The sequence below is a fragment of the Arachis hypogaea genome, chromosome 16 (assembly GCF_003086295.3).
Source record: "Arachis hypogaea cultivar Tifrunner chromosome 16, arahy.Tifrunner.gnm2.J5K5, whole genome shotgun sequence".
NCBI lineage: Eukaryota > Viridiplantae > Streptophyta > Magnoliopsida > Fabales > Fabaceae > Arachis > Arachis hypogaea.
The window spans coordinates 24630777-24702865 of NC_092051.1; the positions used below are offsets into that span (position 1 = coordinate 24630777).

Below are 72089 nucleotides of genomic sequence, written 5' to 3' on the forward strand. Positions count from 1 at the left end.
GTATAAGCTAGATTGATGGCGGCATTCATGAGAGTCCGGAAAGTCTAAACCTTGTCTGTGGTATTCCGAGTAAGACTCTGGGATTGAATGACTGTGACGAACTTCAAACTCGCGAGTGCTGGGCGTAGTGACAGACGCAAAATGAGGGTGAATCCTATTCCAGTACGATCGAGAACCTCAGATGATTAGTCGTGCTGTGACAGAGCATTTGGACCATTTTCACAAGAGGATGGGATGCAGCCATTGACAAGGGTGATGCCTCCAGACGATTAGCCATACAGTGACAGCGCATCGGACCATTTTCTAGAGAGGATAAAAAATAGCCATTGACAACGGTGATGTCCTTACATAAAGCCAGCCATGGAAAGGAGTAGGATTGATTGGATGAAGACAGCAGGAAAGCAGATGTTCAGAGGAACGAATGCATCTCTATACGCTTATCTGAAATTCTAACCAATGAATTACATAAGTATTTCTATCCTTATTTTATGTTTACTTCTTATTTAATTTCGAAAACTCCATAACCTTTTGATATCCGCCTAACTGAGATTTACCAGGTGACCATAGCTTGCTTCATTCCAACAATCTCCGTGGGATCGACCCTTACTCGCGTAAGGTTTATTACTTGGACGACCCAGTGCACTTGCTGGTTAGTTGTGTGAAGTTGTGATAAAAAGTTGAGATTACAATTGAGCGTACCATGTTGATGGCGCCATTGATGATCACAATTTCGTGCACCAAGTTTTTGGCGCCGTTGTCGGGGATTGTTCGAGTTTGGACAACTGACGGTTCATCTTGTTGCTCAGATTGGGTAACTTTCTTTTCGTTTTCTTTTCAAAAAGTTTTCAAAAAATCTTTCAAAAATTTCTCCTTTGTTTTCGAAAAAAATTTTAAAATAAAAATGTTTTCAAAAATATTTTTTTCTTCAGAATTTTTAAGAATGAATTCTAGAGTTTCATGAAGCATGTTGAAGCATGCTGGCTATAAAACCATGTCTAAATTCTTTTGGACAGAGGTTTTGGCTTAAAATTGAATGAATTACTCCCATATTCATGCTAAAGCTTGACTGGCTATTAAGCCATGTCTAACTCTCAGATTGGAGCTTTAGATTAAGATTGTAAGATTCCTGGAATTCATATTAAAAATTTTGGAATCCTTATTTTTCTTTTTCAAATGATTTTCGAAAAATATAAAATAAAAATACAAAAAAATCATAAAATCATAAAAATCAAAAATATTTTTTGTGTTTCTTGTTTGAGTCTTGAGTCAACTTCAAGTTTGGTGTCAATTGCATACTCATCTTGCATTTTTCGAAAATTGCATTCATGCATTGCATTCATCATGATCTTCAAGTTGTTCTTGATAAAACCTTCTTGATTGATCTTCATATTATATTGTTTTGTTGTATGATGTTTTTCATATGCATTCTTGAATTCTTAGTGCCTAAGCATTAAAGATTTCTAAGTTTGGTGTCTTGCATGTTTTCTTTGCATTAAAATTTTTTCAAAAATATGTTTTTGATGTTCATCATGATCTTCAAAGTGTTCTTGGTGTTCATCTTGATATTCATAGCATTTTTGCATGCATTCATTGTTTTGATCCAAAATTTTCATGCATTGCATCATTTTCATGTTTTTTCTCTCTCATCATTAAAAATTCAAAAATAAAAAAAAATATCTTCCCCTTTTTCTCTCTTAAAATTTCGAAAACTAGATTTGACTTTTTCAAAAATTTTTAAAATCTAGTTGTTTTTATGAGTCAAATCAAATTTTCAATTTAAAAATCTTATCTTTTTCAAATTTTTTTCAAAAAAAAAAAATTTCAAATCTTTTTCACTTTTCTTATTTATTTTCGAAAATTTTAAAAATATTTTTCAAAAATATTTTTCTTATCTTTATCACATAATTTTCGAAAATAACATCATCAATTAATGTTTTGATTCAAAAATTTCAAGTTTGTTACTTGCTTGTTAAGAAAGATTCAAACTTTAAGTTCTAGATCATATCTCATGATTTCTTGTGAATCAAGTCATTAATTGTGATTTTAAAAATCAAACCTTTTTCAAAACTAATTTCAATCATATCTTTTCAAAAATATCATCTTATCATATCTTTTTCAAAAACTTGATTTCAAAATATCTTTTCTAACTTCCTAACTCATTATCTTTTCAAAATTTGTTTCAACTAACTAACTAACTTTTTGTTTGTTTCTTATCTTTTTCAAAACTACCTAACTAACTCTCTCTCTCTCTCTAATTTTCGAAAATATCTTCCCTCTTTTTCAAAATTTCTTTTTTATTGACTAATTATTTTAATTTTTTATTTTAATTTTCAAAAAATTACTAACCTTTTTCAAAAACTATTTTCGAAAATTACTAACTCTTTTTCAAAAATAATTTTCGAAAATCCTTCTCCCTCATCTCCTTCTAATTATTTATTCATCTACTAACACTTCTCTTCATCTCACATCACTGCTCCTATCCTTACCCTTGTGTTTGGATTCTTCATTCTTCTTCACCCCTATTCCTTTTCTTCTTCTACTAACAATAAGGAACCTCTTTACTGTGACATAGAGGATTCCTCTTCTTTTCTTGTTCTCTTCTCTTTCTTATGAGCAGGAACAAGGAAAAAGGCATTCTTGTTGAAGCTGATCCAGAACCTGAAAGGACTCTGAAGAGGAAACTAAGAGAAGCTAAATTACAACAATCCAGAGACAACTTTATTGAAAATTTCGAACAAGTAAAGGAGATGGCAGCCGAACCCAACAACAATAATGCAAGGAGAATGCTTGGTGACTTTACTGCACCAAATTCCAATTTACATGGAAGAAGCATCTCCATTACTGCCATTGGAGCAAACAACTTTGAGCTGAAACCTCAATTAGTTTCTCTGATGCAGCAGAACTACAAGTTTCATGGACTTCCATCTGAAGATCCTTTTCATTTCTTAACTGAATTCTTGCAGATATGCGATACTGTTAAGACTAATGGAGTAGATCCTGAAGTCTACAGGCTCATGCTTTTCCCTTTTGCTGTGAGAGACAGAGCTAGATTGTGGTTGGACTCTCAACCCAAAGATAGCCTGAACTATTGGGATAAGCTGGTCACGGCTTTCTTAGCCAAGTTCTTTCCTCCTCAAAAGCTGAGCAAGCTTAGAGTGGATGTTCAGACCTTCAGATAGAAGGAAGGTGAATCCCTCTATGAAGCTTGGGAGAGATACAAGATACAAGCAACTGACCAAAACGTGTCCTTCTGACATGCTTTCAGAATGGACCATCCTGGATATATTCTATGATGGTCTGTCTGAACTAGCTAAGATGTCATTGGATACTTCTGCAGGTGGATCCATTTACCTAAAGAAAACGCCTGCAGAAGCTCAAGAACTCATTGACATGGTTGCTAATAACCAGTTCATGTACACTTCTGAGAGGAATCCTGTGAGTAATGGGACGCCTCAGAAGAAGGGAGTTCTTGAAATTGATACTCTGAATGCCATATTGGCTCAGAACAAAATATTGACTCAGCAAGTCAATATGATTTCTCAGAGTCTGAATGGAATGCAAGCTGCACCCAACAGTACTCAAGAGGCATCTTCTGAAGAAGAAGCTTATGATCCTAAAAACCCTGCAATAGCAGAGATAAATTATATGGGTGAACCTTATGGAAACACCTATAACCCATCATGGAGAAATCATCCAAATTTCTCATGGAAGGATCAAAAGCCTCAACAAGGCTTTAATAATGGTGATAGAAACAGGTTTAACAATAGTAAACCTTTTCCATCATCCACTCAGCAAAAGACAGAGAACTCTGAACAAAATACCTCTAATTTAGCAAACTTAGTCTCTGATCTATCTAAGGCCACTGTGAGTTTCATGAATGAAACAAGGTCATCCATTAGAAATTTGGAGGCACAAGTGGGCCAGCTGAGTAAAAGGATCACTGAACTCCCTCCTAGTACTCTCCCAAGCAATACAGAAGAAAATCCAAAAGGAGAGTGCAAGGCCATTGAATTAATCACCATGGCCGAACTTGTGAAGGAAGGAGAGGACGTGAATCCCAAGGAGGAAGACCTCCTGGGACGTCCAGTGATCAATAAGGAGCTTCCCTTTGAGGAACCAAAGGGATCTGAGACTCATCTAGAGACCATAGAGATTCCATTGAACCTCCTTATGCCATTCATGAGCTCTGATGAGTATTCCTCTTCTGAAGAGAATGAGGATGTTACTAAAGAGAAAGCTGCCAAGTTTCTTGGTGCAATCATGAAGCTGAATGCCAAATTATTTGGTATTGAGACTTGGGAAGATGAACCTCCCTTGTTCACCAATGAACTAAGTGATCTGGATCAACTGACATTGCCTCAGAAGAAACAGGATCCTGGAAAGTTCGTAATACCTTGTACCATAGGCAACATGATCTTTGAAAAGGCTCTGTGTGACCTTGGTTCAGGGATAAACCTCATGCCCCTCTCTGTAATAGAGAAACTGGGAATCTATGGGGTGCAAGCCACTAAAATCTCATTAGAGATGGCAGACAATTCAAGAAAACAGGCTTATGGACAAGTAGAGGACGTGTTAGTAAAGGTTGAAGGCCTTTACATCCCTGCTGATTTCATAGTCCTAGACACTGGGAAGGATGAAGATAAATTCATCATCCTTGGAAGACCCTTCCTAGCCACAGCAAGAGCTGTGATTGATGTGGATAGAGGAGAATTGATCCTTCAATTAAATGAGGACAACCTTGTGTTTAAAACTCAAGGATCTCTCTCTGTACCCATGGAGAGGAAGCACAGTAAGCTTCTCTCATTGCAGAGTCAACCAGAGCCCCCACAGTCAAACTCTAAGTTTGGTGTTGGGAGGCCACAACCAAACTCTAAGTTTGGTGTTGAACTCCCATATCCAAACTCTAAGTTTGGTGTTGGAGAGTCTCAACAATGCTCTGAACACCTGTGAGGCTCCATGAGAGCCCACTGTCAAGCTATTGACATTAAAGAAGCGCTTGTTGGGAGGCAACCCAATTTTTATCTAATTTCTATTTTTATTGTTTTTCATGTTTTATTAGGTTCATGATCATGTGGAGTCACAAAATAAATATAAAAATTGAAAACGGAATCAAAAACAGCAGAAGAAAAATCACACCCTGGAGGAAGACCTTACTGGCGTTCAACGCCAGAACAGAGCATGGTTCTGGCGCTGAACGCCTAAATGGGCAGCATCTGGGCGTTTGAACGCCAGAATTGCACCCTGGAGAAGAGCTGGCGCTGAACGCCCAGAACAAGCATGGTTCTGGCGTTCAACGCCAGAAATGGGCAACAAATAGGCGTTCAACGCCCAGAACAAGCACCAATCTGGCGCTGAACGCCCAGAGTTGTGTGCAAGGGCATTTTGCATGCCTAATTTGGTGCAAGGTTGTAAATCCTTGAACACCTCAGGATCTGTGGACCCCACAGGATCACCTCAGGATCTGTAGACCCTACAGGATCCCCACCTACCTCCACTCACTTCTTCTCACCCCTCTTTCACACAATCCCATAAACACTCTTCCCCAAAACTCTTCACCAATCACCTCAATCTCTCTTCCCTATCACCACTTCACCACTCACATCCATCCACTCTTCCCCATAAACCTACCTTATAAACTCCACCTACCTTCAAAATTCAAAATCAATTTCCCACCCAAACCCACCCTTATGGCCGAACCTTACCCCCCCTCCCTTCCCTATATATAGCCCTCCATTCTTCCTCATTTTCACACAACACAACCCTCTCTTCTCTTCTTGGCCAAATACACCACTCCCCCTCTCCTCCATATTCTCTTCTTCTTCATCTATTCTTTCTTTTCTTGCTCGAGGGCGAGCAATATTCTAAGTTTGGTGTAGTAAAATCATAAGCTTTTTGTTTTTCCATTACCATTGATGGCACCTAAGACCGGAGAATCCTCTAGAAAAGGAAAAGGGAAGACAAAAGCTTCCACCTCCGAGTCATGGGAGATGGAAAGATTCATCTCCAAAGCTCATCAAGACCACTTCTATGATGTTGTGGCCAAGAAGAAGGTGATCCCTGAGGTCCCTTTCAAGCTCAAGAAGAATGAGTATCCGGAGATCCGACATGAAATCCAAAGAAGAGGTTGGGAAGTTCTAACAAAACCCATCCAACAAGTCGGCATCCTAATGGTTCAAGAGTTCTATGCCAATGCATGGATCACTAGGAACCATGATCAAAGTAAGAACCCGGACCCAAAGAATTATCTCACCATGGTTCGGGGGAAATACTTAGATTTTAGTCCGGAAAATGTGAGGTTAGCGTTTAACTTACCTATGATGCAAGGAGATGCATGCCCCTACACTAGAAGGGTCAACTTTAATCAAAGGTTGGACCAAGTCCTCATGGACATATGTGTGGAAGGAGCTCAATGGAAGATTGACTCCAAAGGCAAGGCGGTTCAACTAAGAAGACTGGACCTCAAGCCTGCAGCTAGAGGATGGTTAGAGTTCATACAACGCTCCATCATCCCCACTAGCAACCGATCCGAAGTTACTGTGGATCGGGCCATCATGATTCATAGCATCATGATTGGAGAGGAAGTAGAAGTTCATGAAGTCATCTCCCTTGAACTCTACAAAATAGCCGAAAAGTCCTCCCCCATGGCAAGGCTAGCTTTTCCTCATCTTATTTGCCATCTCTGTTACTCAGCTGGAGCTTTCATAGAAGGAGACATTCCCATTGAGGAAGAGAAGCCCATCACTAAGAAAAGGATGGAGCAAGCAAGAGAGCCCATTCATGGAGCTCAAGAGGCGCATGAAGCTCATCACCATGAGATCCCGGAGATGCCTCCAATGCATTTCCCTCCACAAAATTATTGGGAGCAAATCAACACCTCCCTAGGAGAATTAAGTTCCAACATGGGACAACTAAGGGTGGAACATCAAGAGCACTCCATCATCCTTTATGAAATTAGAGAAGATCAAAAAGCAATGAGGGAGGAGCAACAAAGACAAGGAAGAGACATAGAAGAGCTCAAGGACATCATTGGTTCCTCAAGAAGGAAACGCCACCATCACTAAGGTGGACTCATTCCTTGTTCTTACACTCTCTGTTTTTCGTTTTCTATGTTAAGTGCTTATCTATGTTTGTGTCTTATTACATGATCATTAGTAGTTAGTAACTATGTCTTAAAGTTATGAATGTCCTATGAATCCATCACCTCTCTTAAATGAAAACTGTTTTAATTCAAAAGAACAAGAAGTACATGAGTTTCGAACTTATCCTTGAACTTAGTTTAATTATATTGATGTGGTGACGATGCTTCTTGTTTTCTGAATGAATGCTTGAACAGTGCATATGTCTTTTGAAGTTGTTGTTCATGAATGTTAAATATGTTAGCTCTTGAAAGAATGATGGCAAGGAGACATGTTATTTGATAATCTGAAAAATCATAAAAATGATTCTTGAAGCAAGAAAAAGCAGCAAAGAACAAAGCTTGCAGAAAAAAAAAATAACGAAAAAAGAGAGAGCAAAAGCAAGCAGAAAAAGCCAAAAGCTCTTAAAACCAAAAGGCAAGGGCAAAAAGCCAATAACCCTTAAAACCAAAAGGCAAGGGTAAACAAAAAGGATCCCAAGGCTTTGAGCATCAGTGGATAGGAGGGCCTAAAGGAATAAAATCCTGGCCTAAGCGGCTAAACCAAGCTGTCCCTAACCATGTGCTTGTGGCGTGAAGGTGTCAAGTGAAAACTTGAGACTGAGCGGTTAAAGTCAAGGTCCAAAGCAAAAAAAAAAAAGAGTGTGCTTAAGAACCCTGGATACCTCTAATTGGGGACTCTAGCAAAGCTGAGTCACAATCTGAAAAGGTTCACCCAGTTATGTGTCTGTGGCATTTATGTATCCGGTGGTAATACTGGAAAACAAAGTGCTTAGGGCCACGGCCAAGACTCATAAAGAAGCTGTGTTCAAGAATCATCATACTGAACTAGGAGAGTCAATAACACTATCTGAACTCTGAGTTCCTATAGATACCAATCATTCTGAACTTCAATGGATAAAGTGAGATGCCAAAACTATTCAAGAGGCAAAAAGCTACAAGTCCCGCTCATTTGATTGGAGCTATGTTTCATTGATAGTTTGAAATTTATAGTATATTCTCTTCTTTTTATCCTATTTGATTTTCAGTTGCTTGGGGACAAGCAACAATTTAAGTTTGGTGTTGTGATGAGCGGATAATTTATACGTTTTTTGGCATTGTTTTTAGTATGTTTTTAGTAGAATCTAGTTACTTTTAGGGATGTTTTTATTAGTTTTTATGTTAAATTCATATTTTTGGACTTTACTATGAGTTTGTGTGTTTTTATGTGATTTCAGGTATTTTCTGGCTGAAATTGAGGGACTTGAGCAAAAATCAGATTCAGAGGTTGAAGAAGGACTGCTGATGCTGTTGGATTCTAACCTCCCTGCACTCAAAGTGGATTTTCTGGAGCTACAGAACTCAAAATGGTGCGCTTCCAATTGCGTTGGAAAGTAGACATCCAGGGCTTTCCAGCAATATATAATAGTCTATAATTTAAACGAGTTTAGACGACGTAAAAGGGCGTTGAACGCCAGTTCTATGCTGCTGTCTGGAGTTAAACGCCAGAAACAAGTCACAAACCAGAGTTGAACGCCAGAAATACGTTACAACCTGGCGTTCAACTCCAGAAAGAGCCTCTGCACGTGTAACATTCAAGCTCAGCCCAATCACACACCAAGTGGGCCCCGGAAGTGGATTTATGCATCAATTACTTACTTTTGTAAACCCTAGTAGCTAGTTTATTATAAATAGGACTTTTTACTATTGTATTAGACATCTTTGGAATCATCTTTGGATGCCTGGTTCTTAGATCAGAGGGGCTGGCCATTCGGCCATGCCTGAACCTTTCACTTATGTATTTTCAAACGATAGAGTTTCTGCACTCCATAGATTAAGGTGTGGAGCTCTGTTGTTCCTCAAAGATTAATGCAAAGTACTACTGTTTTTCTATTCAATTCAACTTATTCCGCTTCTAAGATATTTATTCGCACTTCAACCTGAATGTGATGAACGTGACAATCATCATTATTCCCTATGAACGCGTGCCTAACAACCACTTCCGTTCTACCTTAGATTGAATGAGTATCTCTTGGATCTCTTAATCAGAATCTTCATGGTTTAAGCTAGATTGATGGCGGCATTCATGAGAGTCCGGAAAGTCTAAACCTTGCCTGTGGTATTCCGAGTAGGACTCTGGGATTGAATGACTGTGACGAACTTCAAACTCGCGAGTGCTGGGCGTAGTGACAGACGCAAAAGGAGGGTGAATCCTATTCCAGTACGATCGAGAACATCAGATGATTAGCCGTGCTATGACAGAGCATTTGGACCATTTTCACAAGAGGATGGGATGCAGCCATTGACAAGGGTGATGCCTCCAGACGATTAGCCATGCAGTGACAGTGCATCGGACCATTTTCCAGAGAGGATAAAAAGTAGCCATTGACAACGGTGATGTCCTTACATAAAGCCAGCCATGGAAAGGAGTAGGATTGATTGGATGAAGACAGCAGGAAAGCAGAGGTTCAGAGGAACGAATGCATCTCTATACGCTTATCTGAAATTCTAACCAATGAATTACATAAGTATTTCTATCCTTATTTTATGTTTACTTCTTATTTAATTTCGAAAACTCCATAACCTTTTGATATCCGCCTGACTGAGATTTACAAGGTGACCATAGCTTGCTTCATACCAACAATCTCCGTGGGATCGACCCTTACTCGCGTAAGGTTTATTACTTGGACGACCCAGTGCACTTGCTGGTTAGTTGTGCGAAGTTGTGATAAAAAGTTGAGATTACAATTGAGCGTACCATGTTGATGGCGCCATTGATGATCACAATTTCGTGCACCAGTGCCTCAAATGTGTTAGCATTTAATTAAGGTAACATACCTCAATATATAATATCATAGTTTTGTTGCATTTAATTACTGATTTAGAAACCTATTGTTAGTTCCTCTCAATGGGAAGAATTTTTCAAGCAGTACCAATGAGTATAAACACATTTTGATTTTTGATGAGTAGTTAGTTAGACTGTTATGCGTGCATGAGAGTATAGATAGGTACAGAAAGGATCACACAGAAATTTTAATTTAATTTTGAGTAGTCTTCTTCAATACGAAGAGTCACACGTTAAGGCAAAACAATTTATTCACATCAAAAGAAAAGATAGACTCACTTCAATACGTTTTGATATTTTATCCACCCATATCTGAGTTAACTTCCAAAATAGTCCCTGAGATTGGCATCGTACACCAAAATTGTTCCTAAGATTCTAATTACACCAGTTACGTCCCTGAAATTGACAAAAGTGCACCACGTTAGTTTTTTACCCATTTTTTGTTAACGATGTGATGACATGGCTTGATGATATGGGCTGTTAGTGACACATGTCACTCTATGATTTGACCACATGTAATGGTATGATGATATGTTGACCAGTGACACGTGGCATGTTGACGTAGATAGTTGTGCCATGTGTCGCAACAGTATTCGTCCACGTGTCATCTGCTCTATCATCATTGTAGATGCACCAAATTAGTCCCCCACTTTGCATTAAGTGACTCATTTTAGTCCTTGAAATTGAATATCCTACACCAAACTAGTTCCTTCACTAGTTTTTTCTCATTTAAAAAAAATCAAAATTCTCAATATCTTTGAATGTACTAATTTAATTCTATTTTTTCACATATCGTTTAAATACAAGTGCTTTTATAAAATTTTTTAAGATTTTAGTTTTAATTATATAATTTTTTCTACAATAATTTAACATTGATAAATTTTGTAATATATAAGTATGTTATTATAAAAAAAATTATACGATTGATTAGATACATTTTTTTATCAAAAAATACATATTTTTAACAAAAAATTAAGAATCAAAATACACATTTTTTCCGGTTCTTATGAGATACACGTTTCCGGTTGCATGTAAATGGGCTAAACTAAAGGCACTTCAAGCATCCTCACTACCATCTCTGATCACTTTCGTCTAGCCTAGACAAACGAGGTCGAAGATGGTAGTGAGGGTGTTTGAAATGCCTTCACGTCAGCTCCAAGATAGCGGTTAGAGGTACCTGCTGCAAGAGAAAAAATATTTTATAAAAATACTTGTATTTAAACAATATGTGAAAAAATAGAATTAAAATTAATGCATTTAAAGATATTAAAAATTTTAAATTTATAAAAAAAAAGAGAAAAATCTAGTGAATAGACTATTTTGATGCACATTTAATTTTAATGACTAAAATGAATCATTTAATGCAAAGTGAGGGACTAATTTGGTGCATCTACAATGATGACACAACGGATGACACGTGAATAAATATTGTTGTGACATGTGGCACAAACTGACATATGGCTAAATAGCATTGTGACATGTGGCACAACCGTCCACGTCAGCATGCCATATGTCACTGATCAATACATCATCATACCATTACACGTAGTCAAACCATAGAGTGACACGTGTCACTAAGAATCTACGTCATCAAGCTATGTTATCACGCTGTTAATGAAAAATGGGTCAAGAACTAACGTGATACACTTTTGTCAATCTTAGGGACGTAATTGGTGTAATTAAAATCTCAGGGACGATTTTAGTGCATGACGCAATCTCAGGGACCATTTTATAGTTTAACTCCCTATATCTCATCCTTATATTTGTGGGCCTTTGCAAACAATTCTAGTTGTGTTAGAGTCTCCTTTAATGAATTTTCTACCAAATATATAAATAAAAAACTTATAAGTATCAACCACCAATTGAAGTTTATAAAATTATATCATAAACGATCTAAGTTTTCTGTAAGACCCAGAACTTTTGAAAAGTCTTATTATGATCAAGTCTCAATCCTATGGTTATTTATAGCCTTAATTTCAGAAACTGTTTTATTAAAGATAATTAAGGCAAGTTTTGATTTATCGAATTTGAGACGAGTTATGATTATTATCCAATTTTATAATTATTGGATTATCTTCTATATTTAAAGTATAAGGTTGATAGTTATGAAATAATAAGGATTTTATATGATTTGGATTAGTTGAATAATACTTTAAATATTATTACTGCTATTTTGGAAAATGAAGAAATTAAGTATATTATTTCTAATTATTTGGTTGGGACATTTTATTGAAAATAATTTGTAAAAATGAGGAGCAAATAGTATTTTTATATACAATTAGTGTTAGATTTAATTGGGGTTTCAATTACTATATTATCCCTATTTTTTAGTGAAATTACCATAATGCCCCTAACCCTAATTTTGCTAAACCCATTCCCTTCCATCCTTCCTCCACGCTGCGCAGCCCAACACCTTTCCTCACTACCTTTGCTGCGCAGCAACAACAACAACACAGGCAGTTTCCTTTATTCTCCAAGAAAGAAAGAAACAAAGAGAAATAGAGATCTGAGGGGGAGTAGAGGAGACCGGAAAAGAAAGGGGGAAGGAGGCCACGTTGCTGCCGCTGCTACCGATCCGCGCCGCCAGGGTCGTTCCGTCCACGGAGCCATGGGTCGCGCCGTGTCACTGAGAGGAGAAGGGGAACTCACCGCGTCGCTGTCACCTATAAGCCGCGCTGTTGCCCGTGCCGCCGCTAGTCCACCTTGGAGCCAACGTCGAGCTCGCGGGTGAGGGGGAGACACAGCGCCGCCGACTTCGCCAGCCTTTCGCCGTCGAATCCTCCTTGCCGTCGCCGTTCGAATCGCGACCTGGAGAGGGAGAAGCGAGCCATGGCCGGAGGGGAGAAGACGCCGTGTCTGGAAGCCGCCGTCGTCCTCGCCACAGGGTCAGCCGCTGTCATGTATGGCAGAGCCAGAAGAAGAGAGTTCGGGAGCAGAACAGGCGAGAGAGATCTGAGGCTGGGTTGGGAGTCCAACCACCGCGTCCAGCCGCCGTTTGTGTCGCCGGCGCTGCCTTCGCCGGAGCTGCCACCGTCAAAAAGGGATTCATGCCGCCGCAGGTGTCGCTGCCGGAGAAGGGAGCTGCATCTCTGTGACTCCGGCCGCCGGGAGTGGTTCCGTGACTTCTGGGACCGCCGCCGAAGCCTCTGGCTATTTCTGCCGTCACCGGAGAATCCTGCCGGTAAGGTTTTAAGTATTGGGTTTCGTTTCTCTTGAGTTTCCGGAAACGTTACAATCACTGTATATTGATTTCAGTCGCCGGAGTCTGATCACCGTTGCCGCCTAGGATGGCTCCTGGGGCTGCCGCCGAACCGGTTCAGAGACCGCCGTTGTTACGGTTCAGCTGTTCCTTCGGTTCGGTAAGCGTTTCGATCTGAAAGGCCTCCAGTTACTGCTCTATTATGCGTTGAGGAGTTGTAGCATTTGTTGTTATGAGAGTTAATATCGGTTATTATATATTGTGATTAGAGTCGTTGTGGTTGCTGAGAAAACGGTTTGGAGCTGAGGTTTTGGTAGCCGGGATTTTGATTGTTGATTTCGGGTCGATGCGGAAAGGACTCGGTGACGCGTTTGAGTTATGGAATTTGCGTTTTGAGGTAGGGGCGCTTTCCAAAAACTATAGTTTATTATTGGAATTATTACATATGGGTACTGATGTGAGATATTGTGTATTTGGTGATTGTATCTGCCTTATGTATTATTTGATTGACTCGAATGATTATGGATGTTGGTTTGGCCGAATTGTTGTGTGGCTTGTGAAATGTAATGTTTGAAATTGATTCTTTAAAGATTTGAATTGAGTTTAATCCGTTGAGGATTGGTTTGAATTGAGTCAATTATTTTGATGATGTAGAAGATAGAATACTCTTGAAATTCAGCCTGTGTTGCTTTAATTGATTTGGTTTTGATAAATGATTTATTGCTGAACCGATTCTTTAAAGCTTTGGAAATGAGTTAAATCGGTTGATATTGAGTTGATTTTGAAATGGCTTCCTTGAGATATGCCACTGAGGCGACTGTTGGATTTAGCTTGCTTTTGAATTGATTTCTGGTTTTGAGCTGTTGAAAAGGAATGAGAAACGGTTTAGTTGGGACCCGAAACGGGTGGCAAAAGTCCAAGTTTTAGGGGAGGTGCTGCCGAAATTTCTATAGAATCCGAGTCCTTATTTGAAATGTTAATTGGGGAATTTTGAGTTTAATGCCTTTCCTATCTATTTTGAGGATTGTGAAATTATGGCTTCTTTATTACCTTTACTTAGAGCAATTAAGAAAGCAATGAAGTTATGCTTTGAAAGAATTATTGAAAAGAGAATCATGATTTATCCTTATTTTCCAAGAAGAACAGTATGTCTTTGGGTACAAGTCATTTGAAAGAGAATTTTGCTTTGAGGCTGTTTTAAAAGGTAAAACGGGTTTATGTTTTTCTCTATTAAACACAAAGATTGTCCCTTGGGAGAGTTTTCGTGATTTTAAAAGGAATTGGATTTCGATTGATGAGCCTCATTATTTTGACGTTTTAAATAAGATTCAAAGTATCTTTTGAACTCTAGTTTAACACAACAAAAATGATTCTCTTATCAGTTTGAAACGCTTCAGATTTAATTATGGAATTGAAGCCGGTTTTGTTTAAGTAAAGGAAATGGTTTTGAAAGAAGTAAAGGTTACGTGACTCGGTTTGGCTTAGATCCTATTTTCTTACTCAAATCAGAAAGCCAATGTTTTAATGATTTTAAATGATTTTGGCGAAATGAGATATGTTATTCTCCCCTAAAGACTTGGGACTCTGCCGAGAAACTTTGTTATAAAATCCCATTGTTGAATGGATGATTTTGAGTGTTTCCAAAAAGAATCTTTAACTTGCCATGGTTATGGAAGTTTGGAAAGAGGATGCCGAGAGTGGCATTGTTTTCAAAGGGGAATTTACCTTGAGTAAAAGTGGCTTATGAGCCTAAAATGATTTGAGAAATGAGATCTTTAAATCCAAGGCTGAAAAGAGTTGAAACTCGATTTCAAAGTGAAATGAATTGAGAAAATAATTTATGGCTTAAATGCCGACTTTATGAATTTAATGATGTTGAATGGTGGAAGTGCTGTTTTGTTGTGAGCCGGAATGGCTGTGTATGATTATACATATTGGTTGGTTTTGGATTGAACCGTGAGCCGGAATGGCTGTGTATGATATGAATATTGGCTGGTTCTGGACTGAACCGTGAGCCGGATGGCTGAGATGGATGTTGATCCATGGATGAGATTGAATGCATGTTTATGCTGAATCATTGATAAATGTGAATGTTGCACTTCCACTATCTGAGATACGAGTTTCCCTGGGTAGTAGCAGTGGCTAGCCACCACGTGCTCCAGGTTGAGACTTGATACTCTGTTGACCCTATGTCGTAAGTGTGGCCGGGCACTGTGAAAGCCCCGGAGGAGCTCGCCCCCATAAATATTCACCAGTGATGGTGATGGATAAATATTCACCAGTGAGGGTGATGGATATGGATCATGATTATGATCAAGTTTATGATGAGTATAACTCGAGTTGGGGATGCATGACAGAGGGACAGTCCAATGGTTAGCTACCAGGACTTGTCGGGTTGGCTCTATAACCGACAGATGATATCATCAGCCACTAGGGACAGGCATGCATCATATGCATTTGTGTGACATTGGTTGGGTGTGCATATTATACTTGGTTTGCCTATGTGATTAATTGCTAACTGTTCTACTTGTAATAACTGTTTGTTTGTGCTTGAACTTCCTATCTGTGTTTGCATCTGGGGCTCTGTTGGATTGTGGCGATTGGTTGTTGGTTGGATTGTTTGGGCCTAGGGCCGTGGTTGGAATGAGATGAACTGATGGTTGATTTCGGTCTTGTGTTTCTGGTTTGGAATAAAATATGAAAGGCTATTTTGGTTTCGCTTAGATAAACCGTTTTGAAAGGCTTTTGAGTTTTTGAGAATTGAACGGTTCTTCTTTCTGAAAAGATTTCCGACTTTACTTTCATTGTAAACCGTTTTTGAAAAGAGGCATAAGACGATTATGAATCACTGGTGCGATTATCTTCATGTATCCTATTACAGTAATTCCTAAAAACCCTCTACTGAGAACCCTTTCGAGGATGATGTTCTCACCCCCCTACATTTTTCCCCTTTCAGGATATGGGCGCAGAAGTTACGAAGAGCTTATTTAATTGTTGTTGTGATGCTCTGTATTGTTTTAGTTATGGTTTATTGTACCCTCGCCTTTATCTTGATATATTCTGTAAGAGGGATAGGAATTGTATTGGATAATGCTTATAATATTATCTATGTATATAAGTGTATATATGTATGTACCCTTTATGAGTTTTTGTAAGTTGTATGGTATTTATGGATGTACGTTATCGAACGAAAGTATCTTTGGGAGCGGTATTGCGGTTTAGAGTTTTAAACAGGCTCATATTTTAGTATTAAATAGTATAAGTGTCGTCGTAATGTCCGAGCTATCAGAGTTACGCAGCCGGAAGCGTGAGCTTTGGTAGTTAGGGTGTTACATTATGGTATCAGAGCAGTTCTTCCTGTAGAGCCTGAGGAATGGACTGACTATGCTTCAATTGCATACTCTGAGCGTTTGTCATGTATTAGGTCTTGTTGAATGACGAGAATTAGAGCTTTATGCACATGACGGTCTATTGATTAACGCTGTTAGTCTTGCATTGCATAATTCCTGATATTAAGTTTGGCCGGCTTAATACTAGTGAAATATGTATATGAAAGCACTGATGGGTTATCATAGATGAAATCCTAGTTTTGAGTAAAGCGAATCGCGGGTTTTGGAAAAGTTGGAAACTACTTCTCGAGGCTATTCAGTTGTGTGTCTTGAATTCTGTTCGAGTTGACATGTTCTTTCATATCCTAACTTGAAGTTCTTATTTGCTAGACCTTTTGAAGAGTAATTTGATGTCTTCACTCTATTCCTCTATCCATATGTATTCTTGTTTGACCTTAAGTGCATATGCTGGTTTAAGATCTTTGTTGCATCTATCTTCCTCTGTTTGAGTTCTTCTTGATTCAAGTATTCTTTGATATGGCCTTGAACCTGTCTTAATGTGCTGTGACTTTTAACTCCGGATTCTGAGTCCATTCTTTGAGAAATTGTTGATTCAGTTTTTCTCTTACTTGACAGTGATCACAGCCAATTTTGAGATTTTATAAATTGCTGTTGATTAGATATATGCTTTTCTATATATGAGACTTTGAAATTATTTATGCAGTTTAACAACTATTTCTTTCTAATACTTTGCCTGTACTTTTACTGGTTTACGCAATTGTACTTATTTTAAAAGTAAATTTTGACCTTCTAGTAATTTTACTATAGTTCCAATGGACATCTTTATTTGATTGTGTATTTGGATATTTTCTGAAATACTGGAAAGAAAGAATTTTTCGCTTTCATTCCGGTTGAGTTTCGTTTGATAAGCTTTACTTAACTTATTTTGAATTGAGTTTGGTTTAGCATACTACATAGTTTATGCCATTGTTGTTCTTTTGAAAATGTTGGATTCATAGCTTCTTCTTATGAACGGACTGGTTCCTTCTTAAGCTTTTCACCTCTATGAATGTCATACGTGATTCTGTTTTTAACTAATCTTTTACATCTTGTGAACATTACCATTGATCTTGGTTTGTCCCCTCTTGTGAATCTCATCCTTATGTGGGTCAGTTTGATTCGTTTCAGGATAGTACATTGTTTATTCTCCCATTATCTCTACAAGAGTTTTTAGTTAAAGATTTATCATTGAAGAATTACAAATGATTGAGTTGTCTTTTCTGTGACTTTTGTATTCTTTTGGATCAATTTAAAACTTGTTTGATATTTCATGCTTAGTGGATCTTGTTTGAACTACTCTAATTTAAGATCCTTTCTTGCAAGGCTTGACTCCTTTTTAGTACATCTTAAACTTCTTGAATGTTCTTCTGAGATGGAGATTTCAAGAACACTTTTGGAGTATTGTTTTGGACTTTTTAAAGAAGTTTTGAATTCTCTTTGAAGAAATATTAAACGGAATTTACTTTCTGTTGCTTGATTGGGATTGGAACCATTGTTCAATTTTGATGAAGTTAATTTAAAAATCGGCATGCGCTATTTTAAATGAAGTTTTGAAAAGCTTCCTTGTTTAGTGGAAACCGGTTTGTTTGTGACGCACCACTTATTTCCTTTACCAAATTGCAAGCAAGTTTTTACCTTGGAATTTCTTTTCTAAAAAGAGTTTAACTTCCTCTTTCACCCTTGCTATGAATGTTATACACGCTTGTTTGAATATGAATTTTGGGAATTTTTGAACAAGCATTTGATTTCTCTGCCGAGTTTTATGAATTACTTTTGGTTAAGTTGTGCACCTAATTATCTTTCTAAAATATTTGAGGAAATATTTTAGCTCTTAGCGAAACTTGTGTGCATTTTGTTTTTAAAACTCTACATGATTTACTTCAACATGAAATTGTATTGAGGTAAAGCCACGATTATGCTTTTGTTACTCTCTTGAAGGACGTTGTTACTTAACCTTTCTTTTAGACTGCGAAGTGGTTTTTCCGCAAGTTTTGGTTCCTTTATGAACAATGTATTCGGAAGTACCTTTAATCGTGCTCGAGTTCTGTGAGCTTTGTCTTGGGTCTGAAATATTCTCTTCTGTAAACCTCATACTTCTTCGACCCAATTTGAATTTGGTACAAATTAATGTGCTGATTCTTCTTATTGGACCTATTGAAATTCTTTTATCCAAGGGTTATCTTTGAAGTTGTCAATTGATTTATTTCTAGCAAACTTCATTGCTTGAGCGTCTTTGTTTATCTGGAAATTGGATACACTCTCTCAAATCTATGAGTATTATTGTTGACATTTATCTCTCATTCCTAAATCTTGTATCCTTCTGAGTAGACTCGAGAATTGTTTTGATATCACGTGCGACTTGTAGACGTAGTAACGCGATACGTTAGTTCTTTAAGACGTGATGTGCATACGGAAGTTGAAGCGGTAGGTGTACAACGTATGAGTTGTGGGCGTTTTGTTCCTTGCGAACGGGTTTGTGGTTGTCAGGCTTGTGATCAAATTTGGGGTTTGTAAAGTGCTTGATGGAGTTGGAAAGTTAAAACTTTGAGGTTGATATGAGATTAGTATGCGGAGGTTGAGCACGTCATTTTAACTCCATCCTGTTTGATAGCCTTTGATGCCTTGCCCTTCTATCACATGATTGACCCATGTTATCTTTTGCATTGAGCCTACCTTGTAACGTTTGCTTTGCAATCAGACTCCTACCTTTATATCCTTATGCTTATGACAATCAAAGTATTTGGAAATCGTATATATGATTGTATTTTGAGATATTTTTGCTTCTTCCTTAAATGTGTTCAAGGGTGAACTGTTATGGAATTTCTTCCATTTTGTATCAATTTTCGAGGGCGAAAATTTTTATAAGGTGGGTAGGATGTAAGACCCAGAACTTTTGAAAAGTCTTATTATGATCAAGTCTCAATCCTATGGTTATTTATAGCCTTAATTTCAGAAACTGTTTTATTAAAGATAATTAAGACAAGTTTTGATTTATCGAATTTGAGACGAGTTATGATTATTATCCAATTTTATAATTATTGGATTATCTTCTATATTTAAAGTATAAGGTTGATAGTTATGAAATAATAAGGATTTTATATGATTTGGATTAGTTGAATAATACTTTAAATATTATTACTGCTATTTTGGAAAATGAAGAAATTAAGTATATTATTTCTAATTATTTGGTTGGGACATTTTATTGAAAATAATTTGTAAAAATGAGGAGCAAATAGTATTTTTATATACAATTAGTGTTAGATTTAATTGGGGTTTCAATTACTATATTATCCCTATTTTTGAGTGAAATTACCATAATGCCCCTAACCCTAATTTTGCTAAACCCATTCCCTTCCATCCTTCCTCCACGCTGCGCAGCCCAACACCTTTCCTCACTACCTTTGCTGCGCAGCAACAACAACAACACAGGCAGTTTCCTTTATTCTCCAAGAAAGAAAGAAACAAAGAGAAATAGAGATCTGAGGGGGAGTAGAGGAGACTGGAAAAGAAAGGGGGAAGGAGGCCACGTTGCTGCCGCTGCTACCGATCCGCGCCGCCAGGGTCGTTCCGTCCACGGAGCCATGGGTCGCGCCGTGTCACTGAGAGGAGAAGGGGAACTCACCGCGTCGCTGTCACCTATAAGCCGCGCTGTTGCCCGTGCCGCCGCTAGTCCACCTTGGAGCCAACGTCGAGCTCGCGGGTGAGGGGGAGACACAGCGCCGCCGACTTCGCCAGCCTTTCGCCGTCGAATCCTCCTTGCCGTCGCCGTTCGAATCGCGACCTGGAGAGGGAGATGCGAGCCATGGCCGGAGGGGAGAAGACGCCGTGTCTGGAAGCCGCCGTCGTCCTCGCCACAGGGTCAGCCGCTGTCATGTATGGCAGAGCCAGAAGAAGAGAGTTCGGGAGCAGAACAGGCGAGAGAGATCTGAGGCTGGGTTGGGAGTCCAACCACCGCGTCCAGCCGCCGTTTGTGTCGCCGGCGCTGCCTTCGCCGGAGCTGCCACCGTCAAAAAGGGATTCATGCCGCCGCAGGTGTCGCTGCCGGAGAAGGGAGCTGCATCTCTGTGACTCCGGCCGCCGGGAGTGGTTCCGTGACTTCTGGGACCGCCGCCGAAGCCTCTGGCTGTTTCTGCCGTCACCGGAGAATCCTGCCGGTAAGGTTTTAAGTATTGGGTTTCGTTTCTCTTGAGTTTCCGGAAACGTTACAATCACTGTATATTGATTTCAGTCGCCAGAGTCTGATCACCGTTGCCGCCTAGGATGGCTCCTGGGGCTGCCGCCGAACCGGTTCAGAGACCGCCGTTGTTACGGTTCAGCTGTTCCTTCGGTTCGGTAAGCGTTTCGATCTGAAAGGCCTCCAGTTACTGCTCTATTATGCGTTGAGGAGTTGTAGCATTTGTTGTTATGAGAGTTAATATCGGTTATTATATATTGTGATTAGAGTCATTGTGGTTGCTGAGAAAACGGTTTGGAGCTGAGGTTTTGGTAGCCGAGATTTTGATTGTTGATTTCGGGTCGATGCGGAAAGGACTCGGTGACGCGTTTGAGTTATGGAATTTGCGTTTTGAGGTAGGGGCGCTTTCCAAAAACTATAGTTTATTATTGGAATTATTACATATGGGTACTGATGTGAGATATTGTGTATTTGGTGATTGTATCTGCCTTATGTATTATTTGATTGACTCGAATGATTATGGATGTTGGTTTGGCCGAATTGTTGTGTGGCTTGTGAAATGTAATGTTTGAAATTGATTCTTTAAAGATTTGAATTGAGTTTAATCCGTTGAGGATTGGTTTGAATTGAGTCAATTATTTTGATGATGTAGAAGATAGAATACTCTTGAAATTCAGCCTGTGTTGCTTTAATTGATTTGGTTTTGATAAATGATTTATTGCTGAACCGATTCTTTAAAGCTTTGGAAATGAGTTAAATCGGTTGATATTGAGTTGATTTTGAAATGGCTTCCTTGAGATATGCCACTGAGGCGACTGTTGGATTTAGCTTGCTTTTGAATTGATTTCTGGTTTTGAGCTGTTGAAAAGGAATGAGAAACGGTTTAGTTGGGACCCGAAACGGGTGGCAAAAGTCCAAGTTTTAGGGGAGGTGCTGCCGAAATTTCTATAGAATCCGAGTCCTTATTTGAAATGTTAATTGGGGAATTTTGAGTTTAATGCCTTTCCTATCTATTTTGAGGATTGTGAAATTATGGCTTCTTTATTACCTTTACTTAGAGCAATTAAGAAAGCAATGAAGTTATGCTTTGAAAGAATTATTGAAAAGAGAATCATGATTTATCCTTATTTTCCAAGAAGAACAGTATGTCTTTGGGTACAAGTCATTTGAAAGAGAATTTTGCTTTGAGGCTGTTTTAAAAGGTAAAACGGGTTTATGTTTTTCTCTATTAAACACAAAGATTGTCCCTTGGGAGAGTTTTCGTGATTTTAAAAGGAATTGGATTTCGATTGATGAGCCTCATTATTTTGACGTTTTAAATAAGATTCAAAGTATCTTTTGAACTCTAGTTTAACACAACAAAAATGATTCTCTTATCAGTTTGAAACGCTTCAGATTTAATTATGGAATTGAAGCCGGTTTTGTTTAAGTAAAGGAAATGGTTTTGAAAGAAGTAAAGGTTACGTGACTCGGTTTGGCTTAGATCCTATTTTCTTACTCAAATCAGAAAGCCAATGTTTTAATGATTTTAAATGATTTTGGCGAAATGAGATATGTTATTCTCCCCTAAAGACTTGGGACTCTGCCGAGAAACTTTGTTATAAAATCCCATTGTTGAATGGATGATTTTGAGTGTTTCCAAAAAGAATCTTTAACTTGCCATGGTTATGGAAGTTTGGAAAGAGGATGCCGAGAGTGGAATTGTTTTCAAAGGAGAATTTACCTTGAGTAAAAGTGGCTTATGAGCCTAAGATGATTTGAGAAATGAGATCTTTAAAGCCAAGGCTGAAAAGAGTTGAAACTCGATTTCAAAGTGAAATGAATTGAGAAAATAATTTATGGCTTAAATGCCGACTTTATGAATTTAATGATGTTGAATGGTGGAAGTGCTGTTTTGTTGTGAGCCGGAATGGCTGTGTATGATTATACATATTGGTTGGTTTTGGATTGAACCGTGAGCCGGAATGGCTGTGTATGATATGAATATTGGCTGGTTCTGGACTGAACCGTGAGCCGGATGGCTGAGATGGATGTTGATCCATGGATGAGATTGAATGCATGTTTATGCTGAATCATTGATAAATGTGAATGTTGCACTTCCACTATCTGAGATACGAGTTTCCCTGGGTAGTAGCAGTGGCTAGCCACCACGTGCTCCAGGTTGAGACTTGATACTCTGTTGACCCTATGTCGTAAGTGTGGCCGGGCACTGTGAAAGCCCCGGAGGAGCTCGCCCCCATAAATATTCACCAGTGATGGTGATGGATAAATATTCACCAGTGAGGGTGATGGATATGGATCATGATTATGATCAAGTTTATGATGAGTATAACTCGAGTTGGGGATGCATGACAGAGGGACAGTCCAATGGTTAGCTACCAGGACTTGTCGGGTTGGCTCTATAACCGACAGATGATATCATCAGCCACTAGGGACAGGCATGCATCATATGCATTTGTGTGACATTGGTTGGGTGTGCATATTATACTTGGTTTGCCTATGTGATTAATTGCTAACTGTTCTACTTGTAATAACTGTTTGTTTGTGCTTGAACTTCCTATCTGTGTTTGCATCTGGGGCTCTGTTGGATTGTGGCGATTGGTTGTTGGTTGGATTGTTTGGGCCTAGGGCCGTGGTTGGAATGAGATGAACTGATGGTTGATTTCGGTCTTGTGTTTCTGGTTTGGAATAAAATATGAAAGGCTATTTTGGTTTCGCTTAGATAAACCGTTTTGAAAGGCTTTTGAGTTTTTGAGAATTGAACGGTTCTTCTTTCTGAAAAGATTTCCGACTTTACTTTCATTGTAAACCGTTGTTTTTGAAAAGAGGCATAAGACGGTTATGAATCACTGGTGCGATTATCTTCATGTATCCTATTACAGTAATTCCTAAAAACCCTCTACTGAGAACCCTTTCGAGGATGATGTTCTCACCCCCCTACATTTTTCCCCTTTCAGGATATGGGCGCAGAAGTTACGAAGAGCTTATTTAATTGTTGTTGTGATGCTCTGTATTGTTTTAGTTATGGTTTATTGTACCCTCGCCTTTATCTTGATATATTCTGTAAGAGGGATAGGAATTGTATTGGATAATGCTTATAATATTATCTATGTATATAAGTGTATATATGTATGTACCCTTTATGAGTTTTTGTAAGTTGTATGGTATTTATGGATGTACGTTATCGAACGAAAGTATCTTTGGGAGCGGTATTGCGGTTTAGAGTTTTAAACAGGCTCATATTTTAGTATTAAATAGTATAAGTGTCGTCGTAATGTCCGAGCTATCAGAGTTACGCAGCCGGAAGCGTGAGCTTTGGTAGTTAGGGTGTTACATTTTCTATAACATCATCATATTAGCTTTGTGTTGGGTAACAAAAATTGAGCCAGTAGTATGAAGAGCCGCTCTAAATTCGCTACAATTAGATACTCGATTTAACTTGCATTGTGCATTCTTATGTAGAAATTCAGCATCAGTATCCCAATAAACACAAAGCGCATCCCACACTACTTTTCCTATTCATTGTGGTTTGACACAGATTGCACGGGCCTTTCCCAACAAATATTTTAGTAAAGCAGTACCTCACTTCTCAAAATTTTTCCGAGCTCAATAAAGATCTAGTGAAACAAATTGATATTTGTGCTGCATAATCAATGCAAGCAAGAATAGTTGTAAGTTAATATATATTAAAATTTTCAAACTTAAAATGAATTCCTAATCTACCAAAGAATTAAATATTCCTTTAAAACTTACTTTGAACTTTTTTCACCAAAATTTTTCAAGTAGTATAAGGTATATTTTTCCATGAAAGTCATAGCTGAGAGTAATGTCCTTTAATAATGTACGAAATTGCATGAGCCACAGTAGGTGAAGGTAAAAATCTATAGATATTAATTAAAATTAACCGGAATACAATATAAGTGGTCAAATTCAAAAAATAAAAATGTTAAAACATACCCATCCTCTGCCAAGTCTAATTTAGCCTCCTTTGACCTATGTCAATATTTGAAGACTCGTGAATAGATAACACTCTAATTTAATCACCTTCTTTTTCAGCTTCTTTGTTAGGTACATGTTCTCTTTGATCTGACATTAGTTGAGTGTTTTCAGAAGTACTTGGATTGAGAATTAATGATGAAAGTGTACTACCTATAGCAAATGGAGTAGGAGTAAGATTGGATGTCATTTGTTCTTCTAAACTTTCAAGAAGCTAGGATAGTTTCACTTTTTTTATTTGACTCTTGGATTTAATAAATTACTTCAATAATTTTTCATATTAAATTTCAATTATAATTACCATTGATGAACGCAATGGCAACAAACAAATCCATACAATTACAACAAAACAATACTAAAATAAGTATAACAACCAAAATTAGGTAATTATGCAGACAATAACCAAAAAAATTTGTAACTACACATTAACAACATTCTTTCTTAACAAACCATAATACTCCTCAATCTTCATCCTCAAATAAAGTTAATTAATAATTAGTATTAAGTGACAAGTGGTGAATTCCTAATAATCTCTTAACTTCTTACCAACTGAGGCCAAACATCAATGACACATGCTTCCATGGTGTTCAGCAAGCACTCATATTCTTCATGCTACACTAAGTCCTTCCCCAGATTATACATAACAAAAAGAAGCAAAGTTGTGCAACAACAATTGTATGCTTGTTTTCTTATTCGAAGTTCAATTTCAAAATCAGTAAAAAATAGAACTATTAATTACAAACAGAAAATAGATCAAACATAGCAAAACTTAAATCGACGGGGAGAGGAGAATACCTTTTTGTGACAGAGCAACCAGCTTTCCAATAAGCTAAAACCACCGAAATATATGAAAATTCACAATGTTTAAATTAGTAAAACCAAATCAATTACACCATTCAATTACACACAATGATAATAATAAAAGATTTTATCACCTTCAGGATTTTATCATATTTTTTTCACTAATGATACTTTAATGCTAACAAATTTGTAGTTTAATTTTTATCCTCTAGCACTTTGACATGAAGAAGTTAGGTAAGGAACATATATTCTTGACTCTATTTACTCAAATTCTGCTTAGAACATTATACTAGATAGGAAATCAACATAACATTTTACCTTAAAAATATGAGAAGTATGATATACAAGTCAACATATTATTCTGCTACTGATAGATACTTATCTGTAGACAAAAACATAATGCATAATTGATAGTTCTAGAATAGATATGGTGAAAAAGTCCTAACAGAAGAGATCAGAATCTGGACTAGGGAACAAAGTACCTGTTTGAGGAGGTTATCGACAATTAGAAAATATGGATTAGGGAATAGATATCGTTGAAAAAATTGAAGGCGACGGCGACGGTGCCAAGATATCAAAAGACGAGGCGACGGCGCCGAGATATCAGAAGACGAAGGCGACGGCACCGAGATCTCAGAAGACGAAGGCGACGTCGCCGAGATCTCAAAGACGAAGGCGACGACGATGAGACCTCAGGAGATGGTGCTGCGATGAAGAAGATGACAATGGCACTAATGAAGAGGTGTTGTGCTTTCAGCGGGTAACTCAATATCTATTTGGAGAAGATGAAAATGATGTTGGTGAGTTAGGGTTAGTAAGGGTAACTCAGTAACTGTCTTATTTTATTTAAATTAGCGACCGATTTAGTGATTGATTAGTTTATAACAATAATTTTTGTTGGTTGCTAAAATGGTCGCTATCTTAACAATTAGCGACCACAGCCTTAGCGACCGAATTAGCAACCAACCAATTTTCACCTTATTTCCATATCGGTTGCAAAATCAGTCACTAAGTTAAAAAAAATAGCCACTGATTTTGTGACAAAGAGTCCCAAAGACATTACTTCTTTGTTTTGGTTGCTAATTCGGTCGCTAAATTGAAAAATAGCGACCGATTTTAGCGATCAACTTTATTCTAGTTGTATAAAAACTTATCAGTCGCTAATTCGGTGACTATTAGTGATCGATTTTATTAGTCAATAAAATCAGTCGCTATCTTAACAATGAACAACCGATTTAGTGACCAGTGTAACGACCCAACTTTTAGTACGTCATGATCGTACCATAAGTAAGGCATTACTAACCTAATTCCTTTATTATCTATTTAATATTGAAACTTGCGCATTAACCTGTCGACAGTTTTACTAAATAGTTAAAACATTTTCATCAAGAACAAATAACATATATTCACATACTTATTATTAATAATACAAAAAAAATTACAAAACCTACCTCTCTGAATAAAACTTTGACTAACAAGGCAAGAGGAAAAATAAATTCTAACAACAACTCAACTTGCAAACATATTCTTCTATGCTCCCGCAACTTCGCAATAAGTCTGCAACTGTAGCTAAAAGGGGTGGAAATAGGGGGTAAGAACTAGAGAGTTCTTAATAGAGCCAGGGTGGATAGTTATGTCCATTTTATTATTTGTTACACATCAATTCTACAACATAATACTTATAATCTTCAATAGATAGCCAACAGCAACAAACCTCAGAATACAAACAACTTTAACAAACCAAAGATACAAAGAAAATCATAAGTTAAGAAGCACACACATAGACAATCACAGAAACACATATCACAGAGAAGTATACACAAACAATTATGATGCATGTCTATCCTATGCAGGCCATGAGCTCATGTGTCGGTTGCCTACCTGCTCCCGATATTACTCGGGCACAAGTCCTAAATATGGCTTTCCAGATGCATACAGTGCGCATATAAGTCTTACGGTCAGGCCGCATACAATGTGACTTTTAAATGTGTTGTAATATGCTTACATATGGAAAACAGTTCACAATGTGTGGGCGTCCCCACTATACATTTGGCCCTAAGAGTCTAAGACCCAAACAAGGTTGCATCTGCTCTCATGTGGTAGACAATCTTTTAAAGTCTTTTTATCTTTGCCCTTTGCTCTCTTATGGCAGAGATTCCTTTAATTAATACATTCTCTTCTTTGCTATGCTCTGCTCTCCTATGGCAGAGATTCGTTAGAAACTTTTAGTCTTTGCTCTCTAATCTCTTGTGACAGAGATTTGTTAGAATCTTTTAACCTTTGCTCTTTACTCTCCTGTAGCAGAAATCTGCTCTCATGTGGCAGATATTCCCTTTAATTAATACATTCTTTTCTTTCTCCTTCTTTTTTTTTCTATTTATCATTCTTTTATTTTCCTTGTTTTAATAACACAAATTGTCTTCGCACCCTTCCCTAATCTCCTCCTAGATATTTTATGAAGACTGAATCATAAGATTCTCAACTGAGGTTCATCTTTTTACGAATTTTAAGTAAGTTACTATTTAACTCTTCTATTTTGTTATAATACAAATTACTAATATATAATATTTTAAAAATACATAGATAATAATAATCATACCGGAGTAACAGTAGTATTTTTCTTTATTACCAAAACTTATTAACTTGAACTTTAAATAATCATATTACTCAAAACTTATTAACTTGAGTTTTATTATTAAGTTTTTGTAAATTATTCTGTATCTCTGAACTTTTTAAAATATTTATATTTTTATCCTAACATAGTTTATAAATGACTAAATATCCTTATATATAATATAACTACCAAAATAACCTTGTACCTTTTATAAAATACCCATTTTATCCCTGAACTTCGTAATTATTATCCTAAATACCCCAAAACTAACTTCGATTTTTATTAAATTACTATTTCAATCTCAAAAATAAATTTTTATTTCCATGATTATAGCTTTACCAAAGGACCAAACCCCATCCCCAAAATTCTTCAAGTTTTCTGCTTCTTTTTTAAGTCCGTTTCAAATTTTACGGTTACCGATTTTTCATAACTTTTAATTTAATCTCTTGGTCATCAAACCTCATTAATTTTCTCAATATTCAATTTTAGCAACACTCCTCAAATCAAGCCACAATAGATCAGTTTAGCAGCCTCATCAAAACTAAAACATATAAAGCACTAAATCAACAATGCATCATCAAAATTCAAACATAAAATCATTCAATTTCAAGCCACAAACCTCCAATCAACAATCACACCTTAAGAACACATTTAATTATTATAAAATTATCAAATTCTATCCTCGTACGAGAATTATAACAACCAAAACTCTAGAGAAAGCTTTTGAACAAGAAATTGAAAAAAAGGTCAAAAATCGACTATGCTTCCAAGTACACCCGGCCGAACCATGCAAATTTGGGAAAAACTTCACCGTTAACTTCTCCCAAACAAAAGTGACGTCAATGTTTGGAGGAGGAAGATACAAACACTTTAATCGGATTAGAATTTTGATCGGAGTTACGGATCACAAGAAAATGAAGTCGAAAGGTTTATGTTTCCATGAAATTCACATTCTCCTACTCTCGATTTTCTTTATTTTCTTTCTCCAAATGCTTTGGCTGAATGAAGATGGAATGATGATGATAATTAGTAGTTTGATGATCAAGTTAGTTTGGTGACACATGGGGGATGGGTGTCACGGTTTGAAACTACTGAGTCAGGGATTCAAATTATAAATATTTTAAAGGAAAAACTACCATTTGTACCCATAAATTTTGAGAATGCTGACAAAAGTACCCATCAAACAAGAAAACTAACGTTGTACCAATGAAAGATGGATTTCGTGTGACAATAGTACCCAAACCGTGATTTTTCGTTGACTTTTTAATAAAATTTCCAAATTACCCCTTCTATCTTCTTCCCCAAATTCTAAATTTCACAACCCTCATCCTTCATCTTCCTCTGCCACCACCAATCACCATTCCGTCAAGACCCAAGCACCTGATGTCTTCCTCCAACCTTTATCCTCAACCTCCATCTCTCTTTATTCCAATCCTAATTTGTTATCCAAATCTAAATCCACGTTCTCTTTCCAACGGTGACTCCAAACACTGCTCAGCGCCGTCGATCTGTAGAAAAAGGAGCTGCTGTTAGAATATCTTCATGCCATTTAGTGGAATGATATTCACATCACAGCCGCCATCGTTGCTCAAGCTAGGCTTCCGAGGCCATCGCAGAACTTTCTAGAAGGTTGTGGTGGTAGTAACGTTATTGTTGAAGGATCTTATTTCACTTTGAGTACTGGAGAACAAGGAGGGATGATGGTGGCGGGGTACATTGATGAGGATGAGCTTCTGAACATGCCGAGTATGATCGAAGACATGGCCAGGGGAATGCAGGGTGAAGAAGGACCCACACTCCCAAGCCCACCTTCGACGACGACATCATCAGCAAGTGCTGCTCCTCCGGTGAGTTCCCAGCGAAGCTTCTCCTCTGCAACAAATGCGACCGAGGCTATTACATCTTCTATCTCCTACCTATCCTTCCTTCCGTTCCCAAAGGCTCTTGGTTATGCGCCTCTTGTTCCCACAGTGACACCAAGAAACCAAAATGTATATTTTTTTTGTTAATTTCAAACTTCTTTTTATTTTTCTACACCAGATCTACAAATCCATAATATTTGAACAATAATCTCAGATAATTAATAATCCACAGTTTTTAATCTTTTTAATTTTTTGGTGGCTGGCGGCAGCAGAAGAAGACGAAGGATGAGGGTTGTGAAATTTGGAATGTGGAGAAGAAGATAGAAGGGGTAATTTGGAAATTTTATTAAAAAGTCAACAAAAAATTATGGTTTGGGTACTATTGTCACACGGAACCCATCTTTCATGGGTACAACGTTAGTTTTCTTGTTTGATGGGTACTTTTGTCAGCGTTCGCAAAATTCATGGGTACAAATGGTAATTTTTCCATATTTTAAATGGATAATTATGAAAGTTGGATATATTAAAACACAAGTAATAATATATATGAGTTACTAATATAAATGACATTAGTAACATAAGGATAGAAGATATATCATGAAGCGTTAGCATAATTAAGTTCATAAAAAAGTACCGATTTTTACTCATATCGGCAGATTTTGAACTCGATAATAATATTATTAAATAAATCCTTATTTTAATTGTAATGGTTAAAAAATAAAATAATAATAATAATAATTTTTTTTATCTTTTTTGAAATATCGCATTATAATAAAAATTATTTTAAAATCTTAATTAATTTAAATTCTAATTATTAAAAAAATAATTATGTAAAATATCTTTATTATGGCAAAATTATATAATAATTTTAATTAATCCAAACTCAAATGATAATAATAATAATAATTATAAAAATTAATTTAATTTTTGCCTATTAAAATAGTTTTTAATAAACAGTTCAAACTAATAGAATAAATCACAATTAAATTAAAATTCAATAATCATAAAATTCTATTCAATTATTTTTAATAAAATAATTTTCTTAAAAATAAAATCTCAACAATATAATAAGTAATAACTCATAAATAACTTAATTAGTTACTTTTTAAAAAAATTCAGGATGTTACATCCAGGGTCTTAATGACCGAATTAGCGACCAAACAATTGTTCACCTTATTTTATTATCAGTTACAAAATCGGTCGCTAAAATAAAAAGTAGCGACCGATTTTGTGATCAACAGTCACAAAGACATTACTTTAATTTAGCGACCAACTTTATTTCAGTTGTATAAAAAATTTATCAATTACTAATTCGGTTGCTATTAGATAATGACCGATTTTTGTAGTTGCTAAAATTGATCGCTAAATTTAATTTAACGACCAACATTTTTCTAGTTCTAAAAATTCTATATCAATTGTTAAATTAGTCTCTATTAACAACTAATTTTTTCGATTGCTAAAATCGATCGTATTCGAATAATTTCTTACCTTGAATTATTACAAAGCCATAGCACTAATTTTACACAAATTTATTTTATTTCGTTATAATACCCTATCAAAGTCTCATTTAGTTACATTACATGTTTTATATTTTTTGAAATTGCTCTTAATTAAAAGTATCATGTTCGTTTTCTATAAAAGAATTATAAAAGATTTCAAGCTTATTGCCCAAATAATAACATTGGAAATGGAGTCCAAGAAACTAAGTTTTAATTTTCTTCTAATACCTAATTAAATTGAGTGTATTGCTCTTAATTAAAAATATACCTTCTTATTTATTTTGCTTAAAATAATTGTATTAACTTGTAGGATTATTGTCTCAAAAAAAATTGTCCCTAAACAAATACATTATTAAATTATTTGTGTAATTAAAAGTTTATTATTTTGGGGTTTTGGGCTTCCTCTAATTGAAAATATTATTTGTTGGCAAAAGATATGATATTTTAAATTTACTGATCATAAAATTAATATTGGGTTAAAAAAATAAACTGAATAGCTCAATCAAAAACAAAAACGAATACAAGCTAGCATCACAAAAAACAAAGATGGTTCACCAAAAATAAAAAGAAATGGACAACCCGGTTAAACCAACACACCTCATAAACCAAAGCTTTGCGTGAGGCATTTTCTGGTGTTATTCTTGATCCGAGAATGTTGGAGACTTTACTGATTTTTATTCCAAAGGTTGAATCACCGGTATCTATGAAAGATTTCAGGCCGATTAGTCTCTGCAATGTAGTTTACAAGATCATCACGAAGGTCCTTGTTAATAGGCTTCGTCCTCATCTTGCGGAGATTGTTGGCCCGCTTCAAGGAGGATTTATTCCAAGACGAAGAACTCCTAACAACATCATTATTGCTCAAGAAGTTCTTCACTTTATGAAGAAGACTAAATCAAAGAAAGGCACACTGGCCTTCAAGATTGATCTGAAGAAAGCTTATGACAGAGTTGACTGGAGGTTTTTAGCTCATACCCTTAAGAGCTTTGGTTTTCCTATTCCTACAATTAATTTGATTATGAATTGTGTCACTGCTTCTTCCTTATCTATTCTTTGGAATGGGAATCGTCTGAATGGCTTTACTCTTAGTCGAGATCTTAGACAAGGAGACTCTATGTCACCCTATCTTTTTGTGTTGTGTATGGAGCGATTGGCATGCTTTATTAGTCATCAGGTTGATTTGGGCTTGTGGGAGCCGGTTGCTATTTCTAGAGGGGGACCAAGAATATCCCACTTAATATTTGCGGATGACTTGCTTCTATTCTGTAAAGCTACAAAGAGACAAGTGCAGAATGTGATGTTGGTTTTAGAGACTTTTTGCAAAGCATCTGGGATGAAGATTAATGTGGAGAAGTCTAAAGCGCTTTGCTCCAAGAATGTCTCTGCAACAAGGAAAGAGGTTTTCACTGGGGTATCCTCTATCAGATTTGTCCAGGACTTGGGCAGGTATCTTGGAGTTACCCTTAGGCATTCTAGGGTGACTCGTTCAGCTTTCAATGGTGTCCTGGATAAGATTCGGAGTAGGCTAGCAAGCTGGAAATGAAATTTACTCAATCGGACTGGTAGACTCTTCTTGGTTAATTCTGTTGTAGCCGCTATTCCCACGTACCAGATGCAGGTCTCTATTTTTTCCAAAGGAATCATTAGTAAATTGGAGTCTATGATGAGGAATTTTCTTTGGAAAGGACAAGTTGATGGAAGAGGATTGAATCTTGTTAGTTGGAAGGTACTGGTTACTCCAAAAAAATATGGAGGTTTGGGGATTAGAGATCCTTATTGTGTAAATATTGCTCTTCTTGGGAAGCTAGTTTGGACTTTTTTCCAGCAGCCAAACAAGCTATGGGTCCAATTGTTGGATGCCAAATACAGATCATCTATATATGACTATTTTAGTTATCCTAAGAACAAGGACTCTCCCATTTGGAGGTGTCTTTGCAAGGCTTGGAAAGTGTTGAAGGATGGGTTTGCTTGGTGTATTGGAGATTTGAACCAGAATTTTTGGTTTTCTAGCTGGAGGAGAGAAGGACGGTTATCTAATGAGATGGATTATGTTCACATTTTTTATTCGAATCTCCGGATACAGGATACTTGGTCGGTTGCTAGGTGGCATTTGGATACTCTTTATTCTCTTTTATCTCAAAATCTGAAAGGTAATATTCTCTCTTACAATCCAGATGAACAAGCAGGTCCGGAAGTGGGTTGGTATTGGTGTGGGTCTGCTGCCAAAGTCTATGACTCACGCAATGGTTACTTGTGGTTGTGTAAGCAGCTATTTGGTTGGGAGGAGCGGGAGAATTGGCTTTGGCTTTGGCGTCAGCTTGTTCTAGAAAAGCATAAGTTTTTGGCTTGGTTGTGTCTTAAGGAGGCTCTTCCTACTGCAAGTTTTCGCTTTAGAAGAGGGATGTCGTCATCGGATAGGTGTCCAAGATGTCTTTCTAACCAGGAATTGGTTTTACATTGTATTCGGGATTGTCCAAAAGCTCAGCTTGTTTGGCATAGGTTGGATATTTCTTGTCATCCTTTGGATTTGAAGAACTGGTTCTTTTATCATAGCAGAGAGCATCTGTTCAAGTTCTTTTCGGGACTTTGGTGGATATGGAGAGTAAGGAATAATGACATCTTTAATCCTCATGAAACTTGGCCTCCGAAAAAAGTGATTTGTCTGGCATTAACTTCAGAAAAGGAGCTTAGGAATATTTTTGAATTACAACGTATGTCCCTTCCTTCTACTCTAAATGGTTTTTGGAATCCCATCCATTGGTACTTTTAAGATTAATTGTGATGCTAGTTATTTTGGTTCGGGTGATAGTGTTAGTTTTGCTTGTGTTATTAGAGATTGTAATGGGAGTTGGCAAATGGGGTGTTTGGGAATGATTGAGAGTAATAGTATTCTTCAAGGAGAATTGTTTGCCATTTGGAGAGGATATCTCTTAGCTTGGGATGTGGGTCAACGAGATGTTATTTGTGAGACGGATTGTGTGGAAACATTTAATCTTGTTACTCAAGATGGTTTTGGGTTTATTGATCCATTGGTACTCAAAATAAGAGATATCATGCATTGAAATTGGCATGTTGACTTTCGTTTGATTATGAGAGATGTAAACATAGTGGCAGATACTATGGCAAAGATGGCGATGAAGTTACAACTTTCACATGTGAAGCTTCTTTCACCTTGGGAAGAGTTTAAGAATAGTCTTAAACGGGACTGTCCCTCTATTTAAACAGTTCCTTATTTTGTTTGTTTTATTTTTCTTTGTTTAATTTATTTCGGTAAAAAAAAAAAGCTTTGACTTGGTGTTTGTGTTCGAAACTAGATTTCACACATGACACGTGCCTTCATCTCAGTAGTGCAGCACAGCATCGTTAAAGAAAGATGATTATTTCATGCTGTAATAATGTGTAATAACAATTCAGAAGCACCCTGTACTTGAGCTTTGCTTCGTACTTGGAGTGTTACAGTCCATGCGCGGTCTAAATTGTAAATTTACCGATGGGTAAATAAGTGATCACAGAAGAGTAACTTATTTCTGTGTACTGTATTCACTTCAAAATTCATCACTCTATTAATCCATACAAAGAAAGCCATTTTGCAAAGCTTTGTTTCTCTCGGTCACAACTACCACTACCAGTCCTTGCTGTTGGACAAAACTGCCACCGCCAATAATTGGGTTGGGATGGGACCTTGTGAGTAAACCAGACATCCTCTCTCTCTCTCTCTCTCTGTTGATACTGCAACGCTCACCAACTCTCTCAGTTTACAGTTTCCTTCAAACACATGCCCTCTCTCTGTCCCCATTCTATTTTCGTCCCTCATTGAGATTCAGACTCCACCCCACCCCATTAATGAAACCCATATATATTCTTTATTTCTTTCTTCTCTAATTCAAGGTTGGGTTATATACGTCCAGCTAATGACTCGCTTCTTTTTCTTTTCTAAATTATTACTGCAGTTGTTTGGTGAGCACCTAGAAGTGAATTGCTTGGAACAAGGTTTTGTCGATAGAGAGAGTAACTTCAAAGTCAAGGAGGATGAACATGAAGAACAAACTTTGATATCAAGCTTGGAGGGTAACATGCCATTCCTTCAGATGCTTCAAAGCGTGGAATCCCCTCCATTTTCTCCCTTCAAAGATCCAAACTTTCAGGCACTATTAAGACCGCAGCATCTTAAGAAACCATGGGAAGGGACGCCCTACATACCCACATTGGAATCCGAAATCAATGAATTTGAACAGTACACACGTTCAGGCAGTGATGCTGCTTGGGCTAATAAGAAGACAAACTCCCAGCATAAAGATACCAGGTTATCGAAACATCATCATCAGGAACGGGTGAGGAAGAGGAAGAGAGGAAGAGAAAGTAAAGACAAGGACAAGGAAGAGGTTGAGAACCAGCGCATGACCCACATTGCTGTGGAACGCAATAGGCGGCGCCAAATGAATGAGCATCTCAGTGTTCTAAAGTCTCTCATGCACCCTTCCTATATTCAAAGGGTACGTTCAAAATCAATACTTTTGCTCTGAACATGTAAAAGTTCCAACCTTTAGCTAAGCTGCTAGTGACTTTCATATATAGGGTGACCATGCATCAATCATAGGGGGTGCAATAGACTTTGTGAAGGAATTGGAGCAGTTAGTTGAAACCCTTGAGGCCCAAAGAAGGATGAGAAACAAGGAAGAAGAGGATGGTGGAATGAGGTCATCAGCATCATCCAGCAGGAAAGAAGAAGCAAGTGGTGGCAATGAGGCTAAGGCAGAGAGAAGGTCAAAGGTGGGAGGCATTGAGGTGAGTGTGATTCAAAGCCATGTCAACTTGAGAATTCAGTGCGAGAAGAGAGCAGGGCTATTGATAAATGCAATCGTTGCATTGGAGAACCTAAGGCTCCCTATTCTTCATCTCAACATCACATCCTCAGATTCTTCAGTTCTCTATTCTTTCAGTCTCAAGGTATTACTTTTTCAATTCATTTTTCTCTCTTCTGCGGTCAACTATCCAAAGTGGAATCAAGTCAACGAAGCCTAGTCTTCTTCTGACTTTGCAACCTAGCTAATTACGAACAGAAACTACCTAGCTTCCCTAGTTCCCTGTATTTATTAATTAATAATATAATAATATTATGCAGATTGAAGAAGACAGCAAGTTAGGGTCAGCAAATGAAATTGCAGAGGCAGTTGATAAGATATTGACTTCATTAACACATTAACAGATTAACTGATGATGGTTCTTCGCTTGAAAAAGAGATGGCAGAAATGGCTGGGAAACGGGAAACACAGGGCAACCGTTTATTGTTTGCACATGCCAGTGTCATGTGAGCACAAAAGATAAAAAACAAATGTGTACTCGAATGTTGCATAGGCTATCTTATTATTTATTTATTTTTGGAAAATTTGGTTGGTGACAGATGTGATTAGGGTGTTTGTCTACGTGCATCGAGTTTGAAAAAATAGAGACAAAAGTTTTGCTATCCTGTGCATGATTTTGAAAACTAGACCGGATTAGTCAATTGGACCGATCCAACCGCGAATCGGACACTAATATGATTTGGTCTATTGTCAAAAACTATTTTGTTCAAAACTATTTTTAATTTTTTGTTCTCTGTTCTTCGTTCTTTGTTCAAAACATTGATTTTTTTGCCTTCCGTTGTGATCCCTCACCTCTATGCTCTGGAAGGTATTGTTTTTTATGTAATTATTGTTTTAGGAGAAAATTTCACTACATTCTTCTACTTTATAATTTTAAAAAACTTTTTTTTTAATCCATTTTAAATTTTTTACGTTAATTTTATCTATTTTAAAAAAAAAATTATTTTCTACAAAAATACCTTTTAGCAAAAATTTGTATTTTTATCATTAAATTTTATTTATTAAAATACTCTTTAATAAATTATTTTTATTGATTAAATTATATTTTTATCAAAATATTTTTAAAAAATTTGATAATTAAATTATTTTTTTCTAAGATACCCTTCAATAATTTTTTAATTATTAAATTGTGATTTTACCAAAAATTTTGTTAACAATGATAGTTATATTTTATTATTAATTTTTCGATATCAATATATATTACTTTAACATTAAATAAAAAAATAATTTCTAATAACTCACTAATATTTCTCAAATATTATTACTCGTTTCTAGTTAATATTATGATTAAATTTTAATTTTATTTCTAGTATTTAAAATATTATATATATATATATATATATATATATATATATATATATATATATTCAAATTTTAATTTTACCTATTTTATTCTTTAGTTAAAATTGAAGTTTTTCGATTTTTCTTTCAAAAATATTATTTTTTATTATTATTATATTTTTTATTTTTATGTCATTTTTATTCTCAAATAACCACAACCATAATTATGACCACTATATTTAAATTTAATAAATATCTAAAATTTAAAGTATATTAATAAAATTTTTAATAATTTAATTAATAATAAAAATATATTAATTTAAAATATTTTTTCTTATTTCAATATTTTAGCATGTTACATAATATGTTCATTATTAATATTAGACATAGTGATATTACATGACTAAATTATTTTGGTAACTAAATTTAATAAAATTGGTCTAATAATTTAAAGATTGATATTAAAAATTTTAATTTGAAAAAAAAAACAGAAAAAATAGCTGAGAGACATATATAAGAATAGGGAAAAGCTCAGTATACAAGCGATTAGGGCTTGTAACTATTACAAGTTCATTAACGCCTAATCCACTAAAACGCGTTGCAACTCCTACGTCACTTACACGCGCTATACAAAGATCCCGCGTTTGTATAACTACCAAATTTAAAAGATTTGTTTCCTTCTTTGTTTTCCTTCTTTCCAAATTTCATCGTTCTTCTTCTCGCGCGTCTTCCCCTGGTTTTTCGATCGTTCTTTTCTTCTCCTTTCTTATTGGTTTGTTCTTCGTCATTGACGTTAGTTCTTCTCTCTGTAACTCCAGTTTCGTTTTCTTTTCGATTTTCTGGTTTCTGAAATCAAAGTTTGAACTCGTTTTGAAGATAATAGATTATTCAACCTCAGATTGTCAGCTGAATCAGGGCGAAGTGGAGCACAAATAGGAAGGAAAACAACATTAAGAATCAATTGATTACATGTAGCAAAGAGGAAAAATGAAACCCTCATAGCAAAGACTCATTTGATAGGAATTGGAATGATTTTCTGCTAAATTTTGGTCTTGTGGACAACAAGTGGCTTTCAGGTAGTGTTGGGTTAAAATCTGCAGCAGAGGTGTAAATTTAATTTTTTATCGGGTGTATTTATAGTCTGTGTTTGGGTGTATTATGCAGATCTCTATGCAGACCGTCATATATGGGTTCTAATCTATTTGGAATTCTGGATCACCACTTCATATTATAGTACCTGTAAATCAGACATTTTGAATACACCAGAGAGAGTTTAATTAATTTTGGTCTTGTGGACAACAAGTGGCTTTCAGGTAGTGTTGGGTTAAAATCTGCAGCAGATGTGTAAATTTAATTTTTTATCGGGTGTATTTATAGTCTGTGTTTGGGTGTATTATGCAGATCTCTATGCAGACCGTCATATATGGGTTCCAATCTATCTGGATCACCACTTCATATTATAGTACCTATAAATCAGACATTTTGAATACACCAGAGAGAGTTTAATTAATTTTGGTCTTGTGGACAACAAGTGGCTTTCTGGTAGTGTTGGGTTAAAATCTGCAGCAGAGGTGTAAATTTAATTTTTTATCGGGTGTATTTATAGTCTGTGTTTGGGTGTATTATGCAGATCTCTATGCAGACCGTCATATATGGGTTCCAATCTATCTGGATCACCACTTCATATTATAGTACCTGTAAATCAGACATTTTGAATACACCAGAGAGAGTTTAATTAATTTTGGTCTTGTGGACAACAAGTGGCTTTCAGGTAGTGTTGGGTTAAAATCTGCAGTAGAGGTGTAAATTTAATTTTTTATCGGGTGTATTTATAGTCTGTGTTTGGGTGTATTATGCAGATCTCTATGCAGACCGTCATATATAGGTTCCAATCTATCTGGATCACCACTTCATATTATAGTACCTGTAAATCAGACATTTTGAATACACCAGAGAGAGTTTAATTATGGAAAAAAAATTTACTTATAATTGGATCAAATATATTTACACCATGTGTTCAATTTCTTACAAGAGTATATAACAGTTACATTAATCAGTGACAATATCATTAGAATCTATCTGACAAAATGGACTCAATAACAATGAGGATGGCCTGGACAGTCTTATTGCATCACTTCTCCTCGCTCATATTTCTGAATTTCTCACTCAACAGATGGGTTGCACACTTTAGGTCCTTGATTTGCTGTAAACAAAGCAAAATTAGAGTTAGATATATTTCTATTATGAAAAACTGATTTGATCGAAGACATATATTTGTTCTTACATTTTTTTCAGCTTGGTTTCTGCCTGCCATTTTTTCTGAAATGAAAAATACACCCATAGATATCAGTAAGATACACCCATAGATATGAGTCAGATACACCCATAGATATCAGTTAGATATCACTCAAATACACCCAAATGATTACAGAAATACACCCAAAGGATTACAGAAAATACACCCAAACGGTTACAAGAATTCACCCAAACCAAAATTCGTTGAAGTACATCTTATGCATAATTCAGAACTCTTTCTCTTTCTCCTCCTCATCTTCTGCTGCTTCTTCTTCTTCAAAAACGATTTTACCATGAAAAATCGAAAAAAAAGAGAAAACAGAGAGAAAAGACGTAAATGAAGAAGAAGAAAAAGAGGAAAACGAGGAAGAAGAACGTGCAGAAACGAAAGAAAAGGAGAAAAGAAGAGTAAGAGGAAGAAGAACGTGCAGCAAGAAGAAGAAAAAGAATTTTAGAAACCATGAAAATCGAAAAAAAACGAAGAGGAAGAGGAAGAGGAAGAGGAAGAGGAAGAGGAAGAGGAAGAAGACGAAGACGAAGACGAAGAAGAAGAGAAGAAGAAGAAGAAGAAGACGAAGAGGAACCGTTTGAGTGGGGCGCGTGTAGTTACGCTCCATTCAAAATGAGTTAATGCGCGTGTTAATGAAGTTTGGGCTGATAACTTGTAAAACTTGTACGGCCTTTTTACTTGTATGTGTAGCAGGCCCCATAAGAATAAATGTTAGATTTGGTTACCAAAATAATCTGTTGATCTAATATTTTTTTACTAAATATAATATAAAAAGAATTATAACTTAACAAAAAAAATCTAAGAGGTATAATTCGAATGGACTAACTTGGATTATTCATTATAACTTGACAAAAAAATTATGAAAAAATAAAAAAATTAAATTAAATCAAACAACCACGCACAATTTTCTTTATATATATAGACATAGATATCGTCTTTCATAATTTTTTCGTCATCTAATTACATAGTTGACACTCTAATATTTATGTTGTAGAAAATAATTATAATATGTAAGACCAAGTAGATACTGACATTGATATACTAAAACCAATTATAATATCTACTTTCACAATTTTCTCTAACATTGATATAATATTATTTTAAGTATATGTTTTGCAGGCATCAAAGAAAAGTGTTGAGTTGTTTTTTAGTAGATTTAAATTATTTATTATTTATTAGAGAATTTTGTGCATTAGAATTCTCTAATAATTTATTATTTATTTTGAGTTAATTTTGATATGTTCTTACTTGACAGTAAAACAACATATAAAAATTTGTTGGTGGGTCTAAGTATTATTAAGTTATTTATGGTCACATTGAGTATATATGTTTGATTTATTGATGAAAGTAGATTACTAAAACCAATTAATAACTATTTTAGAATTAATATATTTAACACTAGATTAAGAAAAAATAAATAAATCATAACATATTATATTTTTATTAATCAAATTATTATAATTTAAATTAATCTTAACAAAATAATTTAAAATTATAATTTTAATCTTATCACGTGCATGGCATGGCACGGGTTAATTGTTCTTCATTTTGAGCTGATTTTGATATTTTCTTACTTCACAGTAAACCAACATATAAAACTTTGTTGGTAGATTTAAGTATTTATGGTCATATTGAGTATATATGCCTAATTTATTGAAAAAAGTAGATTAAATAACTATTTTATAGTTAATATAATTAACATTATATTAAGAAAAGAAAAACAATGCATACAAGTTATTCTTTTATTAATTAAATTATTATAATTAAAATGAAATTTAATATAACAACTTAAAATTATAATTTCAATCTTATCACGTGCATGGCACGGGTGATTAAACTTGTTTTCTTTATATATATAGACATAGATATCGTCTTTCATAATTTTTTCGTCATCTAATTACATAGTTGACACTCTAATATTTATGTTGTAGAAAATAATTATAATATGTAAGACCAAAACTAATTTTAAAAATCAATATATATATATATATATATATATATATATATATGAATTTAATTTTTATGCAATTTAATTTTAATGTAGTATCAGTATAAAAGAATTTTATATGTACATCAAATTACGTAGTGCCACTACACATCATAAAAAAGAACTATTATTTTTATTAACCGCATGAATGGTCATCTAAAAAGATAAATGTAATTGTACAACTGTATAAAATATTTTATATTATTAATGCATTAAAATTAAACTCATATATATATATATATTGCATTGATATTTGGGCAATTTACGCAACTAAATTGTTTGATCCTCAATATTACGCAAATACATTGTTTCAGTTTTTAATACGCAAATGCATTGTTTCAATATTTTATGTAAACCGCTACTGGCAGTAGCGGTTTATAGGTGTGCATAAACCGCTACTACTTGCCGCGGTTTATGTGTGAGTGTGTGTGTGTGTAAACCGCTACTGGCAGTAGCGGTTTACGTGTGTGTGTGCGTGTGTGTAAACCGCTACAGCCAGTAGCGGTTTACGTGTGGTGCTTTGCCTATATAAACCGTGGTTGTAGCCGCGGATTATGTGTTTGGAAGGTTTGAGGAGTTTTCTAGAGAGAGGAAATTGCAGAGAGAAGTCAGAGCAAGTTGTGAGCGGGCCCGAGGTTCCTCAGCGGCGACTTCTGGCGAGTTATCATGGCAGGCAGGAACCTGTACCGACTGAACGGTGTTGCGCATATTGCCGGTTCTATTGGTGACGAGGTTAGTTAATATTTATTTTTTTCTAGTCTTTGCATATCTTAGTCAGAAAAATGGTAGGTTAGGTAGACGAATTAGAATTTATAGATTAATCGTTGTAGTTTGAATTTAGGGTTCGCATGCTAGGATGTTAGTTCACTAATCTTGGTTTAGTGTTTTTAGTTTTTCTTGGTTAGTTATAGATATGCCTAGTTACCTGAAATTCAATTCCATTCAATGAATGTTATGCTAATTAATGTTGGTTTAGTTTAGGGAACGGGATAGTTGACATTAGTGAATTATTATAGTTTGTTTAGGATATTTGTATGATATGAAGTTTTAAATTTTAAATCTTTACAATATTTTAAAATTTCTGGATGTTAATAAGTAAATTATTTGTGTTGTTATTTTCCCTATCGTGAGTAGGGAATTTTTTTTAAATATTATATAGGAGAATTTGTTGATGGTTTAAGGTATTCGTATTCAGTTAGATATGGAAATCTGTTTAAGGATAGGTGAATTTAATTGGACTCTGTTTTTGTTTGTTGTTCTGTGCAGCCCAATAGGTGTATATACAATGTGAGGCGGCAACAGAATATGCCCATGCATGAAAGGATCATCCCGTATTTAGAGCGGGCTGGATTGTACCATTTGGCTAGGCTAAATAGCCAATGGTTCTGGTTGGATGAGCCACTCGTTAGTGCGTTCGTTGAGAGGTGGCGTCCTGAGACGCATACGTTCCACATGCCTTTCGGAGAATGCACAGTGACATTGCAGGACGTGGCATTTCAGCTAGGGCTACCTGTGGATGGGGAGGCTGTGAGTGGTTGCCTTGGTGAGTTTGAGACATACATGGAGGGTGGCCGACCAACTTGGGAGTGGTTTGAGGACCTATTCGGTGAGCGGCCCCCACCGAATAAGGTCAAGCAGATGACAGTACACTTTACATGGTTCCACGAGAGGTTTAGGGTGCTACCACCAGATGCGAGCGAGGAGACTGTCCGCATCTACGCACGGGCCTACATCATGATGTTGTTATCGACTCAGTTATTTGGGGACAAGAATGCGAACCGAGTTCATATATGATGGTTGCCATTTGTGGCAAACCTTGATGGCATGGGGAGGTATAGCTGGGGTTCGGCCGCTTTGGCGTGGTTGTACCGATGCATGTGTCGGGTAGCGAATAGAAATGTGACTAATCTTGCGGGCCCGCTCCAGTTACTACAGAGTTGGATATTCTGGCGGTTTCCGTCTCTTAGGCTGGCCGGGTTTGAGGTTTTCTCTTTCCCGCTGGCATCAAGGTATGGGTTATGCTTTTTTAAGTTTAACAAATTAATTGGGAATATTTTAAATTGTGTCTCATATGACTTAAATTTAGGTGGTCTGCCTACTTACCTCCTAATGATGGAAAGGAGAAGAGGGTCATTAGGTATCGGCTTGCATTGGATCGACTGACCGCTCGTGATGTAAGTTTTATAGCAGTAAGAGTTTCATTTTTTCTTTGCTCTCTATTCGTGACTAGATATATACTTGTTATTGTAGTCCTTGATGAGTTCTTAAATTTCAGATTGTGTGGGAGCCCTACTCCGCGCTTGATGTACTTGCCGTGGTCCATCCAGAGATACTTACAGAGGAGCACAGTCGCATGTGGCGAGCCGTGACTGCCTTGATATACTTTGCGGTCATCGAGTGGCATCAGGTTGACAGGGTTGTTCCACAGCTGGGTGGAGTACAACATATCCCCGAGGATGCTTTGAACGTAGACTGGCTGCATGCTAAGGACGGTAGGGGTGGCGATAGGTGGTTTCTCCACTACTATCAGAAATGGCATGAGCACTGGGAGAATCGACTTGATGCCGTCATTTCCATTGAGCGAGTGGCAGATCTTGGCCCATCTGCAGATTACCTAGATTGGTGGTACCGATAGGCTCAGCGGTTCCTTAGCCCGGGGGCTGCATTCGCCGATCCTAGAGGCACCCAAATACCTCCGGAGGCATATCAGAGAGGATCCTCCCAGGTTCCACGCAGATCACAGCTACCTGATATGCCGGACAACCGTCGTGTTGAGAGACGCCGTCGTGTTGGTACTAGGGACACCGGTCGAGAGTGGAGGTGGTTACATGATGCGATGCAGGAGGATGATGCAGGCGGAGATGCTAGAGCTGAGGTCGATCACCGTGTTCGTCGGGCTAATGCCAGACGTGGGAGAACTCCGGATGATACACAGCACGCAGGCGGAGTTAGTGGGACCGCAGCGACTGAGGCTGGAGGGGATACATTCACTAGCAGAGCTTATTCTCAGATGCCGGAGTTGACGCCGACCATGACTATGGATTTAGATGATCAGCTGGTCAGTCCACGGTTTTATGCAGACTTTGCTGAGTTGATTAGGGATGATGCTGGCACGTCGAATGTGCAGTTTGGTGGCCAGTCTTACCAGCAGCAGATGCCGGATGTGCATATGGAGACCGCAGCTTACCAGCCACATATGACGGAGATGCATTCCCAGCCACCTGATTATCAGGGTCAGTATGGGGTAGATCTGAACGTGCCTGCAGGTAGTCCGTTGGATACTTGGTTCACTATGGGGGGCACCCCCCAGTCCGCGTTCGGGTTTGACCATCCAGGTGATGACGTTGGACAGGAGGCAGCCCGACCGACTCGAGTCAGACGTCCTGCTAGATGTGGGACAGGATCTCATCTCCTTGGTGACTTTCATGATGCTGCGAGGGATGATCGCGATGGTTAGCACCGTATGTTGTTGTTTTTCATTTCTCGTTATGTTGTTTATTTTCTGGTTTAGGACTTTTATGTTTGTTTTATTTGGATGACTGTTATTTTGGGTACTTGTTACTTTATGTTTTATGCCCGTTGGACCTTATGTTTAGTCTTGTTGGAGGAATTTTATTTTGTTCAGTTTTTACTTTATGAGTATGTTGATGGAGTCTATTCTTTATCGATCTATTAGCTAAGATGGAAATTAAGCACAATAACTCTAGAAAAGTGAAACACAACTACCGATATTATCATTAACAAGATAAAACAAAAAGACTTAAAACTCATAACTGAGACAAGCAGACACGTTTGTTATCACAGAAACTACGACAAACGAAACAAGTAAAGATAAATCTACATCCCACTAGTAGAACCTCGCTGAGGGCAAACCCGTCGGGTATGACCGGGCTGCCTGCACAGACCACACCTCTTAGGTCGGCTGGTGTCGGCTTCGTCCATGTTGTTGCGGATGCGGGTGGACCGTGGTCGTCCTTCTCTTGCCCTTCTCATGCCCGGGTCGGGTATAACCGTCGGCCCGTCATATGGTGGCCAAAGCCCCTCTGGAATACATGGTGAAAAGGACATCTCATACACCTTAAAGACCTCAGACATGGTGTACACCTCATCGACATAAGTTGCCCAGTCTAGGCGTGACTGCGCACAGCATGCGAGGGCATGGCAGCAGGGGTAGTGCAGCGCCTGGAAGTATCCACAATCACAGGTGCGATCCCTCAGAGAAACCCGATAGCTACCCAAAGAGAATTTGCCGGTGGGCGTCGTCTCAGCCACAGTATAGTCAAGCAAATGCCTATCAAACACTGTCACCGTGAAGCACCTCGATTCCTTCAGATTACGCTCAATGGCCTTAACTACTGCCTGTGAAAACCGGTGCCCGGACCCTAACTATGCCTCTGCCGTCTGCCCCCGGACAACAAACAACTCGGCCAGCCGGAGATATGTCGACTTAACCAGAGACGTCACCGGGAGGTTTCTTGTGCCCTTCAAGACAGAGTTCACACACTCAGAGATGTTGGTCATCATGTGACCGTATCTTCTCCCACCATCCTTGTGCTGTGTCCACCTCTCATACTGCATTCTGTTTGCCCATTCACACATGGCCGGGTTCTCCGTCCTCATTATATCAAACCAATAGTCAAATTCTGCTTCCGTCTTCGCATACGCGGCATTTACCAACCACCTCCGCGCATCCTGCCCCTTGAAAGTGAGGGCAAAATTTGCAGCAACATGCCGAATACAAAATGCCCGATAAGCATGGGGGGGTTGCCAACCACTATCGGGGCTCTCCAATGCAGCCTTGATGCCGTTGTGTCTGTCAGAGATCACGAGAATACCTTGCTGTGGAGTGACATGCCTTCTAAGGTTCGAAAGAAAGTACGACCAAGACTCTGCGTTCTCTCCCTCCACGAGTGCAAACCCAACAGGTAAAATATTCGAGTTACCATCCTGTGCGATCGCCAACAACAACGTCCCGCCATATTTGCCATACAGGTGTGTGCCGTCGATGCTTATCAGCGGCTTACAGTGGCGGAAAGCCTCAATACACGGAGGAAACGTCCAGAACATCCGATGAAAGAAGACTCTATCCTCGTCAACTTGGTCACCCACCCTAACCGGGGACGTCTTCAATAGAGCAATCGAACCTTCCATCGTGCATGTGACCCCAAGGATCCACCGAGGCAGATCAGCATATGACTCCTCCCAATCACCATATATTTGCGCTACTGCCTTCTGCTTCGCCAACCACACCTTCCGATAACTAGGCATGAATCCATAAGTCGCCTCTGTTGCCTCTTGCAACACCTTAATAGACACCGACGCATCAGCTCGAACCAATGGATAGATTCTCGCACAGATAACATGATAATCAAGCTGCTTGTGGTCGCTAGATATCGATGTGGCCATACACGTGTGCGGACCGTTGTACCTCCTAACCTCCCATGTGCTCTTCCTTTTCCGCATGACTATCCGAATCAACCACGTGCACCCGTTACCAAACTCCTTGCATCTCCCTTGGTATTTCAGGTTGTCGGACTCCATAACCTTGTACTCAACTCCACGCCGAATACTGTAATCCTTCACACTCAACACGGCTTCCTCTTTACTCTGGAAGGATTGGCCAATCTGAAATTCAGACATATTTGTCCCATCATACATCCCCTGCCCATCGAATGTTGCATCAGCATTCTTCTGTTGGCCAATGGCTTCCAAGTTCAAAGAAGAGAGGTGGGGAGGGTACTCCTGTGTTGCAGAACCGGAACATCCATGGGCTGAACGTCCACCTCTTGGAATATCATCATTACTGTCCCCACCAATATCGACAGGCTCCTCATCCAAATCATCATCAAACAGTGCATTCTCAACCCGATCCGGTCCGGCATCGCATTCAAAATCAGGAACAACAGGACCAACATATGCATGAACAGCCCCAGCACGTTCGGGCTCCGAATTCAGAACTGCCACTGCTACCGCAGGCATCGATGTTGAGGCACCACCGGCTGGGGTCGACTGAGGATTAGGGGCCGATGCCCCTGAGCTATCCACACCATCTTCCAACTTTGCAAACAGCTCAGTTACCCTCACCTCCGAAAAACTACGCCTGCAGTGAAACAAGACATGCAAGTCTTCATCCGACCCGATCACAAAGGTCTCATATCTCACACCAGTTGAGACAACATCAATGGGAATCTTGTAAAATAATTTTTTTACCCACTTCGTCCTACACACACCGAGCTTCCGTAATATGCTTTGCTTAATCTCCGCCAACGTATTCGAAGATCGGATAAAAACACTAAGCGGTTCTCTATCTGTGAATTTTACACCATGCCTTTTGCTCTTTTGAATTTTTTCAGAGCAGTGAACCAGAGCCACAAAACTATCCTCCCCCTCAATTTGTGAATAACACTCTACTTCTCCACAATTGGCCCCTCTATGGTTTATATAGGCAGCCCCATTCAGCCCCACACACGTAAACCGCTACTGGCAGTAGCGGTTTACACACACGCACACACGCACGTAAACCGCTACTGCCAGTAGCGGTTTACACACACACACACACGCACGTAAACCGCTGCTGCCAGCAGCGGTTTACACACACACACACACTCACACATAAACCGCGGCAGGTAGTAGCGGTTTATGCACACCTATAAACCGCTACTGCCAGTAGCGGTTTACATAAAATATTGAAACAATGCATTTGCGTATTAAAAACTGAAACAATGTATTTGCGTAATATTGGGGATCAAACAATTTAGATGCGTAAATTGCCCTTGATATTTAATAACATAAATTATTTTCACATATAAAGGGATAAGTATGATTTTGGTCCCCAAGGTAGAGGCTGAAAATTTATTTCGTCCCCCAACTTTTTTTCGCTCTAAAATGGTCCCCAAAGTTTCAGTTTGTTTTAAAATCGTCCTTTTTACCAATTTTATTTTTTTATTACCAAATTACCCTTCATTAAATAAATATAAAATAAATATAAAATAAAAAAAATAAAAAAAAGAAAGAAAGGGATACGAGAAGGAAGGGGGGCGCGCAGAAGGGGGGCGCAGAAAAGGAGGGGGGAGGAGGAGGGGAGAGAGAAGGGAGACCGCCGCTACACCACCGCCGTCGCACCACCGCCCCGCCGCCCTGCCACCCTGCACCACCGCACCACCACCAGAAGAAAGAAAGGGATACAGAGAAGTGGGGAGAGAAAGAAAGGGGCGCAGAAAGGGGGGGCGCAGAAAAGGGGGAGGGGAGGAGGGGGAGGAGGGGGGAGAGAAGGGGGACCGCCGCTGCACTACCGCCGTCGCACCACCGCCCCGCCGCCTGCCGCCCTGCACCACCACCATTTTCATTTCTTCTTCTTCTTCTTCTTCCCCGCCGCCCCGCCGCCTCGCCGCCCTGCACCACCGCACCACCACCATTTCTTCTTCTTCTTCCTCTTCTTCTTCTTTTTTCTCGCAGCCACGCCGCCCTGCCTCCCTGCCGCCCTGCACCAGCAGCACCACCATTTCTTCTTCTTCTTCTGAACTGGATTTTTTGTGAAATTTCTGGTTGTTGATTATTGTTTAAAGTGCATGTTGCTTGATTTTTCTGCTGATGATGATGATGATGACTATGATGATACTGGTGGTGGTGGTGGTTCTGCTTGATTGTTCTTTTGATTCCATTATCGATTGAGTTCTAAGTTATGGATTTTCGTTTTTCTGATTTTGGGTTCTGAGTTTTGACGATGACGATGATTTTGAGTTTTGGGTTGTTGTTCTTATATTGTTGTTTGTTTGAGTTCAGATTATGATTTTCTGAGTTTTGATGATGATGATTTTTCCGAGTTCTGAGTTCAGATGATTCTGAGTTTTATTGTTGTTTGTTTGAGTTCTAGGTTCAACTTCAGCTTCGCTTGCTGCTGTTCTTCTGCTTCTGCTTGCTGTTCTTCTGATTTTCAATTTGTTAATGGTTCTGATTTTCAATTTGTCATTGTTGTTGTTGTTATCCATTGTTGGTTGTTTTTTTTTTTCTGCGTTTGTGCATCTGCTTCTGCTTCCGTTAATGTTGAGGAAGAAGAGGGGTGTTGAGGAAGAAGGAGGGGTGTTGAGGAAGAAAATGGGAGGGGAGGGTATTTTCGTCCGAATGACGATTTTAAAATAAACTGAAACTTTGGGGACCATTTTAGAGCAAAAAAAAGTTGGGGGACGAAATAAATTTTCAGTCTCTACCTTGGGGACCAAAATCATACTTATCCCCACATATAAATAAAATTTCTAAGCTACATAAAGTATTTAATATCGGACAAACACATTATTATAATGAAAGTATTGTATTTTTTGTGACAATAAAAGTATTATATAGGGTAAAACATATTAATAAATTATTTTACTCTTAAAATTACGCCAATTTTTTATCTTAAATTTCGTTACAAGTATGTCTTAAATGATTTTATATAAATCGAATTAATTATATTTAATTTATACTTTTTTAATATAAATAGAATCAATTGGATTTGATTTATCATGTATATGATATAACAATAGTAAATTTCTACTAATACATCATATTTATCTATCTATTCTATTATATAAAAATTGAATTTCTACACTTAATGGTGGAGCTGACGTGGCATGCTTCTGAGAGTGTTTTCGATTTATTTCTTTTAACTCATTAAATACAAGTTATTACGATAAACTAACTATATCAACTTATTGATTTGATTAGATATTTAAATATCATATAATTTATTATAATTTATATCAATTTGATTTGGTAACATTTTCTAATTCATTTATTTTAATATTCTGTTAGTATTTTTTAATTTAATTCTTTTAATTTATTAAACCAAATTTATTGTGTGTACTAATTAATTAATTTGATTAATTTATTAGTCATTAAATAATAAATTTATGAATAAAATAGATAACTGAGATATTTTCAACTAATAATTAAATCAAATCAAATCAAATAATATATATTAAGCTAAATTCAAATCATGTGAATTAAAAACTAAATTAAAATAAGATAATTTCTTACTTATTCAAGTTGAGTGCAATAAATACAAATTAATTTTATTAGATAATCATAGTTGTCTGGTCTACTATATATAGATGGCCACATAAAATTGTAAGAATCATAATTTTTATTACTCTTGCTATTTCAACTCTTATTTTCTTCTTTTTTTTATGTATAATTTTTTTGGAGGCCACTCAGATAAACACGCCTAAAACGTCTTTTTTTAAAGATGTTTTTATATTGTGTTTTAATTGGTTTCTGTATAATTTATTCGGTGTTCCTCATCACATATTATTAAATTCCTCAAAAGATTTTCTTTCCAAAAACACTAAAAAATATTTAATTTGGACTAAAACAAAAAAAGTAATAGATTAACTATTAGATTTTTTTAAAAGATTATTTACATAAAAAATACATCACATTCATAAATATATATATATATATATATATATAAAACAAGCTCAAGCGTTTAAAAATTTTTATAAATAAAAAAATAATTAATTTATATTCGTACAATATATAAAATAATTACTATATTATTATTATTATATTATAGATTAAGATTCACTAATTTAATTTTTTTTATTTTTAATATAAGTATTAGAAATAAATAAAATTTTTATAATTAAATGTAGTGTAACAAAATATATATAATATTAATTAGTTCTTAAAAATTTTTAAAAAATAGTTTCTCATTTTAGTAAAATAACTATTTATTAAAGTAGACAAATTAATTATTTTCTTCTCATATACGGTTTTTTTAAGACATAAAAGCAATTAATTAGGACATTGGTTAAGATAATTAAAGTCACTATTTCATTAAATTTTTAATTTAAAGAAAAATCCTAGTTAATTTTGGTATAGAAATTTCGAATTTAAAAACATTGATAAAAATTATGTTGAATTTTGATTTATTTGATTTTCATTTAAATTAATCACTACATAAGTTAAAGTTCTGTTTTGAAATTATATTCGAGCTTTAATCTGATTTTTAAAGTTTCAATTTACTTAGTTTGATTTTTTAACTTAGGTATCCGTGACTCATATTAGGGTTTTAAGTGTTTAGTTGAAAATAAAAAATAAGGTAAAAAAATTTCAATTGTCACATCAAATAGTCGCTAGAATGTATAATGTAGCAGTCGTTAGTCCATTTCAGCATGTCGTTAACTGATTAGGAACCAATGTGAGTCATAACTATTAAGTTGGGAGACATAATTGTTAGAACTGATTAGGAACCAATTGGGAGACATAATTTGTTGTTGCTTGATTAGGAACCAATTGTGAGTCATAACTATTAAATTGAGTAAATTAAAATTTTTGAAATTAAATTGAAATATAATTGTTAGAACTGAACCAGTGATCGAATCGATCAAGCTACTGGTTCACTGGTTTATTGGTTCAACTGATAAATCACTGGTTGAACCGATAAAACTGGTCTCACGTAAATATAAAATATAAAATAGTTAAAAACTTAAAATTAAAATTTGAAATGCATATCTTCACTAACATTTTATGAAGAATCAAGTCTCAACTTCTGAAAATAACTAATATAAAAAAACCATAAAATTTTAATACTACAATAGTATCTTATTTTGACACAATAAAAAAATAATTAATTCACAAAACCTATCATCTAACTATAATATCAGTAGATTTTAACACTAACATCAAAACAAATAACCTTAATCACAATACTAGCAATAAAATAGATCAAAGTAAATTAATAAATTTTTAGTGAAATTTATATTTATATTAATAATGGTATATAATTAAAATATAATTAATTTTAAAAATAGAAAAAACAAAAATTAAATTAAATTAGATATTTATGTATACTATATAATTAGTATTTGTCAAATATAATACTTAGAAGTGCAATGGCTAAGTGGCAAGTAGAGGTTACTTTTGCTCCAAGGTTCTTGGTTCGAGACCTTGTGGAGACATTTTAAAAAATTTTTCAAGCAAACCAGTTTGGTTAGACCGGTTTGCACCGGTTCTTACCAGTTCACACCGATTTTATTCCTTAAACGGTCCAAAGAGTAAACCGAACTGGACTATAATCCAGTTCTAGTCTGGTTCATTAGTTTTCTGGTCGAACCAACCGATCCAGTTCGGTTTTTGCAACTATGGATATAATAATGGTAATTAAGTTGACCATTCAGTTGTTTTAATGGTAATTAAAATCTAATAATAGTTTATAATAAAAGAAACATTCTTTTGCAACAATGAACCTATAGTAATAGTTAGGGGTGTTCATAGATTAGATCATATCCATATAAATTCACAGTATTTATCCGTATCTGATCTGTAATTTGAGAATATGATCTGATCTGTAAGATGATCGGATTGGATCGAATCGGATCCACACTCTAATAAGATAGAAGTAAATATGTTTAAAAAAGTAAACAAAAAAAATTATTGGTTAAGTGCAATGGCTAAGTGGCAATGGCTAAGTGGCAAGTAGAGGTTACTTTTGCTCCAAGGTTCTTGGTTCGAGACCTTGTGGAGACATTTTAAAAATTTTTTCAAGCAAACCAGTTTGGTTAGACCGGTTTGCACCGGTTCTTACTAGTTCACACCGATTTTATTCCTTAAACGGTCCAAAGAGTAAACCGAACTGGACTATAATCCAGTTCTAGTCTGGTTCATTAGTTTTCTGGTCGAACCAACCGATCCAGTTCGGTTTTTGCAACTATGGATATAATAATGGTAATTAAGTTGACCATTCAGTTGTTTTAATGGTAATTAAAATCTAATAATAGTTTATAATAAAAGAAACATTCTTTTGCAACAATGAACCTATAGTAATAGTTAGGGGTATTCATAGATTAGATCATATCCATATAAATTCACAGTATTTATCCGTATCTGATCTGTAATTTGAGAATATGATCTGATCTGTAAGATGATCGGATTGGATCGAATCGGATCCACACTCTAATAAGATAGAAGTAAATATGTTTAAAAAAGTAAACAAAAAAAATTATTGACTTTTTTTTATAAAAATAAAATTTTTTATATTTTTTATTTTATGGATATATTTGATATCTGATCCAAACATAAAAAGTGCGAATATCGAATTTGATCTAATGAGTTTAGTGCGGATTGGATCGAAATTTCAGCCATATCCCATCTGTAAACACCCCTAGCAATAATAACTAAAAAATTATAATGATTATATTTTTAACTGAGAGGAAGTGCAAAAAAAAGTACTAAATACAAGAACATTTAATCAAATATTAAAAAAAATTTTACTTTAAAACATATAGTTGGACTTTTTTTGCTTATATATATATAATAATAATAATAATAATAATAATAATAATAATAATAATATGATAATTGCTTTGTATATCACACAAATATAAACGTTTTTTTTTCTATGATCTTAAGAAAGGTTTTGTAAGTCTCTAACTTTGTTGTCGATTTTTGTAGTGTTAGCTCTCATATTATCAATTTGATTTATATATAATTCGGATGATAAATTATTTGGTGACGTGCTTTCTTTTTTACTGTGATATACTTGTTTTTTTTTATTATTATTATTATTATTATTATTATTATTATTATTATTATTATTATTATTATTATTATTATTATTATTATTATGTACATTAAAAAATAACAGGCCAAATTATTGCCATAACATAATAGAAGTATGGAAGTTTATCATTCTTCTCTAATGGAGGAAACAAAATTCTTTTCAATAATTTATTTAACGTTTAGTAGAATAAAAATAAATTTTATTAGAATAAATTTTAGTATGAGTTTAATATTTTTATTCATCATAAAATATTTATAGAATTACTCGTAGATAAATTTTGAAAAAAAGAAAAAAAAAACCATGATTTTTAATTTTATTTTTAAATAAACTTTATTTTTAATTTTAAAATAAATTTTATTTTTATTTTTTAATAATATTAATTTTTTACCGTATATAATTATTCAATTATTTTTTAATCATATATAAATAAATTACTCTTAATAAGACTTTTTTGTGTTATTCAATTATCTTTTTTTTTAAAATAATTAATTATTAAAATAATTAAATTTTTCACAATAAAAATAATAAAAAATTATGAATGAAAAAAATTAACCATCCTGATACTTTTTTTTATTTTTATTCATATTTTAATTATAAACATAAATATAATTTAATTATATTATTTATGAAATGTGACTATAGATGTAGATAAAATTTAGTTATATTACTTATATATAGTTTCATTGTATTGTATTGCTTATAAAGTTAGATTATAATTATGACAATAGAATTGTTCTTGTATTTTTATATGTGTGACTAATTGGTGGTGTTAAAACATTACTCTTAATTATAAATAAGGTTTATAATTTAAAAAATCAAAGACTCAATTAAAAAGATACAAAAAAAATGATATTAAAATATTCTAACTCTTTAAAATAAAAATATTCAAAATTTAATTAAAAATTATTTAAAATTTAAACTCAATAAAAATTTATATTCAATGTGTTTTGTATTAAATATATTTAATAACCTATTATATCATATTATATCATATTGGTTGAAATTAGTTTTTATAATGTTAATTTTTTAATAATACTTTATTAGAAAAAACCATCTTTTCAGAATTTTTTAAAAACTAATTAATATTATATATATTTTATTACAATATATCTTGTTATAAAAAAATTATTTATTTCTAATGCTTATATTAAAAATAAAAATAAAATTTAAATTAGTAAATTTTAATCTATAATATAATAATAATATAGTAATTATTTTATATATTATACGAATAAAAATTAATTATTTTTTTATTTATAAAATTTTTTAAGAGATTTTATATATATAAAAGATGAATGTGATATATTTTTTTATGTAAATAATCTTTTAAAAAAAATCTAATAGTTAATCTATTACCTTTTTTGTTTTAGTCCAAATTAAATGTTTTTTATTGTTTTTGGAAAGAAAATCTTTTGAGGAATTTAATAATATGTGATGAGAAATATCGAATAAATTATACCAAAACCAATTAAAACACAACATAAAGACATCTTTAAAAAAAGATGTTTTAGGCGTGTTTATCTGAGTGACCTCCAATTTTTTTTTATGTATAAATGTACACAAAATGAGAAAGTACGGATGAGTGTTTTATTGATTGTTTATTTGATAAATATATCTCAATTTAGGCATTCTACTAATGTGGATGGAAGTTGACCTGTAGCAATTCAAAGTGGCTAATGTATCTTTTTATAGTATTAGATAGAAGAATATTTGTTAAAATAAATATACCCATTGTAATGAATTTTTTTTCAATTGTTATATTTTTATGTTAGTCGTGTAAATTTTTTGAAGGCACAAGATAATAAAATAGGTTGACTTTAATATCATTAGAAGCTAAATTTAATGGTTCAAACAAGCACCACTAATTATGTCTATGTTTTCCTTGTTTGTGCTAGATTTTGAAAAACTTTTAGGATTTTATCTATTTTACATCTTTAACTGGTAACTATCAAAATCAAACATAGAAAATTCAAAAGAAAAAAAAAATACTAACTCACGGGCGGAAATGGAAAGAGAGGGATTCGAACCCTCGGTACAAAAATTCGTACAACGGATTAGCAATCTGACGCTTTAGTCCACTCAGCCATCTCTTCACAACGAAAGCACTTTTTCACTCTTTCATATACTAGGGGATTTCACTTGGAAAAGAGAATGTTCCATACTAATGGACTCGGGTGCATAACCATAACTATGGGTTCCAATGTACGAGATCTTGTAGCACTTACCAATGAGGCCCTATCGATTAGTATTATACAAAAGAAATCCATTATAGACACTAATATAATTAGATCTGCTCTTCATAGACAAACTTGGGATTTGCGATCCCAGGTAAGATCGGTTCAGGATCATGGGATCCTTTTCTATCAGATAGGAAGGGCTATTTCAAAAAATGTACTTCTAAGTAATTGCTTCATAGATCCTATATCTATCTATATGAAGAAGAAATATTGTAACGAGGGGATTCTTATTTGTACAAATAGTACTTCGAACATATTTTGGTAGTAGAATTATAACAACTGAGATATTGGATAAAAAAAAAAACGAATCTGATTATAAGTTGTAAAGCAATAAGAATATACAGATAAAAATTGAAGGGTGAAAGAAAGAAAAAAGATATATCAATGATATAGAATTCGAATATGTAAAGGTCTTATGGTTATCTCATAAAAAGGGGAAGTGTAATAAAGCATCAACATTAACCAATTGTTCGTGTATTCAATTGGATTCGAGAAGCATTCTTTGAAACCTTTCAAAAGACTTAAAAAAAAAAAAAGAAAGAGTTGCCCTTTAGCTATTATATTATAATTTTATTATATACACCCCGGCTTGACTCATCTTTCAAATCTTAGTCTTAGGTTTTTGCTAGCCCTTTTCTTCTTTTTTATTATATCCTCGTTTATATCCATATGGTATAATCAATCTAAAAAAATTCGTTCGACCGAAGAACTGAATCTTTGCAACGAAATATTGAAATTTGAGTGATCTAAATGGAATTTTTATTTATTGTTGAATTGAATATGAATGAAATACAAATACGTTCTAGTTTTATGTAATATCCATTTTAATCACATGTCGTAAACGAAAATATCCTACAAAGTTCAAAGTTAAAGTTCTTAATATTTACATTTACAACATTAATAGACTCTAATAAAAAAAATATTCAAATTAGATCTATATTATAATGTAAAAAAAAATATTTATGTTATAGATTGAATGAACAAAATAAAATACAACAAAAACAATACCAAAAAGTTATTGAAAAAAATTGAAAACAAAGATTCTTTTTAGTTTAATAAAAAAAATAGGAAAAAGATTCATTATTTAAAAGATGTTTTTCCTATTAGAATTTGACAACAAATTTATCACTCATTAAGGAAATAAATTTATTTATGACTATTTCCTAATTATAAATAATAACAAGACTTATGAAAAAATATTAATGTCATCATTCTTATTAATTAAATCATAATATTAGGTAATTGATAGTTTCATAGGTGAAAATTATTAAGTAATTATGTAAAAATTAGCAACAAACAAACAATAAGAATTTAGAAAAAATCTATTATATAATACCAATTTCATAATTAAAATATGTCTCATATCATATTCTCATATATTCTATTTATTATCTATTCTATTATATAAAAATCAGGTTTCTGCACTTAATGATGGAGTTGACGTAACATGGATGCTTATAAGAGTGTTTAGCGATTTGTTTCTTTTAACTCACTAAATACAATTTATTATGATAAATCAACTATATCAACTATTTGATTTGATTAGATATTTAAATATCACATAATTTATTATAATTTATATCAAATTGATTTGGTAGTATTTTTTAATTTATTTTTTTAATATTTTGTTAGTATTTTTTAATTAATTAAATCAAATTAATTATACTAATTATCTGTATTAATTAATTAATTAGATCTAATTAATTATTAAAATAACAAATTTATGCATAAAATAGGTTCTCAATATATTTTTTACTAATAATTAAATCAAATCAAATCATATATATTGAGCTAAATTTAAATCATGTGAATTAATGACTAAAATAAAATAAGATAATTTTTTAGTTATTCAAATTGAATGCAATAAATAAAATTAATTTTGTTAAATAATCATAGTCTTCTGATCTTCTATATATAGATAGCCACACAAAATTATAAAAATCATCATTTTTATCACTCTTGCTATTTCAACTCTTTTTTTTATGTATAAATATACTCAAAATGAGAAGGTATGGATGAGTATTTCATTAATTGTCTGTTTGACAAATATTATAGTCTGAAAATGTCTCAATTTAGGCATTCTACCACTGTCGATGGAAGTTGAACCTGTAGTAATTCAGGGTGACCATGATATTTTTTTAATATTATATAAAAATATTTTTTAAAATGAATATACCCATTGTAATTAATTTTCTTTATCAATCTGTTATCTTTTACCTAACAAACAATATCCATGTTGAATATATTATTTTCATTAGAATCCATATATAATTGATTGATAATTCTATATATAAAAATACTAATATGGTAATTAAATACCATATTGTTATCTCGCTAAAGTTAATTCTCCTAGAATTATGCGAATATGATTCTCCTATGATTACGCGAATGTATAGCACTATTAGATGAAAATTGATTTGATTACATTTATGTCCAATGAGGTAGGTGATCTTTTAAACCTAATCACGATCAGAGTTGAGGAAGGTTTGAAAAATGCTAACAATACAAATACTTTTTATTTTTAACACCCAATAATAAATATATAAATTAAAATTAATATTGTTCCGTACAAAATCATAAAATGTATAGCATACTCAAAACATATCAAATCCGTATTAACTGTCATTGTTTATCAGTTACATTATATGACAAATCTGGTTATTAAAAAGGATTAAAATTAACTTAAATATACACAATATTATTTTATGCTTTTTATTTTTATTTTGTTATCATAAAAAGTCATACATATTATAAGAAAACCTCATCTTTTTACTAACGGTTCTTCCATTCAATGGTTTCTATAAAAAAAAAGCATAATAATATTGTGTTTGGCAAAAATATATGGGATTTTGAAAGGTTGAAGCATAGGTTTAGTCCTTAACATATTTGTAGATGAAGTGCAGAGTAGATAAAAAGATAGCTAATAAAAAAAAAGAATAAATTACCATTTGTATCCATGAAAGATACAAACATTGACAAATGTATCCATATAAGAATAAAACGACAATTGTACCCACAGAAGATAGCTTCCGTGTACCAAGAATACCCTAACGGACCAATTGTGTAACCAACGTCCGGGTACTCTTGGCACACGGGAGCCATCTTCCGTGGGTATAATTGTCGTTTTATTCTTATATAGGTAGATTTGTCAGCATCTGTATCTTTTATGGGTACAAATGGTAATTTATTCAATAAAAAAATGGTTAAAACTTTCTCAATACTAACCGTCGTAGTGGATGACAGGTTTTCTATAATTTTTTTGGATTTGATTGTTTCTTTATTATTATATGTTGTTCTATTTAATTTATGCTAAAAAGACTTGTGATAATTATCTTATCGTGGTAGTGTAAAAGTTGTAAGTATTATATTTACTTTGTATACTCTTACATCTCATGTTCTTGATGGATATTTGTAATTGGGTAATTATTAAAAGAAATAATTAGTTTAATATCTATTTTATATTCTATTTAAATTATAATAATGAGTAATTTTTTTTCAAAATAAATAATGTAATTTTTCATAAAAATAACGTTTAAATAATTATAAAATTAGATTATACCACAGGTGATGATAAATATCTTGATATTACATCGGTTATAAAACAAATTTTTAGGAATATTATATTATATTATATAATTTAGTTATATTTTTTTCATCTTCAATCTATATTATTTTGATTGGCATATTTCTAAAAAGGGTTATTCAATTTTTTTTAAATTATTAAATCAAATCAGTTACAATTTATATTATGGTTAAACTCAAATTTTTATTTATTTTGTCATATTATTATATATATATTAAATTCTTTGATTAAACACTTATTTGATTACAAAATGATATTATATGTTACTTTTATATTAGCAATTAAATTTCAATTACTACACAAATATTATATTTTAAGTAATTATATATTTTATTGTTATTTTAAAAATTATTATATAATTTTAAGATTATTTAATTATGTTTATTTTTTTTAAAATATTATCATTATTGGAGAATAACTAATGTTTGTAATAGTCTAAAATTAAAAAATAAAAATACAAAATATTAATATACTGAATTTTTGAAGTATAAATCTTGAAGTAAATATATATAATTATAATTAATGATCATAATTAAATATCTTTATTTTATTTTAATTTGTTCAGGATATGTTTATCTTAAATTTTAATTTTTTATTAATTAGTATTTTTTTATACATTTAATTGTCATTAATTTATATAAATTAAAATGTATAGCTTAAAAAAATAGATATGTGTCTAAAAAATAAAAAATATATTTTTTTTGTTAGTAAAAAATTTATGTCGCTTTAGCTTTTTTTTGGCATCATATCTTACATGTTTGCTATAATTAAAAGTTAGAGGTAAATTATTAAATATAAATTAGTAAAAAAAAATATAATACTTAATGAATTATCATAATCACATTTAAAAGCATTTAAGTTATTTTTATATAATAAAAATGATATACTTCAAAAAATATTTGTATATAATTTACTAACAAATATATAAGATATTTATCATAATTTATATTTTTAATAAAAATATCATTGTATTAAAGTGATGCATTTTAAAGATGTATAAATAAAATTTTTATTAAAAAAAATTCAAGATAGCAAATAAAATTTTATTTTTATTTTATCCTTAACATTTAGTTTTTATTTTACCTTTGAGTTTTAATATGTTTCAATTAAACCATTAGGGTGAACAACATTAATTATAACTAATTAATTATATTATTTAGTTTGACCAAAATTAAATAAATATTAAATTATTTAATAAATAATAAACAAATAAATAAAATAAATAAATTTAATTTAAATTATTTTTTTATTATTTTTTATATCTAGAAATTAGAATGTACTTTTATGTATTTTGATTAATAATTCTTAAAAGAGTTACTGTTTTATTTACTAATATTTTAATTTTTTTTATAATATTTTCATAAAATTTGATTAATAGGTTCTTTTTTACAATGTTTTTCTTGAATTTTTTAATAAAAATATATCTTAATTTTTGTCTTTCATCTTTTATATTAATTGATTATACTAATTTTTTTACAATGTATTTTTATCAACTACATGTATTATTTTTTTGTTTTTTTTTTACTTTTTTTAATTATTTTATTACCTTATTTTTTATTATTTATTTTAATTTCACTCCTCATATGTATATGTTTATTGTATTTCACTTCATCTTAGCTTCAATTTCATAGTTAACTTTCAATTATATAAAATTCAATAGTTTCTTTTAAAACATGCTTAAATATATTATCTATTATATACCATCGTTAGGATAAACAAATAAATATAAATTGAATATATAATTTAATTTTAATTTAAACAAAAAACTAAATAAATTGTCAGAAAAATAGCAACCAGTTTTGTTTTTAATTTCTCTATAATTTATTTAAAGGTAAAAATCTCTCTATAACCACTAATATCGCCGATAACAAAATTATAAGTCTCTATAAAATAAAAATAAAAAATATATATAATTTTAAAGTTATTAATCATAGACTATGGACAAATATTTTTAAAAAAATTTTATGGATCAACATGTAATTTTTTATATTTTTATTTTTTTCTAAATTTTTCAGACTTATTAACATTTAAGTTGTCTATACATCACTTCTCAAAATATTATGATTTCAAAAGTTATAATATGTAGAGTAAATCACCTTTATAAACCATTTGCAAACCAATTTTACGTATATCTGCCAAAGTAAAAAAAAATTACGCGCATGTCTCAATTTACATATCTATGTAAATCAAATTTATGGAGTTTGAATTATGTGTTTTCGTAGTAAATCGAATCTATAAGATTCGAATTACTTGGATGCTATCTATGCTACTAAATCAAATGAAGGAGATTCGATTTACAATGAGCTGGATTGCTATTAAGTGAGTATAAATCGAACCTTATTGCTTCGATTTAGCATGAACCATATAAATCGAAATTTATAGATTCGATTTAGTAGGGGATGACTTAATTCGAATTCATTGAATTCAATTTACTTTCAAATCACAATGTCAAGTAATTCGAATCTTATAGATTCGATTTATTATTTATTACCCTAATTCGAATTCATTAAATTCGATTTATATAAAAATGTAAATGGAGATAACTAGGTAACATTTTTGAATTTGGGGGATTTAGGTAATTTTGAGGTGGCTTTGGTTTATCAACATAAATTAACCTAATATGTGATATTAGTTATATATATATATATATATATATATATATATATATATATATATATATATATATATATGAAAAATGTGACTTATTTATGCATTGTTTGGATTAAAAGAATTTGTAGGAAAATAAAATGCTGGAGAAGAAAATAGATGAAAAAATTAATTTTTTATTGTTTGGATCAACAAAAAAATTGAATAAAAAACATAAAAATGTATGTGGAGCTCATGTAAATTTTTTCTCTTCAAAGTTGCAAAGAAAACTTATGCAGAAGCGCAAACATGGATTAAAATACAGAGTTACCATTTGAATTATAATTTATATATAATATATAAAAATATTAATATAATTTTATTCTATTATAATTTTTTCTCTTCTTACTTTTCCTTCCATCCAAGCAAAATAAATTTTTTCCTCTATTTTCTTTTCATTCATTTTTTCTTCATCTAAGCACACACACAAAAATATAATTTTGTTTCCATTTTGTTTTCTCTCATTTTCTTTCTTTCTATTTTTTTCCTCTTATTTTTTATCTTATATTTAAGCAATAGCTTAGTATTTATCTATTTATCTTCTATTAATATTGTTATAACAAGGATATATATGACTGTATAAAAATGATATAACCTAAACTTTGGTTATCTGAGAATTTATTGAATGGCTAGAATAGCTCCACATCATAAACCAATGAATGCTAGCAATATGGATGATCACAAAAACAACCAAAAAAAGGTATTTGCAGGAATTACTCGCATTTTGGAGCTAGATGGGGACTCGTGAAATCCTCACGACCTGCCACCCGAAAATGGATAGGGACTTGGGGTGGCAAACAGGCCAAAATCCGTCGAGCTGACCCGCATAACCCGACAAAAAAAGAGGGTTGGGCTGGAAATTTGAGACTGCCAAACTTAAAAAGTCCGCCTATCCCGCACCGCCTAATCCATGAGCTTTGGCGGGCTTTGATGGGACGGTGCAGATTTTTCCGTTGGGCCAAGCTTTTATTTTGTCAAGACCATTTTTTTACAAATTTCTATGATGTTATTAATCTACAAGAGGATGAAGATGATAATTGAAGATGTTCTAAGTTATATTTTGGATTATGTTTGATTGATTATAAACTTGAAGATGTTTAATTTTATATTTTGGATAATATTTGTTTTGCTTTGGACAATATTGATTTTATTATTTTGTTTCGAAAAATTTGGTTTATAATTATGTTTATTATATATTTATAATTATAATTTTTTTATATTTTTAGAAATTATAAATTTATTGAAGTTATTGTGAAATTATATATATTGTTTAATATTTAATGATTTATAAAAAAAAAGGAGAGCTCGCCAATCCGCCAGCCTACCATTAGGGGGGCGGGGGAGAAATTTAAGACCGCCTTACTAGGTGGGGCGGGGCAGGCTAGCCCACTAGATCACGGGCTTTTGGAGAGACAGGGCGGACTTTCCTGTTTTTCTGTTTGACATGTTGGTCATTCATATTAAGAATGACGGATGCATTTTTTCGATGCCCTTACTCAGCACTTAATATGTTTATATAAGCAATTTTTTATTTTCTAAATAATTTATATTTTTTCTGCAGTTTAAAGCTTAATATTGCTGTTCTTGGAGATGGTGGACCGGATCAAGGGTCTTGTGGCAGCGGATGACCAACAGCTACCGGTAGTTATTTTTCAATTTGCAAGAGTAAAGAATTTTTGAGATATGTGAGAATTTGATCACTATCGAATAGTTATATCTTATTGTAGCTATTCCTACTAATTATTGGGATGCGATTCAATAGGTATTTTTAGTTTTAAAATTTTATGGTGTGATGTTATATATAATAGTAATTTTTTTATTTTTAAATTTTAGAGTGTGATACTACATGTCATGGAAGCAAAATTATAAGTACCGTGTTTTGTGTTTTAATACTTTTGATCATGTGAAATTATAGAAAATAGCTATGATGCACGGATACTGACACGAACACGGGACACGACACGACATGGGACACGCCGACACGCAAATTTTAAAATCTTACATGACACGGGACACGCATATATATAAAATATAAAGTATTTTTTAGATAAACTGTAATGATATTTTAATATTTATTGATAATAAAATATAAATTAATTTTTTAAATTATTTTTAATGGCTTATTTTAATTATATCAAGTATATTAAAATATTTTTTGTTTTAATAAATAATAATATATACTATATCTAAATTTATTTTAAGAATATATATTAAGAATAAGACCGGACATGCTGACACGTGATGGTATTTAGGTGTGTCCAAGTATGTTCGGAGAAGAATTTTTTATTTTTTATTGAGACACAGTTTGGACACAGTAGATATGCGTGTCGGACGAGTATCGGTGAGTGTCGTATTCGAAATGTGTCCGACACGAAGATACGGCAACTCAGCAAAGTGTCCGTACTTCATAGGAAAATAGTAATAACAATTCCGGCAAATGGCTGGTGTTCTAGAAATTAAAATTTGAAGTGATAAAAAATATTATTATATACACATGGATAAATTATATCACCAATTTTTTTATTTTTTTTATTGTAAATTCTATGTTGAATTACTCAACAATTAATTAATCAATATATAATTTTAAGCTATATTTTTGTTATTATATAATACTTTTTATTATTTTATATTTGTAATAAATATTTTTTGTATAGCTCATTACTAAAATAAAAAATTTTTACTAATTAATTACGTTCACAGTAGATTATAGTCGATTTTTTAAATCTAAGGACACTTTTGATTACTTTCCATTTGATAAATTTTCTGTCATATATAATTGTACAACTCATTTAAGCAATAATTATTGTACATAGGTACCAATATTTTATAGAACATTATGTATGGTACCAGACTCTTGATAAATCCAGATATTCCTAAGACTGTGATGCTTTGAAAAAGGTATTGTACCAATATTGTAAATTATTTATAGTTGTGTATATTGACTGTATTTTTATGGCGTTGTGATTGATAAGTAGTGTGTACTATAGAGAGATCTCACAGTACCTGTCTGTGCTTTTTAGCAAACCGGCGTATATTAATGAAGATGAAGTTTTATATTCCACTGAGAAGAATACAATAAAGGAGTTACGTGCGGCTGTGGATGTGAGTGCCTTATAGAAAACTACTTTTTTTATGTTTAGTTCATTGTTTGTTTTTTGGAATTTCAAACTGCTACAACAACTTTTGTTGTGTTCGATAAGGAGACCACAACTCTATTCGGACAGACCTGTACTGAGACGGTGAAAGAGTTGAATGTATGTGGTTTCTGCTGTTGAAACTATTTGAATAGTTATGATGATTCAATGTCGGATGTGAATATAGAAGATAATTTTATACCATCCTCAGAAACTTTAGACGGTATGTAAAATTTTATCTATATATTTATTTGCATCTTTGTGTATATCATGGACTAAATTGCATCGGTATGACAACTGAGTATCTAAAGAGAGTTCATTCGACAGATGTGTGGGATATAGAAAATTCTATTTATCAATGTCAACACTGTAAAGCATGGATATGGTCTGAAAAAAGGCTTGCTGAATTCAAACAGTCATCCCAACCAAAGTTTTTATTATGTTGTATGGAAGGAAAGATCGAGCTTCCTCTACTTTCTGTGCCTCCTGATGAGCTCATTCAGCTTCATATTGGAGGAGATCAAAGAAGTATTCATTTTCTAAAAAATATAAAGGCATTTAATTCAATGTTTTGTTTTACATCAATGGCCAGAAAAATTGACCGTGGGGTGAACAATGGGACTGCTCCTCCAATTTTTAAGCCTGGGGTCAAAACTACCATAGCATTGGTAGCTTACTTCCTCCGAATAGTCTGCGACCAACATTTACCCAACTATATATCTATGACACAGAAAATGAGATTGATAATCGGATAGGCACACTTCGGTAATTTTTATGCAACCAGTCAAATATTTTAGTTATTTTTTATCTGTGAGAAAAATAACACAAAATTTATTGTGTTTTTTTGTGCAGTTCCAATGAAGTTATAAATGAGCGGGATAAGAAAATTGTGGCAATATTAAGAAATATGCTAGACAAATATAATAGTTTGGCAAAGAGTTTTCGCTATGCAAGAGATAGATACCAACAGAAAAATTGCACAAACATAAAGTTTAAGTTGATTAGTAAAAGGACTACAGATGGCAGGACATACAACTTGCCATCTACATCTGAAGTGGCTGCATTGATTATTGACGATGTCGAACAACTAAGCAAAGATAGAGATATTATTATAGAGAGTCAAACTAGAAAGCTCCAACAAATTGATATTTTTCACCCATCTTATTTAGCCTTGCAATATCCATTATTGTTTTCGTATGGGGAGGATGGATTTTGTTTGGGTATTGCAACATCAGATTCTATCTTCGCTAGGCCTACAAAGAAAAATAAAACAATCACTTTGTGACAATTCTTTGCTTTTCAACTACGTACAGAAAATGGATGGGTGAATCTCTGTTAATTTTGATATCAAAGAGATTATTCCAACAGTTTCTGGTAGATACCTACACAATGGTAAAATCAGAGAGGTTAAAATTCTTTAGGTATAAACAACTATAGTTGAGGGTTGATAAATACAAATGTCTGAATGAAAGTCTTATAAACGGGGATGTAGATGTTGCAAGGCTTGGCAAAAGAATCATTCTTCCCAATACTTTTACCGGTGAACCTAGGTACATGATGAATAATTGTAAAGATGCATTTGCAATTTGCAGATATGCAGGATATCCTAGCTATTTTATCACTATGACCTGTAACCCTGAATGGGATGAGATAAAAAGAGAAGTGACTCCCATTGGATTGAAGGTAGAAGACCGCCCTGATATATTATGTCGAGTTTTCAAGATCAAACTTGATGGTTTGATTGATGACCTAAAAGAGGAAAAAAATTTTTGGCAAAATTTTGGGATGTAAGTCTGTGTTTATGCAACACCTTATTAAAATTTTATGTTGTAATGTTTTGCTCATTTGTCTTTAGAGCACATTGGATTAAATTTCAAACCTAAAATTTTCAATTTCTGTTCTCCTCTGTGGAGCAGATGAAACAATTCCTTTGCACAAAACAAGAATAGATAGGGGAAAGAGGATCACATTAACACAACCCTTTACAAGGCCAAGGCTAATACATGGATCGGATAATATCTGTGGTATTTATCTGCATTCGATCCGTATTTTGTGGATATTATCCTATCCGTAGAGTCATCGGATCCGATCCGATCCACACTTTGATAGGATCGGATAGCGAATACTGCGTTTATATTCGCATATCCGATCCGTAGTTCTGCACATTTGATAAATAAATAAATATATAACTGTATAATATAAATACCTAAATGAAACCCCCAACCCAGTAACCCTAAATCTATATGCAGCACTGCTCTCCTCTCTTACTGAGTCCTAGACTTGCCTCTCTTCTTCATTCAGGCTCAGAGCTCTTCCCTTTCTCAAAGCTTACTTCTAACCTCATCCATCACCGCCGCTCTCCTCCGTTAACGGCGTCTCACTCACCTCTCCAACGTCACTTGCACTCCTCTCTTCCTCCGTTCCTTGTGCTTCTCTTTGCCTTGTCCATCGTGGTTCACCATGATTCTCTCTACATCATCCATCGCCGTCACGCTACCTTGCTGAACCGTGCCTTTTTTCTTGTCATTCCTCTTTTCTTCCTCGACGCCTTGCCTTTTCGCCAATCGCCGCTCGCCTCCTTGCATTTGTTCGTCACCCCCTGTCCGTTGTTATGTTTGTTAGCTCTATCAATCGTCACCATTATTATGCTTCTGATCGTCGTTCCAGTTGCGGATCTACTTCACTTTTGCAATTTTGCTTCACTTCTACAATTCTGGATCTACTTCCTTTTAGGCTTTGGGAAGATAATTTTGTCAATAAATTTTTTGTGTTCTATAATTTCTTAGTTATGTCCCTCTTCAATTTTTTTTTTATGATTTAGATATTATTATGGTCTGATTCTGGTTAAATTAGAAACTATTAGCATTAGAGTTTGTTTTGTGGTGAAATTATTTTGATTCTTGTTTTTAATTTTCAAATTAAAAAAAATTTAACCAGATATACCCGACATCCGATCCGATCTAATCCTATCCTATCCGCAAATGTGTGGATCGGATTGGATTCGAGCATAAAAAATGTGGATATTGTATCTGATCTGATCCGATGAATATAGTGCAGATCGGATTGAATTTTTGGCCATATCCAATCCGATCTGTGTGCAGCTTTATACATGGCTTGAAGAAGCCGTGACGCTAACCATCCATAGTAAAAGAGTACGAAATTGTCGTCACCAGTTCCTGGATCCATTCCATTCATCTTCTACAAAAACCCAACTTCCGCATTAACTCCCAAACAAAGCTCCATTCCACCCTATCATGAGCCTTGCTCATGTCAAGCTTTAGAGCTAAATCATAATCACCATAGCTCGTATTTTTCAGAAAATGCATAATTTCATAGGCAATTAAAACATTATCACTAATCAACCGACCTTTAATAAAAGCCCTCTAATTGTCACTAATGAACCTATTCATTACAAATTGAAGCATATGCCCTAAAATCTTTGATAAGATTTTATAGAAAATATTGTTCAAGCTTATTGGTCGAATCTGTTTCATGGATTTTGCATTTGAAATTTTTGGGATAAGGCAAATATGTATGTGATTAAAGGATTTCAAAATTTTACCTCCTAAGAAAAAATTTCTCGCCGTCTAAAAAATATCTCCTTTAATCGTTTCCTAGAAAATTGAAAGAATTTTGCAGTGAAACTATCATCTCCTGAGATTGAATAAGGGTTGAAAGAAAAAGCAGCAGATTTCACTTCTTTCTCATTGATCACTCTGATAAGTGCACGATTAGTGGCAGCATTTATTTTTATTGGAATGTCCTCAATTTCCACAGTTGAATTCCTCGGGTTACTAGATGTAGAAAGCTCCTCAAAGTAACACTCGGTTCTGCTGCAATATCTTTAGCATTGGTGGCTATGTTTTCTTCTACATCTTCTAGCTCTTGCACCTTATTTTTTTTATTCCTACATTGGAACTTGGAGTGGAAAAAATTGGTATTGCAATCTCCCCATTTTCAATCTTTGTACCCAAGACTTTTTTTTCAATATCTTTTCTCTGGTTCAAGTGCATCTTCTAATTCAGCCTCCCGCTCACTGATAGAAGCTCCATTAGCTTGAACACCCTTCATTGTCTCCCCTTCTAGTTTCTCTTTAATTTCCTGAATTTTCTTTCTCGAATTAGGGGAAGAATTCCACTGCTACTCTACTATGCAGTGTCTAGTTGCCTTTAGTTTCTCTGCCAGTCTAAACATAGGTGAACCCTTATGTTTAGAGACCATGTTTGCTTAATCAGCACCTCCACCTCTTTATTTTCGCACCATTTCTCTTGAAATCGAAATCTTCTTTTCATCCTCCTCACTTCCCTAGACGAACCAATAAGGAGTGGCTTGTGATCTGAACTCATATCATCTAGGTGCATAAAATAGCTATTTGAAAATTCTGCCCTCCATCGTTGTGTCACTAGCACTCTATCCAATCATTCTTTGATAAAGTTGCTACCAAATTGTCTATTTGACCATGTGAACTTATCAACTTCGTGGCCCAAATCCACCATCCCACCAACGTTAATAAAGTCATTAAAACTTCTAATAGATGATGCTGATTTAGGTCTGCCCCCTTCCTTCTCATGTTGAGCTTTAATAGCGTTAAAGTCTCCCATGAGTATAATCGGGTTACTACTATTCTCAATTAGCTACAGTAATTATGAGTATTGTTCCACCTTGTAAATTTCTTCCCGTGCAAATGAATCGCCAGAATCTCCCATTTCGAATTACATCGCCGAATTTCTAATTCAAAATGTCGTATCATGAAAGTTTCTTGGCCTAAAATCTGAATACTCACTCTCTCCTTCCATGCCACTGCTAATCCTCCAGATTGACCAATAGGATCCACTGTACAAACTACAGTAAACCCTACTCTCCTTAGGATGCCTTCGACACTCGAGGTACTATTTTTAGTTTCGCACAAGAATAGCACCTCGGGGGAATGGAATTTATTAAACCCTTGTATATTGTAAACTGTCAGGGGTTTGATCCACGACATCATCTTCATACCTCCTTAGGTGCCCATTTTTGGGTGGCACCCCCTCCCATTGTAGATGTCTCACTATCCTCCAAATATTATTTTTTGGTTGCAGAATTTTCTTCCATCTCTGCAGTAATTCTATTAGAGGGGGAACATAATTCTTTTATATGGTTGTACGTGTGCATAGTACACGCACAAACCAAGTTTGGTTCTGTTTTGGTATTGTACGTACGCACAATACTCGCAAAACTTATGTTCGATTCGGGAGTGGTATCATACGTATACATGGTCCATGCGTACACATGAATTGGTGAAATCTTGAGGGTGATGCGTACGCATGATTTGGGGCTCTATTTTTCAAAATTTTTTTCAACTTTTTTCACCGCACTAGGCATCTCAAACACCCAATTATGATACTAAATCAATACCAAACCTTATTTTACAAGCTAAACTACCAATTAAACTTAACAAAACTAATTAAAAATAAAATTTAAACTTATTTACCAATATATACAAAAGAAGAAAGCGAAAAATGTGTTACCATGGTGGGGTGTCTCTCACTAGCACTTTTGTTTATTGTCCTTATGTTGGACAATTGGAGACGCTCTTGTTATGGTGGCTTATGCTTGAATTCCTCTTTGAATCTCCACCAATGCTTGAATTTTCAATGTCTACTGGGATTCCAAATTATGTACACCAAGCTCTCAAGAAATACCAAGCAAGTGGTAAGACCCCAAAATTGTTGATTCCCACATTGTATCCCGAGATTCCAAGCTTTGTTTGTCAACACCCTTCCTTGTTGATCTTCAAGTTTTCATTCAGGTGACGAAACTTTTGAATTCTTTTCAAAGCTCAAAATCCTCCTTTGGGATCCATTGAATTTTTCTTTACTCCACCTTCGAACTCCAAAGTTGGAGCTTCCTTCCACCATGTACTTTGATTCTAGTTGCCAACCAATATCCAACTCTTTCTTACTCACCAACCCACAAAGAGCTCTAAGTTGACCATCCATTTCCAACAAAGCATATTGATATGGGCAAGAAAATTAAAGGATGAA

At 34.3% G+C, this 72089-nt stretch overlaps 2 protein-coding genes and 1 long non-coding RNA gene across 3 annotated transcripts; 2 read left to right on the top strand and 1 right to left on the bottom strand.

The window, feature by feature from the left end:
• The first annotated feature begins 12255 nt into the window (after positions 1-12255).
• On the top strand, positions 12256-36957 carry LOC112759031 (transcription factor bHLH67). Its single transcript, XM_025807845.2, has 9 exons — positions 12256-13140; positions 13215-13318; positions 13428-13555; positions 16115-20701; positions 20776-20879; positions 20989-21116; positions 35444-35986; positions 36069-36440; positions 36616-36957. Exons 6-9 carry the CDS (start codon positions 21066-21068, stop codon positions 36694-36696), a joined length of 1047 nt encoding a protein of 348 aa, XP_025663630.1. The 5' UTR covers positions 12256-13140; positions 13215-13318; positions 13428-13555; positions 16115-20701; positions 20776-20879; positions 20989-21065; the 3' UTR covers positions 36697-36957.
• Positions 25152-26308, bottom strand: LOC140179715 (uncharacterized). Its single transcript, XR_011873526.1, has 3 exons — positions 26001-26308; positions 25837-25900; positions 25152-25546 (listed from the first exon to the last, which is right to left on the bottom strand). It is a non-coding gene; the product is annotated as an uncharacterized lncRNA (long non-coding RNA).
• Positions 36958-42594: 5637 nt separating the features above from the next.
• On the top strand, positions 42595-44563 carry LOC140180066 (serine/threonine-protein phosphatase 7 long form homolog). Its single transcript, XM_072220457.1, has 4 exons — positions 42595-42660; positions 43195-43667; positions 44015-44102; positions 44204-44563. Exons 1-4 carry the CDS (start codon positions 42595-42597, stop codon positions 44561-44563), a joined length of 987 nt encoding a protein of 328 aa, XP_072076558.1.
• Positions 44564-72089: the final 27526 nt, after the last annotated feature.

What these genes read in the sequence shown, in the direction of transcription:
- LOC112759031 (XM_025807845.2), top strand. Translation starts at nt 21,066, where the DNA reads ATGCGGAAAGGACTCGGTGACGCGTTTGAGTTATGGAATTTGCGTTTT. An exon ending in TATGGAATTTGCGTTTTGAG is followed by an intron (nt 21,117 to 35,443) that starts GTAGGGGCGCTT and finishes TTATTACTGCAG; the next exon opens with TTGTTTGGTGAGCACCTAGA. An exon ending in TCTATTCTTTCAGTCTCAAG is followed by an intron (nt 36,441 to 36,615) that starts GTATTACTTTTT and finishes AATATTATGCAG; the next exon opens with ATTGAAGAAGACAGCAAGTT.
- LOC140180066 (XM_072220457.1), top strand. Translation starts at nt 42,595, where the DNA reads ATGGCAGGCAGGAACCTGTACCGACTGAACGGTGTTGCGCATATTGCC. An exon ending in CCGGTTCTATTGGTGACGAG is followed by an intron (nt 42,661 to 43,194) that starts GTTAGTTAATAT and finishes TGTTCTGTGCAG; the next exon opens with CCCAATAGGTGTATATACAA. An exon ending in ATCGACTGACCGCTCGTGAT is followed by an intron (nt 44,103 to 44,203) that starts GTAAGTTTTATA and finishes CTTAAATTTCAG; the next exon opens with ATTGTGTGGGAGCCCTACTC.